Source organism: Cupressus sempervirens, chromosome 4 (genome assembly GCF_028749045.1).
Source record: "Cupressus sempervirens isolate cs-2001-9-10 chromosome 4, ASM2874904v1, whole genome shotgun sequence".
Taxonomy (NCBI): Eukaryota; Viridiplantae; Streptophyta; class Pinopsida; order Cupressales; family Cupressaceae; genus Cupressus; species Cupressus sempervirens.
The window spans coordinates 671,233,369-671,305,457 of NC_143121.1; the positions used below are offsets into that span (position 1 = coordinate 671,233,369).

The following is a 72,089-nucleotide window of genomic DNA, read 5'->3' on the forward strand; positions in this document are numbered from 1 at the left end:
GAATGTCAGAAATGAGAAATGTCTCAATGATTCTAGTTGCACTAGAAAACAAACAATGATGACATGGATGACCATGATGATGATGGGCACAAGCTTGATGACGGACATAGACATAGACTCAACATTGATGATGGACAAGATAGTGGTAGAAACCATAGTGATAGACATGATGATGACAAACACCAACTTGATAGACACCGACATGATAGACATGATGGTGATGGACATGATGGTGATAGACATGATGGTGACAAAAATGATAGTGATAGGCATGGACTCGATGTCAGTGACGGACACCAAATTGATGGACACGATGGTGACAGAGATGATGGTGACAAACATGGACTCAGCATTGGTGAAAGACACAATGGTGATGGACATGATGGTGACAAAAACCAACTTGACAGACACAATGGTGATGGACATGACAATGATGGACATACAACGTTGGCGACAGACATGATGATGGACCTAGCTTCGGTGGAAGACACACAGTTTTAGCAACAACCTTGGTGACCAACATAACTTGATCTATACATGTCTTCACAAGATCCATGCAAGCAACTTCTTCTATTTTTTGGTGTTCTCCCCAACTTATTCAACACTAAAGAAAGTATTTTTTGTCTAGATGACCATACAAAATGACTCAAAAATGTTGGGTTGAGATGAATGAAACCAAGAAGGCTCTGCTAGAACTAAAAATGAATGATTAATATTTTCTTAGAAATAGAATTGGAAATCACACATTGAAATCTATAAGGAAAAATGAACACTTAAAATAAGCAAGAATTTGCTAAAAAATTTAAAATGGGAATTTGGATTTCCTTGTCTCTTAACTCTACATTCATTTTATATGTATATATTTATCAAGAAAATTTGACTTCTCAATTCATCTTCTAAAGGAGGGATATTACTAGTAGATATTAGGATTAACCTCAAATAGAAATAATAGTTACATGCAAATATAACCAATATCAGAAAATAATATATCACACATAAGAGAACACAAGATACCAAGATTTAACATGGTTCACCCAATCCTTGGGCTATGTCCACCTACACCAAGTCCAATATTATTATTATCCAATGATTATAACCTGATTACAATCTGTAATCACTTACAACTCAATACCATCGCAAGAACCAATTTTTGCATCACACATTATGAAAATCCCTAACCCTAAGCCTTTTTATACAAGCTTTTTGTCACTTACAAAATTAGGGTTCAAATAATAGAAAAATATTAGCCAATGCCTTTTATAAAATAAGGTCATTTTTGGCTTTGGGGGTTTTACCTTTGAAAACCTCCATGAGGGCATTTCCCCTCAACCCCACCCTATACTGTGACAAGGAGTGCACCTGGGGCACTACCCCAGGACCCCACAGGGGTGTTTCTTCTTGACCTTATCATGGGGGTGCTACCCCAAAACTACACCAAATAAACCTCTGAGTCTAATTAGGCTCCACATCCCACAGATAAAAGAAAGGGCAAGATATATGAGTTGTTTATTGTAGATCTGAGGGTTTTAGATTTGTTGTTATGACCAGAAACCACCCTAGACTCTATAGTTTTTTAATTCTATTCAGTCAAGAAGATCAACTAAAGCTGATAAGGAATTCAGGTTCTCCCTTGTCACTATTATTGGCTTTTTATTTAACAGTTTTGAAAATAACCAAGAAACTAGACCAATACATCTAAGGTTAGAAAATTCCTATAATGGATGCACTTGAGTGCAGTCTTGGGCCAACTATAAGGATAATTCCTTCTTCTTATTTAGGCTCTATAAGACCTAGGTGGATGGACCTAAGATTCTTTATATGTTACCAGTGTGAAGACATGTAACTCAATCTCAATAACAGATAAAATCCCTTAATCTTCTATGTTTATGTTAGTATTCATGAGTGTGAAATAGCTAATAAGAAAGCTAAACCAAGTGAGGGAAACTCTTATAATTCTTTAAACATAAAGGGAAAGATGTTCAATTGAAGTTTTGATATCTCAGCATAACCTAGGTATGCAACAACAGAGGACATGCAATCTCCAAGTTGACTAGTCCCTTATTCATTGGGCACCAACTAAACCTTCACATAGAAATGGATACCTGAAGTATACTTGTATATACAGACATCTAATCTATATATTTGACTTGCAAACCAACATCAATCATCATAACAACTCTCATACTTATGATGAAATCCTTCTGGTGTAACCTGCAACCCTATCAGTATAAACAAGCATTTACTTGGCTTCTTTTTTCCAATGACATGTTTGTTTTGGCATAAAACCTTAAGAGATTGTAGTTGAGTTCAAGCTCTTAGTCTTAAACACAAAATATTGCAGATAACAGAAGAAGGAGATGAGAATCAGAATGAAACTAAAACAAATGAAACTCTTGCATTAATTTCCTTGAGACCAATACATCATCTGTATACCAAAATTCAAAAAAGAACACCAAGAAATGATTGTGTATCTAAAAATGCCTCAAAGAAATATAATGCTAATGTTCATAACAAAGGAATACTAAGGAAATGGTATCACAACTCTCAAGAAATTCTCTAACTCTAAAACCTATCTAGTCTCACAATCCTCAGAAAATCTTCAAAAAATTGGAACCCTTACAAAGAGAAAAGAAGGAAGATATATAGAAGAGAAGATATTTTTAGGCTTTGGAAGCTAAATTTGACACGTGTCCCACTGAAAATGTCTTCAATCTGAAGTTGCTAAAACTAAACTTCCTTCATCTACCTGCCATTAAAACCATAAATGATGCAGTAAAATATCTGATACATCCCCAATTTAAAATAATCAACAAAATATCTTATGGAGAAATATCAAGAATTCCTCATAAACTGTGTTGAAGCTTTAAAATCTGATGTTTGCATGTCACATCTTCTTTTGCCAGCAAAAACTTGATTGATTCCAACTGCATTTAAAACTATCAAATCTCCCTCAAAGTTGCTAATGGGATCAAAATTGATGAAAATTAGACTATATCTGATTGCAATTTCATCTACAACAATAAATCAACACTTTTCATTAAGAAGCCTCTAGAAACACAAATATGCTTGTAACTGCTCATGGTTAATACCTACACAAAATTTGATCCTAGAAATGAAAAGTCCATTCTTTGTTGATTCCAACAGTATGCTACACTACACATTTTGGATAAAATTCGTTCCTTGAGACCAATTTGAAATTTATAGCTCTCGGACCATGAACAACAATAAAATGAAAAATTTAAAATGTTTATATAGTATAAACTATACAAAAACATTTAAATCATTCAAATCTTTCCATTATTTGAACTTGTGCATTGATATGCATCTCTGTGATTTAATTTTAGTTTAAAATTCATTTCCATTTCCACCTGACATGTGTCCACCTTTGGTTCATCAATTATCTAGATGGGCCCCACATTTTAATCATTTGAAATAATTCAAATTTTACATCCTATAGCATCTCACCATTATTTGTCATCATTCCTGATCTTTCGATGGTCACAGCATTGTACATAAAAAAATTTCCTCCCATGACCTAATGAATTTTGTAAGATCGTGGGCCTCCAGATTTAGAGCCCCAACCTTACAAAATTCATAAGGTCATAAGCCCCTCTCTCCCCTCCTCCCAATCCTATGACTGATTGTAACATCGGCGTTCTCCAAATTAACCCCTCTAATATCCCAACTACCTCCTAGAGCTGCCATGTGTCACTCCAGGTGTTGGCATTCTATTTGATAAGAAATTGCTTTATCATTGCCAAGCTGGCTGCGAGCCCCTCCAAGCACCCAATGGCTTCCATATGCAATGTGTCTTTAAGACACTTAGCCCTCAAGTTGCCAAGTTAATAAAGACATAAAATTATCCCCACACTTCCAATCTGGGATAAAGGATCAAAAATTCTACAGACCTCCATTACTCTACCCTCTACCATGTCACGACTTTTGCTTGTCTTTGCCATGAGTGTGGCATCTTTGACCATGGTGGATGCTGCCCTTTGCAAATCTAAACTAGATGTGGATTACTTTCTTTCATATACGCTAAGTCTTCTTTGATCGCTTCTCTCTCTATGGCATCTTTTCCTCAGTTATGGTGGTTTCCTCTACATCTTCCACCCAATTTTCATGTGACAATGACATCTTTTTCTACGGTTCTATCTATTTCCTATCGTCCTTGCTATATTCTTTCATGTCCCTATCTTTGTGGGTGATTTTTCTCCTTCAACACACTTGAACTAATCTCCCCTATTTGTGTGGGATCTTCCCTATTCATGTAACAGTTGTATGATTGTCTCTTAGGCATGGAGATCTTTTTCTTTGGCTATGGGCTTTCCTTTTTAGAAGAATGCTAGGCATCCCAAGCATCCACTACCAATGGTTTGGGCAACACCATATGATTTGAATGTTATGAAAGACTGAAAATCAACTACAACAATCATCACAACCCGCACCCTATTGATTTATCATAAATTTCCTTGCCATTAATGTTGTGAGAAAACATCTCTTGTCATGGAGCTCATTTCTTTATTTCTATTGTGCCCTTCCCATTCATCATGCTTTGTTCATGCGTTCACATTTTGCAATAATAAAAGTCTTCCCAAGCACATCCATATACCTATTTTACTCTTTTTTTATAAACTTCATTCTTCTTGTCCTCAGTTCCCTATTTTAACATTGTCAAGACACCTTCAAGATTCTACAAAGCTCGGGCTCATCTGATGGAATCAGTCGAGCCCCAAAGTTGGTCCAGCTAAACAAATTTTCATTTTTGAACCACTGACATAACAAATTTATCCATTGATCATCTTGAACTATTTGAAATCAAAATGAAGCATTGAATCACCATTGAATACTTATTTTAAATCATTTATGCACCACTATGAACTCTATATCAAGAGGCATGTAGCCTGGCTTTAAAAACTTATTTAAACACCTAGTTAGGTTCTAAAACTCTAGACCTCTATTCTCTCTAACACATTCAATAGGCTTGCCAAATCTTGTCACATGACAACATCAGGGTCAAAAGATATCAACCTCCAGAGTTGCCTACTTAAAATCACCTACAAATAAACATGTCAAGAAAACTGGAAAATGCATTTGGTTTTGGCCTTAAAAATTGGGCAAACAAGCACTTGAGGTTCTAATAATTCATTTTCATGAGGAGAATGTAATCCTATGATTTGGACTCATGAAAAATCATTGGATGCATTTGGCGAGGGCACAAAGTGGTCTACTTGGATTTGTAGGACTAGAAATATCAGTAGAAAAGTACTTTTTCCAAATGGAATGACCATAGGAAACTGTGCGGACAAATTTGTCAAAGTTTACAAAATACCATACTTGTAGTATTTTTTAGTGTAGAATGTAGGGGAAAAACCATTTGATCCAAGAAATCATAGATTCAAAGTTATAACATCTCAAACAAGGGCATGGATCAATCTACATTTCTTATTACCAGTGAAACTCTATAAATTACAAATAGAATCAGGTTTGAAAACTGATCAAACAGATTTGTCATAAGCTCAAATTAGGAAAGTACCTAGTCTTTGACCATTAAAATATGATGCAAAAGGAATTTTATTATTTTTGTCAACTGATTAGAAGTTATAGCTTCTCAAACAAGGTACCTAGAATTATGAACAATTTGCAGATTTACAACAGAGGCAACTAACCAACTTTGAGACATTCAAAACCTAGTCAAAATATGTCAAAACAACTTGAGACTTGGAACATAGATTCTTTGATAGGAATATTAAATATCCTCAAAGATGTGAGTCATGAATCTTAACCAGGTAAAAGATATTCAAAATCAAATTGGGCTACTGAACATTATTTGACACTCTAGCAGAATTGTAAAATATGACACTAGCTCAAAATAGGACTTCGGAGAATATTTCAGAATGTTAGTTTATCAATACAAAACACATACACATGCTGAATGAAGGGCTTTAGAAACATAAAACACCACTTAATCATAAATACAAAAATTGGGTACTCAACCAAGAAAAGGCATTTATAGGGCTCAAAGTGACTCAAAATTTAGAATGGACACTCAAAATAGGAATACAATCTTGAGGACCAACAACTACCTTTGTAAACATATCTATTATATTGTCATCTTTATGAATCTTGTCCAGCTTTAACTGTCCATCATCCAAAATTGACCAAATGAAATGGTACTGCAATTGAATATGTTTGTATCTAAATGCAAAATTGAATTCTTTGTAAGATGAATGGCACTCTAACTATCTATAATAATAAAAATTTATCCTTCTGAGGGTCTCCCAATTATTTTGAGAATTGAAGCCATATCATCTCCTTGGATTCCTTTGTAGTAGTGACATACTTTTCCTCTATAGTGGTTAAAGCATTAACCTTCTGTAACCTAGAAACACAACTCATTGGTGCCCCACTAATAGTAAATACATAACCAATAGTAATCCACCAAGTATCAATATCCCCTACCAAATTTGACTCAAAATAGCCCTATAAATTATTAGTAGAGCCCCAAAAGTGTAAACACTTTCTAGATGTTTCTCTCAAATATCTAAGAATCCATTTAACTACATTCCAATGTTCAATTCCTGGATGACTCATATACCTACTAACAACTCCCTCTGGATGTGCAACATCTAGTCTTGCATGTACCATAGCATACATCAAGATTCCTTTAGTTGAAGCATAAGGTACCTTAGACATCTTATCCTCCTCCTCTTGTGTCTTGGGACACATCTCCTTAATCAACTTCAAATGACCAGGTAAAGGTGTGCTGACAGCTTTAGCATTCTCCATAGAGAAATGTTGCAACATCTTCGCAATATAATTAGCCTAAGATAATTTCAATTTCCTATTCTTCCTATCCCTAAAAATCTTCATACCAAGGATTTTTTTTGTTGTCCCTAGATCCTTTATAGAAAATGCATGCACTAATTGGAATTTTAGCCTCTTAATGTGATCCATGTTAGACCCGGCTACAAGCATATCATCAACATATAAACATAAAATAATGTAGTTTTCATTATCCAACCTCTTAAAATAAACACAATAATCTGAATGACACTTTCTATATCCGTGCTCATGCATAACCCTATCAAATTTCATATAAAATTACCAATGTGCTTATTTCAAGCAATATAAACTTTTCTTCAATCTGCACACTAAGTTCTCCTTACCTTTGACCTCGAATCCATGTGGTTGAGCCATATATATCTCTTCATCCAAATCACCATGAAAGAAGGTTGTTTTAACATCAAGCTACTCCAAATGCAAATCTTTAATAGCCACAATACTTAAAATAGTGCAAATAGAAGTCACTTTAACAATAGGAGAGAATATCTCATCAAAATTAATGTCTTTTTCTATAAAAATCCTTTTACAACTGACCTAGCTTTAAATATTTTCTTACCTCCATCCTCTTCTTTTAACCTATAAACCCATTTATTCTGTAAATCTTTTTTCCCTATAGGCAACTTGCATAAATCCCATGCCTTATTTTTTAGCAAAGAATCCATTTCTTCTTTCATTGTAGACTCCCACTGAATATTTGTATCCACATGCACAACTTCATCATAACATTCAAGTTCGCCAACATCAATAAGTAAAATAGAATACAAGGAAGGAGAAAATCTTTTTAGAGGTCTACTTATCCTTGTTGATCATCTAACATTCACTAGGGTGTGTGGTATTTTTTGTTGTGGTTGTTGTAGATCATGAGCAATTGTTGGAACACCAATTTTTGGAGTATCATCCAGCACTACATAATCATCTTTTTTCTTCTCATGTTGTTGCAAACTTACAATAGAGTTTTGTACAACACTTTCTTATTGAATATGACATCCTTATTTGTTACAATTTTAGGATTTTCAAAATCATAAAGCCTATAACCAAATTCATTGGTGCCATATCCAAAAAATACACATTTCTTTGACTTAGCTTCTAGCTTGGATCGATTTTCTAAATCTATATGAGCAAATGCTTCACAACTGAAGGTCTTGAGAAAAGAATAATTCACCTTCTTATTGGTCCATGCTTCCTCTAAAATACTAGAATCTAAAGGAGTAGAGGGACCTCTATTAATCAAATATATAATAGTATTAATAGCCTCTATCCACATATTTAAGGGAAACCCTACATGCAACCTCATACTTCTTGCACACTCCATTATTGTCCTATTTATGCATTTAGCCACTTAATTTTCCTGGGGAGTCCTTGGAATAGTTTTCTAGTATACGAATACCATTATTGGAGCAATAATCTTTAAATTCATAATTGCAATACTCGCCACTATTTTCAAATCTAAGACATTTTAATTTCTTACCCTTCTCATTTTCAACCAAGCATTTCCATTTCTTAAAAGTTTGAAATACATCAATTTTTTGTCTAAGAAAATAAGCCTATACTTTTCTAGTTGCATCATCAATAAATATAACATAATAATGAGAGCCACCAAGGGAAGATACCTAAGCTAGTCCCCATACATCTATATGCACAAGCTCTAATTTATCACTTTTATTTTCCTTCCTTGATCTAAATCATTTTAGCAATTCAGAGGATAATACTAGAAGAAAGAAATAGTGGTATTGTAAACACATAGTAAACAATATCAAGAGTTCAATTTCTTCATAATATTAAATAAAATTTCATACAATTGTGTAAAATCTCATAAGTGAGATGTATGCCTAAAAATCAATCAAATTTAGACAAACCCACTGAGGAGTTGTATGTTCAAGCTCATAAAAGTTGGACTATCCTATGAATGAGATGTATGACCATGAACTCTATTGGAGTTGGGAAATCTCATGGTTGAGATGTCTACCCATGAACTCTATATACAAGATTTGATACAAATTGGCAATCTCAACAAATGAGATGTATGTCCATATCCTTCTACCTTTAATTCGACATGAGACTCTTTATAGATCTTCATGGAAGTTGAAAAGTCACTCCATCTACATTCTTATTATAATTTAAATGGAAAAATCCAAATTGAAAAGTCATTAGCAATAATATAATATGATTTAATATAATATGCATGTTCAACTTTGATCATTCCTTCCCTCTTACGAGGCAATGGGCCCCATTATCTTTTCACCTTCTATAGGATATATATACTAAATAATGATTCTATGATGTAGCTTGAAAGTGAGTGTTATGCAGAATATTAATTCTTCCATCATCTCCCTTGTCTCCACCAGAATGTCGTTGCATGCATAACTCCCACAAGAAATAGATTGGACAAGGACACAAGTCCCAAAATGTGATGTGAATTATGACTAGCTCTTCCTCTCCAAACATATCCTTGGCCATAGTAGTTGGTTGTAGAATTGACACCATTTTTGAAGACACGGAGAATAGAGTTTTCAATTCTAGAATACTCATAAACATTGGTGCTCCGCTCACAGTTAGTGTAGGTGGTGGAGAAGTAAGTATCAATGTTATAAGAGTAACATAGAGAAATACTTCCAAGTCTTTGGATTGGTAGGATCAGGCCCAAAATTGTAGATATTGGTATAAGAGGAGCACTGTAACTTGGCAGATTGAGCTCATCAGCAAGGCCAAGATTGATGGGAGAGTAGACATAGTAGCTAGAAATTAGGGAATTGGGAATGAGGCTGAGGCTAGAGACACCCGAGTAGATGGAGAAAACACTGCAGATGTGAGTACTGCTTGTGTTATAGAGGAAGAACAACCCAACAACATTCTTGATCAAGAATGGAGTTGATCTTAGTTACAAGTTGTGTTATAGTATTATTTGGCATAGGAAGACAACAAGAGAAGTTGCAAAATCCTTGATTCCAAGGGCCACCAAGAACCGAGAAGTTTCATCTCAATCATGCAAAATAAAGAAATCCTATAATGAAGCTACAACTCTTTTCTTTTTGTCTATTAGTATTCTTTTCCATCATGGAATGTTGGAGTTTCTTGGAAGACATGAAGATTCAAAGATCCTTGGGAAAAAAATGCAGTTGTTCTCACACCACAGTAGGAAGCTTGCGAAAACCTAAAATACATCTAGAAAATTCATCATTTACATCGATCTTCTATATATTTTTTTTCCATGGTGCTCATTTGAAACATTAGTAGGATGCTCATCAAAATAATATCACAATGAAGCTGCTCTCTTGAGATGAAGCCTCAAACATTTTGGCCTCCAGTTCAATCATGTCCATTAAGGACTCGAACTTGGCTCTGACACCACTAATCTGAATCATTTTAGCAATTCAATGGACAATATTGAAAGAAAGAAATAGTGGTGCTATTGTAAACACATAGTAAACAATATCAAGAGTTCAATTTCTTCATAATATTAAATAAAATTTCATACAATTGTGGACAATCTCATAAGTGAGATGTATGCTTGCAAATCAATCAAATCTAGACAAACCCTTGGAGGAGTTATGTGTTCGAGCTCATAAAAATTGGACTATCCTATGACTAAGATGTATGCCTATGAACTCTATTGGATTTGGGAAATCCCATGGTTGAGATGTATGCCCATGAACTCCGTATACAAGATCTGATACAAATTGGCAATCTCAGCAAACAAGATGTATGTCCATATCCTTCTGCCTTCAATTCGACATGAGACTCTTTATAGATCTTCATGGAAGTTGAAAAGTCACTCCATCTACATTCTTATTAGAATTCAAATGGAAAAATCCAAATTGAAAATTCATTAGTAATAATATAATATAATTTAATATAATATGCATGTTCAACTCTGATCATTCCTAGTCTTCACAAAACTCACTCTCTTTTGTTTTTCATACTCACAACTTTCACAAAAATCCATATTGACACATTTTAGACCTTGTAAAACTTTCTTTGAATGAAGTAATTTCATAGCTTTCTCACTCATGTGCACAAGTCTATTGTGCCATAGCGTTGTATTAGAATCTATAGCAAGTATTCTTTCTCCCTTCTCAACTATAGCAATTGTTCCTGAACATTCATTTTTTTCTAAAACAGTCAAAATAGAAGGAACAATATGACCTATACAAAGATATAAGGTGCCTAATTTCACACCTTTTTCTACTACAAAGGAACCTTTTGAAACCTTCAAATTTTTATCATTAAAAGTAACTACACAACTCTCATCATTGAGTTACCCTTCTGAAATTAAATTCCTACTAAGCCTTAGAACATGTCTTACCTAATGTAGTAGCTAATGATTATCATTCTACAACTTAATCTTAACTTTTCCCTTTCCAAAATTTTGACAAGGTTCATTATCCCCCAAATAAACAAGCCCAAAATCCCATTGCACATAATCTATAAAATAACCTATATGAGGTGTAGCATGAAATGAAGCACCAGAATCTAAAACTCATGAATCATCAACACTTTATAAAGAAAGAAGCAAAGCATCCTCTTTGGATTTTTTACTTAACACATTTGTCTCCTTGTTCCCTTTTGGTTTATCTCTATTATTCTTTTGAGTCCAACATTTTTTCTTCTTATGCCCTATTTTACCATAGTACCAACAATCTCTTGGTCATTTGGATTGAGACCTCTTCCCCTTTGACTATCCTCTTGATTTCCCATTATTTTTGAAATTATTTCCTCTCTCAATCATTCTGCCTTTTCTTTGTGTGTTCAAAGCACTTCTTGATGTAGATCCACCTAAGGTTTTCATATGATTTTTCTCACTCAAAATAACACCGATCACGTCATCATATTTTAGAGTATTAGATTCAGTAATGGAATTACTTATAGTGATTACCAAGTCATGAGAAATACCTTGTTTGAAGTGGAGGACTTTTCATATAGTTTCACTAGGGTTTGCATCAACTCTTCTATCATCTTCACCTTTGTAATATTAAATTCCACCGATGGTGCCAGGCATAATAGAATGCTTCAAAGTGCCTTTCTATCTAAAATATCCCACTCATCATTTTCCATAGATCCCTAATTCTTGTTTTTTTCCTTCCAACAACTTTTATAGATCCTTCTATTAAAAATAGTCCTCCATTTTTCATTTTCCATAATTGGAAGTTCTTCCCATTAAACTTGTCAACCCTAGGCTTACCCTTGTCTATCATCACTCGCACTCAATCATAAGATCTTCTTGCAAAGGATCACTAAAAAAAACAATGAGAATCTAGCTCTGATACCACTTGTTAGGATTAACCTCAGATAGAAATAACAATTACATGCAAGTATAACTAATATCAAAAATAGATAAATCACACATAAGAGAACACAAGATACCAAGATTTAACACGGTTCACCCAATCCCTAGGCTATGTCCACCAACAATATTATTATTATCTAGGGATTACAACCTGACTACAATATGTAATCCCTTATAGCTCAATACTATTGGAAAACCAATTTTTGCATCACACATTATGAAAATCCCTAACCCTGAGCCTTCTTATATACAAGCTTTTTGTCACTTACAAAATTAGGGTTAGAATAATAGAAAAATAGTAGTTGATACCTATTACAATATAAGGTCATTTTTGGTTTCAGGATGCTACCCCTAAAAACCCCTGCAGGGGCATTGCCCCTCAATCCCACCCTATATTGGAATAGGGAGCACACCTCGAGCACTACCCCTAGACCCCATCTTGAGGGAACTACCTCCAAAGACCCATAGAAATAACCTAGAGGGAAACCACACTGAATAAACCTCTGAGTCTAATTAGGCTTCACATCACAACAATCTCCCACTTAGAGATTGTTCAGACTCTACAGTAATAATGGTAGACCCTTAATTAAATGCTATTGAGTATATTTTTAGTTTCCCTTTTATTTAAATATTTTTATTTCAAGTGGCTCTTCTTATTTGCTAGAAAGTATTTTCTAGGAGAGAAAAGAAGTGTAAATTTTTGAAATGCTTAGAAAGGACTAAACTAATTATTTGACTACCAGTAAAGCATCCTTTCTTTATACATTATTTTAGATCCTCTAGTTACAAGAAAATTAGTACCCCTATTGCCTATCCTGTACATTTTTTTTACAAATAAGACAGGTTGGGAAAGATCCCTCTTTTTCTCCATTAGGACGGTCCAATTAGGAAGATAGTTGAATGGAAGAGAAGCTTTTCTGAAAACATGAGGGAACCCAATCATTCATTAAGGTTCATTTTCTTAATTTATACAAGTGAAAAAAAATCTTCATAAAGAATATAGATATTTATTTCAACTAGCGACATTCCAACCCATGGAGAGTGGTCAAAGATTTTAGCTCATTTTTAGTAAGAAATATGGACCAATACTTACAATTATTATTATGTGCAAACAGAGAAAGAATATGAAGTCCATTTTGTAAACATCTTCTCTTTCAATCACTCATGACCTTCAACCTCTTCATACCTCCTTTTTCCAAAAGATGGGCTTTTTTCTTCTACAACTCTTGCATTCTTCTTTGAAGATTCTTTAATATATCTTCCTATTTCTTTTTTTATGTACTGCCTTATTTCCTAAAAAGTGATAGCATTAAACACTAATATAATAAAAAATCAAGACATTATCTCCCTATAAAATTGTCATTAAATTACCTTTTGAGATGTCAAAAGAGGCAATAGAGATTGTGAGAGATAAATGACCACAATATCAATCTTGGGGCTCTAGACTTCCCATGTTTATCTACTTCTTAAAAGGAAATTTAAAATAAAAATCTATCTAGGTCATATTTTTTAAAGTTAGAGTGCTAATTTCAAATTTATATTCATGTCACTACATTTTTTTAGGACATCCTTCCCATAGCTAGAATAAAAAATTTATTTAACTATTTGGATGCCTATAGTAACTTAAAAGATACACTCTACTAGTTTTGAATAAATTTTATGAGGGAGAATATATAAAATCAATTTTGATTATAGGTTGAATGAAAAAATAAAATATATCTTGGCCCTACAACTTTGATTTGGGCAATAATGAAAAAGATTCAAATACAAAAGCAATAAACTTCCTCTAATAAACTAGTAGATGAAAAAATCAAGTTATAAATTTTATAATTGCTGAATGTAGGGATATTTGAGAACTTTATTCTCCCCTAATCAAATCAAATCCTTCATTGAACTCTTGTTTTTGTTAAAGTTGTTTCTCCCATAGATGTTGAATGTACACCCTTAGAAGATGACATAAGCTTGATGTGGAAAAGATTGAAACAATTGGCTAAAAGGATTATGATCAAAACTTCTAGTTTGTTTTCATATATCTTTATTTTATTTTATTTAAATTTAAATATTATGAGCTATATCATGAACATATAAGTCATGTCCAAGCTATATGGACCTAGATTTAATTTGAAGATGTGTTGTATGGCATAGGATTTCATTGGGGGTGGAATTCAAAATGAATACTTGTTGTAGGACATTAGCATTCAACTAATATTTTTTTACTTATTCTAGGTATATTTTATTTCAATCAAGTTCATTATAAGAAACTAATCAAAAGAGGGCATTCTTTGTGTTGAAAAGGCCAAGAATAATTTCAACAACAAATAAAACTTAATTTTCTTCTTTCCCATTTAGCACTTGATTTTATTCTTTTAGGCTTTATTGTTAAAAAAGCTTATGTTGGCATGTCATATTAAAATGATATATAAAAAATTAAAATTTGGGCTTTAGAGGCATCGCCAATAAGTAGAAGGTTATTAGTTTTAGAGCAATCTCAAGACATAAATCAAAATTTCAAGGTGTATTCATTGTCTGATCATTTGTTAACTAAAATAAAAACCTCTAATTCCTATAATTTTAATATTTCATTGGTCCTATTTCTCATATTTTTTATATTTTATATAATAGATAAATATTTTTGAACAAGATTTAAGCATTAAATAATTTTTGAATTTAAATTTCAAAAGGACAAATCCTAGAGGCACTAGCTATACAAAATGAAATCTAAATATGTAAAGAGATGCACAAGAGTTGTGGTGCTCCATAGAGAAGAATAAAATATTCTATAATTTATTTAAAGACTACAAAATAAAATTAGCTAAAATTCCATTGAATAGACCTAAGAACCATTCATAAATATGATGGTGAACAGTCATGTGGATTTGATATAAAAATATTTATTTCAATTTGCACTCAAACATAGAACCAAAATTAAATAGTTGTACGAGTGTCAAACGTCATAATATACTTAAACATAGAACAAATAGATATCTTTAGTTGTAGCAGCAAGACTCTTTTATTTCAAGTAAATGGTGGGACTCATGTTGCATGCAGGTCTTGTTCTTATCGATACCCACAAGGGTTTTGAACCTAGACTTTAAATCTAAAATGGTCTCCTTTGTGAAAGATCTAGATATTTTTGGTGGCCTCTTCATGAGGTTTTTTCTATCAAAACATTAGATTATTTTTTATTTAGTAACCATGGCCAAATGAGGCTTTGTTAATATTTCTATGTAATTTTCCATTCTCCCGTTAAGTTTCTTTCCTTGTATTTTATATGTGTTTTATGTAATTAAATATATTAATCCCCTTTTTATATTGTAATGAAACTAAATGGGACTATGAGCCTCTTTTACATACTCGCTGATGAAGATTTGTTATTGACCTTTACTATTCTTTTTTGAGACTTATTCTGAAAGAGACGATGGTTTTTATTGACACCATATGGCTTTCACTATAGATCTATTGAACTTAGCATAAAATTTAATGGGAAATTACATCTTTTATTTTCGTCTATATTGTGTGAGTGTTTTTTAAGGGTTTCAAAATATTTTTTTGTTTTTAATTTCCCTATTGTAGTGAAGACTGGAAATGCCATGGACATGAAGATTTTTCCTCTGAATAACTTATAACAAAGATATATCTATTCATTTCTTTTCATCTATTTTGTCTACTATGGGTTCCATCCTTGATGAGGTTTTATGTATATTGTGATGCCCTTTTAAATAGAAATGTGGTCTTTCCTCTTTACACAACTTGGGTCTTCAAGAAACTAATTTGTGTTTTTCTTTTTCAATTTCAAAAAAAAATCCTCATCCACTAAAAAAAAATTTGTAACTTATGCTATATTGCCTCACAATCTATGGGTTTTCCATTTGTGAGTTGGTCATATATGAATGACATGAATCCAATTAAAACTTCCCCTATTCTAGCCACATGCCCATGATTGGAATTTTTATAATCCATGAGGTTTTATTGAGATCTCCTTTGTGGTAAAAAGATTTGTAAAGTAGGCTTTTATACTAGTCACTACCTATCAAAAATGGGCTTTGATAACTTGTTGTGTCTTTATATATTTGGAAATGGAGATATGTTTATATTTTTCTTGGATAATCATATTGAGGGATTTGTTATGATATTGGTGGGCTTTTACATACCTTTGTGTCATATCTTTTTTCTATAGTTGCTTCTTTAAAGTCTTTCTCTACTATTGTGTGACGAGTTCTGTTTCAAGTTTTCCAATAGTTTTTTTCTCATTTTTTTCATTATAATAGACTCACACAATACTCAATTGATTGTCATCATATTGGAATCATCGACATTAAATATCACATTTGATTAGATTTTAGAAACCTCCATGATGTTCTATTTTATTTGCAACTTTTTTAAACCATATGTTATGAATATTTTATTGATTGAGAAGTCATTCAAAACCTAATCAAAATTTAGCTTATATGATATTATCATTTCTTGTATGAAATTTGGTGCATCCCTCTCTGTAGCTACTTAAACTCTCATTGAGTTGAAATTTTATTTGTAATACTATTGATCATGCATATTTAGTAAAAAGCATAATATTGCTCTATTGTGAACAACCTCTTCATGTTGATGCTTCCTACTATCTACAAATACTTGAATGCAAGTTGATTAGCATTTTTGTGCACAAATATTGAGGTTCTATTATTTTTAATGTTGAACTTATGTTTAGATTTGGTATACAATTGTATTTTCATTGGTAAATTCTACATGTCAATTGCTTTGTTCAAAACTGATTATTGATTTGTATAACTATTGATTTGTAGATATTAAAAATTTCCATTCTTTCTTTCAAATTTGTATTAGATCATAACCTATATATAGTGGTGCATTTGAAACATGAAAAATCATACTAAAATGGTCATTTAATGCTAAAAATTTGTCTTTTATGATATTAGAATAAAAATATAATTGTTTATCATTAAAAAAATTCTATATAAACCATCAATTATGTGGATTTTATGTCAATAATCATGATAGCAGTGCATTAACTCATAGCAATTATTCAGATATTTGCAATTATCCTTATAAATATATAGTTCACTTACATCAATGCATAATAAATTGATACCCATTGCCCAATCACTTCTTAATTTTATTTGATATGATAACATTTTTTCATTAATAATTTATTACTTCCACTTATACTTGTGTAGTGACCAACCTTAGTTTTCTTTTAGATTATATTATTGAACTCCTTCAGGCTAGTTTTTCATGCATATGTTATTTTATCCAGTGATACATGGTTTCTTAGTTGGTTTGAACCACTTAATATTAGATTCATACATATCATGAGCTATTTTTAGTTGAGACATTGTATGTTTATACTATTGATCATGATTATGAACTTTGATGATGATGCTTTACATTCTTTAAGTGAATACAATTTTTTTTTCATGATGATGGTTGTATGGAAGATGTATATAAATTTCTAGTTACTTACCCTGTACTTGTATGAATATGGTAGTACTTTGCCTTTTTCAACATATTTTTCATGTTTGAGGGAGAGACTCATAGTCACATGTGAGTTAGGATCTACATGTACACTAAGAAAGTGAAATCCTCTAAACCATTCTATCCAAGATATCCCATGAATTGGAATAGTAAAATTTCAGCTTAGAGCTCCCTATCCATGGAGTGCAAAGGTGCAAAAAATAAGTATAAAATGAGCTCTCAAATAAGCCTTAGAGATGTAGCACTTTCTAGTAATGGGAGATTTCTTAGACAAGAGCAAGAATGAAAATGTCCAAAAAGAGTTCTCAAGCATGCAATGCAAGAAATAATCTAAGCTAGGATTAAATGCACAATGCAACTAGATTAAGCGAGATAAGTGTATTAAAACCATGGCTAATTAGGATAGGTGACCTATGTTGGAACAAATAAATTAGGCTATTCTAAATTAATCTATTGCTAAGATGAAGGATGCAAGAATGAGACAAGAAGAAAGAAGTTCTCCACAAGTGCTCTCATGAAAACCTGTCAAGAAACCTCGAGCATAACAATACTAAAATATAGGATCCTTGGAGAGGGAGATCTCTCTCTCTCTTTTAAAGGTGTACAGATGGATGAGATCAAGATTAAGGAATGGAAGATCAAGGGTGGGGGTTGACTTTTTGGCATGATCTATGTGCAAGAGCAAGTCAACTAATGAAAAGGAGTTGACTTTTCATGTAAGACAAAACCCTTTTCTTTAAATTTGAAAATGGGAAAAGGACTTTATGTGTATACATTGAGTGGGTTAGGAGAATGGGTTCTTTTATTTAATTAAAATGGGACATGTTCTTTTAATCAAATGTGGACTTAGGATATTATAGTCAAACTATAGATTATAATCAAATAAATTGATTTTTAGCAATTTTTCCTAGGGAAATGATTAATTAATTTAGCCTAAGTGCTGAGATGGGGGCTAATAGTCTAGATGACCACTTTTTTAGGTGATTACTTTTGCCCCTCTTTGACTAATGTGTGATTGATGTGGGAACACATTGAATAGGAAGAAAATAGGACCTATCCTCAACCTAAATTCCCAAAAGGAATTATCCAAATTGATTAAGTACAAGAAAGTGATCAATGCACAAATGGATCAAGCAATTGAGAATATGAAGAAAAGAATAGATTCTATGGTCTTTCTATTTGACAAGTATGTGCTCAAATCTTGAAATAGATCAAAGATCAATACTAACCTTGAAGTAGGATAAATTTAGAAAATGTTGAATTCTGATATCTGTGTATAGTTTTAGGGATCTCTACAACCTGTTCTAGACTAGAAATGTTGAGATAGAGAAAACCCAAAAAACTTTTGTCCTTTTCAAGGGAGGTTGACCTTGACTCAAATAAAGGGGCACAATCTTACCCTAGAGCACAATTGTACTTTGAAAAGTTGACCTTGACCTGCACTACTCCAAAGAAATTTATATTCATGAATCCCACAAGTTCAACAAAAAGGGTATCGAAATATGCTCTTTAATTCCTTATTCCACACCTGTATCTGCAAGAAAAATGGTTTTGTTGTTTAGATGATGGGTTTACCTTAGTCAAACCTCAGTTTGGAATCAACCTTAATAATGGAATTGAAATAAGGAATGTTAGCAAATAGTAGAAATAAATCTAACAATGAAGCTATGATATTCAATAGATATGAAATTGTATTTGAAATGTAAACAACTATATATTGATATGAAAGCTTGAACATAATATTAATAAATGTAAATCAAAATGTCCATGATATTATGCTTAGAATCCACCTTGATAGAAGAATCAATAAATCTAGAAGATGAACAAAGGATCTTGAATGAAGATCACACCATAATGATGGTTAGATCTAGGGTTTGAATGATGAATCTTGATGCTTGAGCCAAATCCATTCAAAGGCTTGAGAGCTTCAATCCTTGATATTCAATGGAAAACTTGAATCATTGAATGATAGAATGCTTGATAAAATCTCCTTATGAAAAGTAGGTAATTACTCATAGTTAGTAGATAGTCATTCCTATGTGATAGATCCTAGATGTCAAAAAGAGGGAAGAAGGCTTCCTTATATAGGGATATAGGGCACAAACTTCTAGAGAAGGCCAACATGGGATTATTAAATCTGAATTAACCTTAACCCCTAGAAATGAACCTAGATTAAATGCAATTTAAGAGTCTACCATTCTGAAACCCAAAATTGTCAACCTAGAAGTGTGAAAAAGAAACTTTCCAAAGTTGTATATCTCAAAAGTCCTAGAAATTGAAAAATAAACTTGGGGTCAAGGACAAGCTTGACTCTACCCTAGCTCAAGGTCAAGGTCATCATTTACCTAGGTCAAGGTCAACATTGACCTTGACCCTTTAGTCATCCTTCACCCAAAAAGTTGAAGTCCTCAAATTCACAAAGAAAGTTGTCAAAAATAGGTTGGAAATAAAGAGAGAGAAGTAGAACAAGGGGGAAATAGCTAGATCCATGCAAAAACATATTCAAGGCGCTTGACATGACCCTAAACCAATTACTTAGAGGGCTAAACACTCTTACCATGGAATCTCTTCCATTTTAAGATGATACACACATTATGTTAAAGAATGAAGAAGCTAAGTACGTAGCCATAGATAGAGACATCTAATTCTAAAGAATAAAAATGCATAATGAGATAGCAAGTCCTAAATGCAGAGCTTGATAGTGATAATACTGAACACTAGGAGAGAGAGATGATATTAGAACTCAAGAAGATTAATAACATCAACCAAATAAGATAGATCAAGACAAAATGAAAGAATCAAGCATATGCTCCTAAGAAGCAGATAGTTGTAGAAAGCAAGCAATGATAGAGTATTTATGCCCCCTTGGGATTGAAATTGAAATGAGGTAAAGGGAATAAAAATGAGCTAGATATAAACAAATCAAGATATAGAAAAATCTGTGATGATAGATAAGTGATCAGAACCAAAGAGTGACCATAAAGAAGTGATAGAATACCCCAACTTGACTAGAGTTGACCAAGAGGGATAAAGTATGTAAATTAGGTCAATTCAAGTACAAAGATGATTTAGGAGTGAAAATATGAATTGAGGTTCGTACAAAATGTATAGATTATGAAGACATCAAGAAATGAAGATTCCCCACTAAAGATTTGAAGGTTAGACCTCAAAAGGTCAACTAACTACATAGAAGAGGTATACATTTTAAAAATTGATTTTGACTAGCAAGATGAACTTAGATTTTGATTTTGATCTTGAAAATGGATCCAAGATGTCAAAATTAGTCAAGGGTAAAAAGGCTATATAGATGTGATGACAGGTATAGAAGAAGAAAAGGAGTCGATGTGAACAAAAAGAAATAAAAGATATGATTGAGAGAAAGAGTGAGAAGAGATAAACATAGTTAGCTAACATGTTCATTAAAGACTAAGCTAGAATGATACTATAATGCAAACTAGTATGAAAAATGGTTTAGTTGCAATGGACACAAAAGATTTAGACTTTAATTTCATCATTGAGCATTATTAGGGACATCGAAAGATCCTATAATCATCACCAGTATAACTATGAGGATATGAATATGATCTATGTTCAATAGAAATATGGGAATCTATCCTAAGAATCAAAGATATGTAAGTCAAGATGACTAATGTAGATAGATTTTCTAAGTTTAGTATAGCAAGATTACACCTATATCAAGGCATAAGTGCCAAGATAATCCATGAGTGCAATCTTGCAAAAGTAGACAAGGATGATAAATTGTAGGACAAGCATGAACCCTCTAAAAAACATTAAACTAACAAAGTATACCCACAAGAAGAAAGCAAGTAAAACCATGCCCCATGCCCCCGGTCTTCTAGTCTATGACATCCTTGATAAAATATTAGGAAGGGAACACTTAGTAAAGAAATTTTCATAGATAGCACACAACAAAGACTAAAAAAGAATGTGCTCACATAGTCTCATTGGAAAAAATGATCTCATAGTCTGAAAATAGCACATTCTTTTCCAATCTCAAGATGTGTATCTCATTTGTTAGATTTGGCCAATCTATCATCAACATAGTCTTCCATTTTTTTTGCATCATATCATGGAAGATGGTGGTCATGGCTCATTGATAGGTAGCTCCTACATTCTTTAATCCAAAGGGCATGACATTCCAACAAAAGGTACCCCATGCACATGTAAAGGCTATTTTTTTAGATTTGTAGGAGAAATTTTGATTCGATTATAGCTGGAGAAGTTTTTCGTTAAAGAGTATATTTTATAACCTACAATCATGTCCACTATCATGTCTATGTTAGGCAGTGTAAATCATCCTTAGGACATGCTTTGTTTAAGTCTCTAAAATTGGTGCACACTCAAATGGACTTATTGTGTTTGGACACAGGTAAAATGTTGGAGATCCACTCTACATAATCAATAGCTCTAATGAAGTCTGCACTTAAGAGATTTTCTGGTTCTACCTTAACCAGGAGAGCCACATATGGATGCATTTTTCTCAACTTCTTCCCAATCAGTTTGACAATAGGAGAGATAGACAAATGATGCATGGTTAAATCTTTGTTAAGGCTAGGCATATGTAAATAGGTCAAAGGAAATTTGATTTTATTCTCTTGAAAGAATTTAGTGAAAATCTCCTTTTCTTTAGCCGATAGAGATTGAGACAAATGAATGATTTTGGGGGACTCTTTTGTACCCAGATTAATAGGCTACATGGGTTCAGTAAAATCTGAAGATCTTTCCTAAAAATAGCTTGGAAAACTACAAAGTATCTCATCCTCAAGTGACTAAAAGAGTTTTTTACCCTTAGATATGTCTCTATTTTTACTTTTTTGGGGTGTAGATACCACCACAAAGTGGTGTTTTCCATCTAGCCACTTATTTTTTGTTTTTATTTTGATTTTATGACTAAGATACTTGATATCTAATTTCTTCATGTTAGCCATAGGTTCACTAGTGGAAGATATCACAGGTTTAATAGCATTGAGGTAGCAAGTGATCCCATAGTCATTATGAAAAGATGGCAAGCCTTGTTCTTGGTATTGAGTAGATCAGTCTATGAGATTAGGGTGGATTAATGAGAGAGACATAGAGGCTTCAAGATTAATGATATGAAAAGAGTCATCTCTCATGACATGAGAGGTTGATTCTATAGAAATATTTTAAGAGGAATCCAAATTAGGAATAGACCTAGAGGGATCAACATGATCCACTAAAGCAATTTGCAAATGAAACTCGTCAAACTCTAGACTAGACTTGTCAACTAAATTTGGTTGGGTAGCATAGGTATGGATGACATCCACTCCTAATTTATAAGATGCGTCTAAGAGGCTTTCCAATCTTTACTCACCAAATTATGTCATTAGTACATCAAGCCTTCATTTTTTACTAAATTTTTTAATGATGGCCAATTTGGCTTGTCAAATTCATTTTTTTTAAAATATGATCTTGATAAGGTCAAAATTTTGAGAAAACGTAATTTTTTTCATCAAACTTTTGATGATACTTAAGGTTCTTGTCAAAATTTTGACAAAACTTAAGGTTATTGTCAAATTTTGATGACAGTGAAGATATAAACAAAAAAAGAAAAGTAAACATTTCATTTTGTATCCCGCATATTGCAAGTGCACACATGGGAGGGTTTTTACATGTTTTCTTCATGCAAGGGAAAGCATAGTTAAGAGATTCAACCCATACCATTTTGTATAATGGAAGGGAGATTTTGATTGATTGTGTTAATAGCTTTTTAGGTGCCTGAGACTTCCCTATAGCTTTTACTTTTCATCGTCGTCTTTTCTCTTCACTATCATATTCATCTCCATTCTCCTTGTCTGCATTTCTGGCTTCAACTTCTAATTCATCCTATTTTTTACATTCATGGAGTTTAATTTTTCTTTGATGCCATAAATGAAAGATTTTGGAATGGCATCAATGTGGAATACATCCCTCTTGAACTATTTGAAAACAATCACCATATCAAATACCTTTTCCCCAAGTCCTACTCTCTCACGTTTAACAATATTAATCTCACTAATGGTTATTATTAAGAAAGGTAGTTCAACCAACCCTAACAAATAGCTTATACTAGGAACTATAAAAGAAGAGGATTTGAAAGGAACTCCATGAAAGCCTAACTCTCTAAATACTATATCAAACTCTAGTTCAAAATCTTTTAGATTAGCTTTCTCCCATAGTTTTGTTACTCACTTAACAAACCTTTGAAACTCTACATTTATTTTATTTTTCATGTCCCTCTCTTGCTTCTCTTATGAATTTCATCGGGATCATATATTGACCATCTTGCCCCTGCTAAATTTTTGACCACATGGACCATTACCTCCACATAAAATTGGATGTCTTTGGTCTTCTTAGTTCCCACCATAATATGGTTATGCAAATGAAAATGAAGAAATGTAATCATCTCCTTCTTTGCTGCTTTAAAAAAATGCATTTTTAATATTTTGATACAAAGATATCATTTTTCTCTATGGATAATGTGTGAGCTCTCATCTAGCAATAGTAGCTACAAAGATAGTAGTCATGAATTTTCACTACAATGTCTCATATCACCATATCAAGATTTGTGATTAGAGATATCAAGTATCTACCTCATTATACCTTAATCCAATCTTGTATTATGTAACTCTCTAAGATGTGGATCAAACAAACTCTTCATAATTTATCCACCTTGGGAAATTGTTTGAAAGTGGAAACAACAAAATATAATGCATAAGGTTGGTTTCTTTGAATTTTTTTCTCCATTTTTTGGTTTATTCTTAGAAAATGAATGGCCTTGAGGGTAGTTTTTTATATTTTGATTTCTTCATTCTTTGAATTCATTTATAACTCCATTTTATTTGTTTTAGTTAGAAAATAGGCACTATGATTATATGCATTTGATTCTTTATGCATTTACTTTTAATTTAAATCTCTATTTAATTTTCTTTTTTGCTGCAAAATTGGTGGGCTGATTGCATTTGGATTCCATGTTGAATTCTTGAATCATTTGATGTATTGTTGCACCACAATTTACTGTCTAGTTGATTTTTAGCTCCTTTTACAAGCTTCCAACCTTTGATGCATTTGGGGCTTTGATAGGTTGAATGGTTGTAGTATGGACACCATGTTGTGATCAAACTTTGAATGTACACCATAATTTCATTTTGATTTTGTTGGAAATGATGGAGCTTCACTTTTGAGTCTATGATTTCATGCACACATGCTTGATGTATCCTCTGAACTATGTATTCATGTTTGCATCATGGATGTATGTGCTCCATCATGTATCATTTATTTGTATCATTATCTTATTTGATGATCCATAAATACTTATAGTTGTAACATACTCTATTAATGCTTTCTTTCTTTATTCAAATGATGAATATGACATTTAAACCATGCATGACAAAATGTATTGATATTTCTGATTTGTTTGCTGCTCGTGTAGCTTATGCTGATTTATGTAACTTGCTTCTAGAAATATGTTGCAACCTATGTTTGTCATTATTTTGCTACTTCCTGTACCTTATGTTTCTCATGTACCATACTTTAGTAGGGGGCTGAATGTGCCTTATTGGCTGAGTTTCTATTCATAGTTGCAACCACTTAAATGGTGAGTACATGTGTTTTATGATTGTGAGTCATTGTTGCATTTTGTATACATTTCCTTTCAATCCTTATGTGATCTTTGAATGCATGGCATTTTAATGTGTATTCAAAATTTGAAAAGGATGATTGCATCTTTATGTGATTGAATGCTTTTGATTATACATGGTGAATGGTCATACCTCCTTCCTAATGTATTCTTTCAATGCCAAATCTGCACTTGCACTTTTATTGCCATATTTCAAATTATATATTCATCTCATGTGTAGGCTTCTAATTTTTTCCTTTAGCATTTATCTCATGATGTTTCCAGCTTATGATGCAGTTCATGTCACCAAGAATTCTTTGCATGTTTGCATATACACATGGATCAAACAAGTTAGATAAAACATGGGTTTCTCTCTATTGCATCATCTTTTAGCATCTTGTGCATATCTTGGGCATAGCCATCTAAGTATTTATTGATTCTCTATTTGATGAGTATATGTATGCATGATATTTATATTATTTACAAGATATCAAGAATTACTTTAATCTTTATGGTTCTAACCCCCTTCTTCTCTTCTAGTAACCCTTGTAGGTTCTGAGGCAAATGAGGTGCTAGAAGGAAACTAGAGCTAGTCTCTAGAGCTAGTGATCAATCTCTACATACCCAATTTAGAAAATGTCTGATAACTTATATTTTTTCTTTCATTTTTTATGTATACATACATTTATCTTTCATCATGCTCTATATGTTGGTTCTGTTCATAGCCTATGTGAGCCTATGTGTTCCATTGATGAGCATCACATACACTTTTTCTTAAATATATACTCGATATCTCGTTGAATGATTTTTAAAGCTACACATATGATGTTGTACTTTACTTTTCAACTTATACTTTCATTTGAGCTCCTTTATACATATAGATGTACTTTGGTTTCTCTTTCAATGTGTATCCATGCATTTTTGCCTTGATTTTTGTTTATTGTAAAAATGAATTCAAACTTAAATCAAGATCACATAATAATGACAAACAAGGTTATGTAGAGGTAAATTCACCTAGTAATTAGGCTATTAAATGTCACCAATTTGAATGAACATGAAAATATATAATAATTATATCTTTAATATCAATATCTAAATCTAAGTCCCCTTTCCAAAGCTAAGTTTGCTTGGCATGTATTGCCATGTTGGTAATCCAAATATTGGCTGCCCTATTAACTTCCTAGTAGGTATGGGTAATGATGATAGCTTGAAAGAATTAATGATGAATTTGAATTCTTTATAACATTTTTCATAGTCAACATATGTGGGGACTTTCCTAATAGGTACCTAATGATATTATTTGTATCCCCTCTATCCAAAGTTTCTTACACTATATAAATTTAGCCAACTTAAGAACTTGAAGATCCCTAGTTTCTTCCACCACACATGATTTGATTAGATACCAATGGGAATAGCCAAAACACTAATACAAAATCCAATTTTATCTTTGATAACCACTCCATAATAAGCTTGTCTAGGGTTGACTTTGGCAGCACCATCAAAGGTGGCATTCAATCACCCCTTTGGAGGTGACAACAAAAGTACTACCTCTCTAATTCATTCCCTACTACTTCTAATGTTTTGGTCACAAAGAAGGGTAGCATTGATGTCAACACCTTCATAATTCATACTATTTTCTATCTTAATGGACATATATTTTTCTTTTATAGCTTTGAAGGTCTCTTTCCCAACCAACCAAAATGGTACTTCCTTATCTTTACATACCCTCTAGTTGCACCTCTTCCATATATTCTAGTTAAGATGTAGGACAATGAGTTTCTAGAAATTTTAGCACTGTCATTCAAAATCAGGCACTTCCACTAAACAATGAAGTCTTTTATGTTACTCGAGAACTCTCAATTTAGATTTTACTCAGCCAAGATGACATCCCAAATTTCCTGAGCAAGGGAACAAATAAATAATATATGGTGAGATTTATTCTCATCACACTGACAAGCAAAACATCTCTTAATGGGATCAAAACCATGTTTGCATAAATCATCAATTTTAAGAATTTTGTTTTCAATCATTATCCAATAAAATCTAGAAATTTTGGGGGCTAAACTATTATAATAGCTTCAAGCCCAAATTAAGGGGTCTTAATTGGTAGTAAGATGCAGAAGACTAGATGCAACAAAGTAGAAACCATGCAGATCAGAATCCCAAACTAGGCACTTTGGATTCTCCAAATTGATCATGCAAGAATTATGGATCATTTGGATTTCTAGAAAATTATAATTGATGAGTGTAAAGTCCACCCACTTGTCATTGATGGAATAGTCAAATGCCATGGAACCAAAATCATTCTTGTGTGATTCAATCACATTCCAATCTTCTATATTTTTCATCAAAGGTTTTTCATTAATCTAAGCATCCTCTGAAGATCTAACCCTTTCTCCATTGTCCACTCTCCATCTAGCTCTAACAAGACCTATCCACTAAATCTAGATATAAAAGGAAAGAATGAAGAGTAGGAGTGTTAAAGAGGTATTTCCTTTTCCATGTCAGTTTTTATTCCTGGTCTTCCCCATACATCCTCCATATTTGTTTGGCCAATAGATCCTTGTTAAGGAACTTTATTGGTCTAACACCAATAACCCCCTTGGCTCTTTTTTCTGCAAATCTTATCCCAAGATATAAGAGGAAGTATATTTCTATCTTTATTGACTTAGCATCAATATTACTCTTAATAGACCCACCATTTTTAAATTAAAAAATGAAGGAAATTATACCACTATCGTTGTAGAGGCCTTACATGGTTCATGGGTGAATGCAATAGTAGTATAACTAAAATACATGATTCTTAATTTTTTCTTATAATAAATAATGTGAATTAAGATCAGGACCTAATAGTGAAACATAATTGCTTAATGGTTAATTTGGCCCATTCTATTATATAATAGTTAAGAAATAACAAATCTATGTGAGATGGGCTCAACTAGATATGATAATTCCTAAGTGTTCTATTCATTCTTATTAGAGATGAGTTCTTCTGAGACACTACTCATAAAATTAGGTGAATGATTTTGACTAAAAATATAATTGAGTGTTGATAGCAATATCAAAATTTGACTTTTGTGAAAAATATCTTCTACTTACCAATTAGTAAGCTTAAGGAGGTTTCTAATGAATGGTTTATAGTATCAAAAAATTCTAAAGAAATTTCAAATGAGATTACAAACAAAGTGACTTAAGCTTGGAAGAAATATTTTGATTGTGTACTTGAGCTAGATTAGTACTAAGATGGATTACCTTCTATAAAACCACTATTTTTTACCTCTATGGACATCACCTAGATGCAATGATTGCTATGTGTTCCATTCATTCTCATGAGAGATCAGTTATTGTGAACCCAATACTGATGAAAATGGGTCAGTGATTTTGACTCAAAAGATACATATTTGAATGATAATAATAATATCATAATTTGACTTGTTATAAAAATTATCTCTTACTTGTCAACTGTATAATATGTTTATGTATATGTATATGTATCTGTATATGTATATGTATTTATGTATGTATATGCACACACACACACACACACACACACACACACACACACACACACACACACATATACATACATATATATACATACATTTACATCGACACACACACACACACACACACACACACACACACACACACACATATCTTAATGTTGATATTTTCACAAAGTGAACATTTTATTTAGGGTAATATCTTAAATTTCCATAATTTGAATTTTTAAGTTTAATGACAATATTTCTAAATTTAGACTCATATTATATTCATCTAATAATTTTTTGATAAAAATTTGAAACTAATAAACAAACACTATCTACACAAATAACTTCACATTTTAAAATAATATAATACCCTTTTAGTATTATTTTATCAATAAATAACTTTATATTTTGAAATAATATAATACTCTTTTAATATTATTTTATCATAATTCATCTATTGATTATTTCATAAATCTTTTATTTACATCTACAGACTCAATGTTTGAAAATGGCAATTTATGTTTAACAACACTACAATATAGTTTGGAAAACATTAACATGAGTTTTTCTTGGGTACAAACGAAGTACCATAATTTCCATTTAGAATACATCAAAGAGAACCACTCACCCATACAATTGTTTCCATAGCAACTCCTATATAACTATCTTGCTTGTGGATTTAGGAAAACTAATGGATGTAGTCTTCACATAGCTTACTTATCTGGGAGAGGGGAGGGAGTTTCCATTGGTTGTCGATGAGAACTGTAGAGCTAAGGAGTCGTCCTTCACCAATCCACAACCTGAACTATCTGTTGTATGAAGTAGTCTAATAGCTTCTTTCAGATCGATCACAACCTCGCTCATGGTCGGCCTTTTATTCAGCTTGCTCTCTGTACACAACAATGCCAACTCTGCAATCTTCCACATTACACTCAACTCAATATGTTGCCCTCCCTTTGAATCTATCAAGCTCTCAATACAGCCTTGAGATATCAGCGACTTTGCCTAACAGCGATAGATAAATGATATCACTGTATCTTAGTTACTCTTAATAATTAAGAGCTATATTATACATTAAGGAGAAAATTAAGTTTAAAAAAGTAAGTCTAATATTCAATATTTAAGCCATTTTAAGCCATTCCTTAAATAATAATAAATTTTTGCCTGTACTTACCCATGATACAATGTGGCTATGTTCCTCTGAAATATCTGTATCAATAGGCTTTCTTCCTGATATGATTTCTAAAATGACGACGCCAAAGCTATAAACATCACTTTTTACTGTTAAATTGTTCATTATGGTATACCTATGCAAGAAAGGAAAAATAAGTAATTTTTTTCCCAAATATATCGATGTTAATATGAATGAATCTACAAGATAGTATAGAAATAATTTACTCAGGATCAAGGTAGCCAAATGTGCCCTTCACATTTGTTGAAACATGGGTTGCTTCACTCGCTGGCCCTTCTCTTGACAGCCCAAAATCTGCTACTTTCGCTTCCATTTTTTCACTTAGTAAAATGTTGGCTGATTTGATGTCTCTATGAATTATTTGAGGTTTGCAACCAGCATGCAAGTACTCCAATCCTGATTATTATACCATCAATTATATTTAAGAATGTAAAATAGTAATTACTTTCTTATGTGGGAGGAGATTTACCTTGAGCTGCATTTAAGGCGATATCAAGCCTAGTATCCCAGTCGAGGCAATTTTTTGATGCAGATGATCCTTCAATCACATAACTATAAATATTTATTCTTACACTTGGAATACTGAAAAATTGGAGATCAACTGTTAACCTATGAAATTCCGCATTATGAAGTTGATTCAAACCATAAATGTATAACATAAACAAAATGGAATAAAAGGTTACCATGTAGTAGTTGATTTAAGTTTCCCTTCGACATAAACTCATAAATTAATATTCGGTGTTCATCTTCACAGCAACAGCCCAATAAATTTACTAGATTTTTATGATGGACTCTAGAAAGCAAGGTAACCTACAAATTACATAAAGAAAATTGTTAAACCAGGAGAGATTAGTAAACAAATATTGAACTTCCTATGCCATGTAAAATATGAAAGCCCAGCTTAAAAATAACCTAGACAAACCTCTGTTGTGAATCCCCGTGATCCTTGTTTGGATGTTCTCTAACTTGCCGTAGAAAACAGGTCCATATCCTCCTCGCCCAATCTGCCTAGAAAACTCACTAGTCATTTCGTTGACTTCTTTGTAGCTGTATACTCTCGAACTTGGTGCGCTACTAGATCATTTGGCACTACAGAAATAAGGGTCGCCGTCACATGAACATACTTTCATTATTAATGATGCTTATATTTCTTGAATTGTTCTAGTATCAAAATAAGAGAAATACATAAGGTTCAAAACTAACTTTCTGCTTCACTGCTTTTGCATTTTTTCCAAATAATTAGTGTTGCAGCGCATGAGAGGATGGCCAAAACTATGCCACCACTGGTTGCCAAGCCGATAGTCAAACCTTTCTTCTTAGATGAGCTCTTACAATTATTATCACTCCTTTCACAAAGATGCACGTTTCCGGAAAAACTACCAAAATATATAAATCAGAATTCTATTGGATTTCAAACGAAGATAGGTACAGATAAAAATGACCCACAATACTTAAATTGTAATGGTTTGTGACAGTTACCTGAGATTTAGGTTCTCGTTGTTTAACAAAGTCGCTGGTACTATTCCCATAAGATTGTTGTTCTCTAAATTACTAAAAAGAAAGTTCCATTGAAGAAGCATTATAGTCTCCATAAATTCATTCACGTCTTCATCAATTCCACAACAACTCAAAGAAAATATTTGCAATTAACAGTTGGAAAATAAGAGCTCAAATAATCAATGAAAATATACTCACAGTTCTTTTAAATTCTTCAAACTAGCCAGTGATTCAGGCATGCTTCCACTTAAATTATTGTCAGATAGATCCCTGCAAAAATATACAGATTGTGAATGACTTTTCTGTGGGTATGGTAAGCAGACGCAGAAATAATGAAAGAATATTAGATGATTAATGTTAGTTTATTTGATTTTTATTTTATTTTAATTTAAATTAACATTCATGACATACTATAAAAACTTATACATTATTTATTTATTATATATATTAGAACAAAACTTGCATAATTTCAAGAGCAGTCAGGCTGCTAATATTTGCCGGAATACTTCCACTTAACCTCTTATTTGATAAATTTCTGCCCAACAAGAAAATTTGTCAGCATTTTCTATTAATGCGATATTAAGACAACAGTAAATAAGTGTTTAAGTTCTCACTTACAGACTTATGATCCTTGGCCAAGTATCATCATTACAAATTAGCTAATCCCAGGAATAAGATGAGGGCAAGCACGGATCGCCAACATAAGCATAATTTAATTGTTGCAGGATAATAGTTAATGCTTCCACTACAGTTTTAAAAATGAAATTAAACCTTCCCTTCTAATTAATTAATAAAATATCATAAAACCAAATCTAAAACAATATATAGAATAATTCATATATCTAAGAAATTCAAATCTAAACAAAAGAAAATAATTTAATGGCTATTAGAGCTGAGTTACATACAATCTGGAACAAAAGTTCCTTGTTGACGCTGAGCGCTTTGACGACACCATTCAAGAACATTTGCTATTGGAGGCAACGTAGAACGACTTGTTGCAAGCAAGCGAAATTGCATAGTAGTTGTAAATAAGGGAGTAAGGGTGGATATATTTGATGACTGCAAATACTTGGTTGTAAGGAAACATTGTTCAGCTTGTTATCATTAAGAGTCAAGTCAAATTCCCTAATGGCGGATGCATTCAAATTAGGCTCTAATTCTGCAAAATACATAGCAATGTAAAGATACCCAATTTGTCTGTTTACCATCAGAGGAAAATCTATCCTTGAAGAAGAGTTTAGGTTGCTTCTTTGACCTGTTTGCATTACAAGAGAGGGGGGTTGGTCATAAGCTGTTCCTATTGATACATCATTTTCAGTTTTATTATATGGAAATTCTTCTACACTAGTAGACCAGAGTCTGTCGAATAAATCACTTGGATATCTGTTTATACAAATGTTAAACAAAATATGTTAATGATTCATTTGAATATAATGCAATATGATCATTCTTAAATATCACATTTTAAAGAAAGATTTAAGAAAATAAGTCAATTTTGACTATTAAGTACTTTTGACCTAAGAATCATGCCTTACTGTGTGCTATTTAAGCAGTCTGATACAGTACTTGTCAAAAGTATGGCATGTACTTACCTTATGATACTATTAGCTGGTTTAGCTCCAAAATTGGTCCTCTCCAAGGCCAGCAGTGAATGATCTTGGGAAACAGGCCAATACATGCTTTGATTGAGAGACCGCAGTTCTAAAGAAGAAATGATGGGCATTCCGCTGATGTCATTCATTCGAGCAAGGCAAACATTAGTGGGGTCAAACTTTGCCATGAAAATGATTTCCTTCTGAACAACAAATGTGGTTGGGGCAATGGCTAACTAGGCAGGAGGATCGCCCTGCCTGGATGCCCAGCCCCATGGGCAACGGCTAACCAGGCAGGAGGATCGCCCTGCCTGAATGCCCATCCCCATGCATCTGACATCTGTCCTGCTGATCAGTACTCTGACAGGTCCCACACACCATGCGAATTGGTCCCAGCGGTCTGTCCAACGAAGAGGTCCCATCGATGACGTGCCCCACCTCCATTCGACACTTCTTCTTTTCTGACAATCTCGGTATCCTAGCGAGTTCACTCTACAGGATTGTTCACTCTACGGGATTGTTTTTTAAACGAAAACCTAGAAATATTTTTTGTTTTATGATGAAAAGTGTTAATTTAGTGAAGGTTTTTTATATTTGTATGTGATTAATTATCATTGTTAATTCAATTTTTCATTTGTTGTTTTTTTATAAAATAATTAATGTATCCATATGTTAATTTGAATATAAATATTGTCAATTTGATTTTTGAATTTTTTATTGTGTTGAAATATAAAATTTATTCATTTAAGTATTTGTTCAAATATGTGATTAATTATAAAGGTTAAACCTTTATTGTTAATTCTATTTTTAATGTTTTAATATTTATATTTTGTTAAATTAACTTTAATATAATAATTAATATGTAAAGTAACATTTAAAAGTAAATAGTATTTAATGTATCAAAGTTTAATTTGAACATAATTTTTTTCAATTGAATTTTTTAATTTTTTAAATATTTTTTTTTAGAATTTAAGATTTTATTCATTTGAATATTATTTTAAAAAAAATATTTGTTTACTATTCTTTATCTCATAATATTAATAAATATATAAGTCTTACATTTTAAAATCTATATAATTTAACATTTAGTATGAACATAAATTTTTAAATACAATCAATTTATTTGTATATTTAATAACAATGTAATGTATAGTCTTGTAAATGTGAATAAAAATTTAAAAAATTATATTTTTCATTTTCTTACATTTTAAATTCTATATAATTTAATTAATAAAAACTAAAACAAATTTAAAGATAGTAGTTTGATTTTCCATGATATATAGTACATATTCATATTAATTTTAATTTGATATAATAAATGTCAAAATATTAAAAATATTTTATATTATTAATTTTTACTCAGCATCATTACTATTGTGATATAAATATCAGGATTTAACTATGTGATTTTGAGTCAACCTCGATGACCCAAAATCACACAATTAAATTCTGATATTCATATCACAATTTGACTTGCTGTGGAAATTATCTCCTACTTATCATTATTATTACATGAATACATATTAATAAAAATACGTTCAAGATTTAAAATTGAAATAACATTTAGATATAAAAATTTAAATTATATATGCATAAATAGAGAATTTATTAAAGTCATGTATTCATATATAACATAAAATTAATATAAAAAATACAATATTGAGAATTAATATGTATATTAAAAAATTAAATTGTTTTAAGCTGAAAATTTGAGGATACTTTTAGTAATTTTATTTCATGTCCTTTTTTGAACTTTTTTTATTGGATAAAACTCTGTATTACTTTAAAAAATTCTATTAATTAATATTAATTTCTAAAAATGTTGTTCCTAATAGAAATTATACAATTTATTTCTATATTTTATATTATCATTTTTAAGTTGACTTTTATATTTAGAAATATTATCTTTTATAAATTAATATTAGTAAACCAACATAAAAAAATAATAATACTTAAATGAATAAATCTTATATTTGAACACAATAAAAAATTTAAAAATCAAATTGACAATATTTATGTTCAAATTAACATATCAATACATTAATTATTTTATAAAATAACAAATAACTTTTTTTATATAACTTATAATTCATGAAAAATAAATATAAAGTATTTATTGTTAAATTTTTTTTATTTTTTATAATTTTCAAAAAAACCTACATTTGTACCCATCTATTTAATTTAAAAAATAAACAATAAGGAGACTAATACAAATGAAAAATAGAATCCTTCACTAAATTAAAAACCTTCACTAAATTAACACTTTTCATCATAAAACAAAAAATATTTCTAAGTTTTCGTTTTAAAAAAAATTCGGTAGAGTGAACTCGCAGGATGCCGAGATTGTCAGAAAAGAAGTGTCGAATGGGAGGTGGGGCATGTCATCGATGGGACCTCTTCCTTGGACAGAGCACTGGGACCAATTCGCATGGACTATGGGATCCGTCAGAGTACGGATCAACAGGACAGACGTCAGATGCATGGGGCTGGCAATGGCTAACTAAGCAGGAGGATCGCCCTGCCTGGATGCCCAACCCCATGCATCTGACGTCTGTCCTGTTGATCCGTACTCTGACGGATCCCACAGTCCATGCGAATTGGTCCCAGTGCTCTGTCCAAGGAAGAGGTCCCATCGATGACATGCCCCACCTCCCATTCGACACTTCTTTTCTGACAATCTCGGCATCCTGCGAGTTCACTCTACCGAATTTTTTTTAAAATGAAAACTTAGAAATATTTTTTGTTTTATGATGAAAAGTGTTAATTTAGTGAAGGTTTTTAATTTAGTGAAGGATTCTATTTTTCATTTGTATTAGTCTCCTTATTGTTTATTTTTTAAATTAAATAGATGGGTACAAATGTAGGTTTTTTTGAAAATTATAAAAAATAAAAAAAATTTAACAATAAATACTTTATATTTATTTTTCATGAATTATAAGTTATATAAAAAAAGTTATTTGTTATTTTATAAAATAATTAATGTATTGATATGTTAATTTGAACATAAATATTGTCAATTTGATTTTTAAATTTTTTATTGTGTTCAAATATAAGATTTATTCATTTAAGTATTATTATTTTTTTATGTTGGTTTACTAATATTAATTTATAAAAGATAATATTTCTAAATATAAAAGTCAACTTAAAAATGATAATATAAAATATAGAAATAAATTGTATAATTTCTATTAGGAACAACATTTTTAGAAATTAATATTAATTAATAGAATTTTTTAAAGTAATACAGAGTTTTATCCAATAAAAAAAGTTCAAAAAAGGACATGAAATAAAATTACTAAAAGTATCCTCAAATTTTCAGCTTAAAACAATTTAATTTTTTAATATACATATTAATTCTCAATATTGTATTTTTTATATTAATTTTATGTTATATATGAATACATGACTTTAATAAATTCTCTATTTATGCATATATAATTTAAATTTTTATATCTAAATGTTATTTCAATTTTAAATCTTGAACGTATTTTTATTAATATGTATTCATGTAATAATAATGATAAGTAGGAGATAATTTCCACAGCAAGTCAAATTGTGATATGAATATCAGAATTTAATTGTGTGATTTTGGGTCATCGAGGTTGACTCAAAATCACATAGTTAAATCCTGATATTTATATCACAATAGTAATGATGCTGAGTAAAAATTAATAATATAAAATATTTTTAATATTTTGACATTTATTATATCAAATTAAAATTAAAATGAATATGTACTATATATCATGGAAAATCAAACTACTATCTTTAAATTTGTTTTATTTTTTATTAATTAAATTATATAGAATTTAAAATGTAAGAAGTGAAGAACTATCTAAATAATTGTTTTAATTTTTACTTGACATTTATAAGACTATGTAAAAGATAGATTAAGTTATATTGTTTAATTAAATATACAAAATATATAAATAATAAAGTGATTGTATTTAAAAAGTTATGTTGATACTAAATGTTCAATTATATAGAATTTAAAATGTAAGAAAATGAAAAATATAATTTTTTAAATTTTTATTCACATTTACAAGACTATACATTACATTGTTATTAAATATACAAATAAATTGATTGTATTTAAAAATTTATGTTCATACTAAATGTTAAATTATATAGATTTTAAAATGTAAGACTTATATATTTATTAATATTATGAGATAAACAATAGTAAACAAATATTTTTTTTAAAATAATATTCAAATGAATAAAATCTTAAATTCTAAAAAAAAATATTTAAAAAATTAAAAAATTCAATTGAAAAAAATTATGTTCAAATTAAACTTTGATACATTAAATACTATTTACTTTTAAATGTTACTTTACATATTAATTATTATATTAAAGTTAATTTAACAAAATATAAATATTAAAACATTAAAAATAGAATTAACAATAAAGGTTTAACCTTTATAATTAATCACATATTTGAACAAATACTTAAATGAATAAATTTTATATTTCAACACAATAAAAAATTCAAAAATCAAATTGACAATATTTATATTCAAATTAACATATCGATACATTAATTATTTTATAAAAAAACAACAAATGAAAAATTGAATTAACAATGATAATTAATCACATACAAATATAAAAAACCTTCACTAAATTAACACTTTTCATCATAAAACAAAAAATATTTTTAGGTTTTCGTTTAAAAAACAATCCCGTAGAGTGAACAATCCTGTAGAGTGAACTCGCTAGGATACCGAGATTGTCAGAAAAGAAGAAGTGTCGAATGGATATTGTGATGATGATATTGTGAATTGCAGATACTGTGAAGGACACATGGATGAGAGAGTCAAGAAAGAATAGAAAATTTATAAAATAATAAAACATAACTGTGAGAGCTATTGCAATCCGCAGCAATAGGCGAGTAGTTTCCTGATAATTTAACGATTCCTGTGTGCATACTTATGTTGGTTGCGTATGGTTCAAGTATAAGACTTTGAAATTGTGAGTCTTTACTGATTATTAAAATGATAATGCTTATAATTATTGCACTTGAAGATATCATAAAATATATGAGAGGAACCGAATAGTACAGTTGGAATCAACTCTCTCTGTTGTTTTATATTTGTTCCTTTATATTTGTTTACTAGTGTCTTTTTTATATTTGTTCCTTTATATTTGTTTCCTAGTGTGGAGCTAAATTCTTAGGCTAAAAGTGTTAAATAGCAAATTGGTTCTATAAAGACCCCTACAACTCAGTGTTTCCCTTACATCATTTGATTATTTTAATATTTTACTCTACCTTTTTTGCCCTTTTTCACTCTTTTTAAAAAAAAAATTATTGATCTTTATTTATGACAAGTAAAATCTATTTAGAATTTATTGTAACAATTTTTCACAATAATAAATTACAAATAATTTTTTACTGCATAGTTATGATATTATTTTGTCTTATAATATAGATTTTTTTTTAAAGAGTTCTCTTTACATGTGTTCTTCTATCTATTTTTCTTTTAATCTTCTTCTTTCATATTCCCGTAGTGTCAATTTACATGTCATTGTGTTATTGAAATTTTATTACAACTAAAAAATTACAATAACCTTCCTCTAGAGGTTGGTGGATTACAAATTCATAACTCATATATTAACTAGACAATAAATATGATTCTTACAATGTCATAAAGGCAAGTTGTCACCATTATGTAGAACATTCAAATGTTTAAACATTAAAAAAAATCTTAATAAAAAACTTTCAACTAATCAGTTATGGAAGAATTCTTACCAACCAATCATATTCTAATCTATATTTAACACTTATTTTCTCTTAGGAACAAACTCAACTTTAACAATAACAATCATAGTTGTGAGTAGTATGAAACACTCTTAACTAGCAATTGCATGCTTTTGTACATGTAATGATGAGCTAGATAAGAGGTTTAAAGAGTGTCTCTAATTATAATAGAAAAAAATTACTTCCTAGAACTTTGAGCCTAGTAAAAGTAAAGGAAGATGGAGTTTTAAGATAATTTATAGTTTAGGACTTCCAAGAACTTTGAGCCATGTAAATAGAACTTTGAGCATTTCCAATAAATTTTTAAAAAACATTATTATGTTATATATGTTTTTAATGTAAGAGATTACTACCAATTTTGATATATCAAGGAATGTCAACATTTACCTCTTCTAGTGCAAGAAGCCAATGAATATCTTAAGCATCAAAGATTGACTATGAAAGGTTTCAATAAGTAGTAATACTCTAATTTATTTAATCCACAAAAAAAACTTTAATTATTGTAAAAAATGGAACAAAAACTAAAATTCTTTTCTTTGAAAGAGAGGTTGTAGTTTGCCATATGAAATGTAGGCATTTATTATAGAGTTATCAAAAAATTGATAAAAGATTAAGGAATCATAAGGATGCAAATGTGATTTTAAATTTTGTGATTGGGATCTTCAAGAAACCATGAAAATTTGTCATATGTTGTACTTTTAAGTGTTTCAAATTGTCATAACCAGAGATTAGCTACAAAAATATGAACCCAATAATGGAATTGGTTTTGTTTGATCTTCAAAAGAGCATTATAATCATATTAAATATGTGAAACTTTTAAACATCAACAATAAAAGATTAACATATGGAAGGTACCTTTTTTTGTTATTTGAATTTTTAACTAATAACATTAAGATGAATGGCATTCTAATTATACTTTGTATTTATACTAGTTTTAATTCTCTTCAACAACTAAAACTACAAGTTTAGTTATGACATTAAGCCTAGGCACATCTAACTAATTGTACAAGATTCTTTGACTAGTAAAAATTAATAAACTGAGATTCTAAATTAGTTTACTCCTTTGACTAAAATGCAACATGTTATAAATGTTATATAGTGTTTTAACATGCCAAAATCCTCTGCACAATATTAAATTTGCTAACTAATAGTAGACCAATACGAAGAGAATTTGATTTATAATTGTGAATATTGAAATGAGATTAATTGGAAGTGACCTTTAAGAATTATCTAAAATATAGAAAAATAGAGTCATTTCATGATAAGAATTTTTTCCTAACAAAAGAAAACTTATATCTTATGAACCAAAAAAAAAAACTAATCTTAGTATGTTTGATGTGAAGGATAATTAAGAGGTATAGAATCCTAAAAAAAAATCTAACTAAAGAAACCTACAATTAGGCCTTGACCCTCTATCTAGAAATAAAACCCTCAGAATAGATGTCATTTAATGCACAGTGTACCATATGATCTACACGCTATTTTTGGATATATGACCTAATAGATCCTTTGATGAATAGTAAATATAACATCCTAATCACTAATCAAGTACCAAATTCATTATTCACTTTGGTGATTTGAATCTATAGACTCCATTAAAATGGAAAAGAAAAAAAAATTTATATCCCAAGCACTATCTCTTTTTGCAAATGATCCACCTAGACATTCTAATTGAAAATGTTAAGCCTAGGATTCGAAAATAGCAAAAGGTTGAAGTTGTTCATCCTATATGGATGGTGCATAAAAAATGGAAACCTTAATCAAGAGGAAAAGTGGACCCATTTGTCACAATCAATGACTAAGCCTAGATTCATTATACAAATCCTTGAACATAAATACATTAACAATTCCCTTAAGAAAAAGTCTAGTATAGAATTTCAACAATATTGAGTAGTACTAAAAATCATTGCTTACCTCTATTGGATTTTTTAGTGATGTAGATTGACCTCCAAGAATTCTAATTTCACCTCATTTCATCTCAAATGCATTCCTTCCAATACCTCTCCTATACACAATGTTTGGATGAAAGTTTAGAAAAATAGTCAAGACATCCAAGAAAATTAGAGGGTATTCAATACAATAAATGATTATTCGATATCTATCTTCCTTTTTTTTTTTTTTTTTAAATGTTTCTATATAGAAACCATACATCTTTCTCTCATAGCTTAAATGAAATAATTTATTTTAATAAAGGGAACCTAGATAAAAGTCATAAAATTCAAAGGTAAAAATAGAGATAACATTAAATATTAGAAATACATAGATAGCTATAAAAATTAGAAATTGGGCCACGAAAAATATTTACAAAAATGGGGAAGTTCCTAACAAATAGTATTTCATTGGAAAAATAAAAATAAAATAGGAGAAGAGATTACATCTCGACGAATAAATGTAATTTCTTTGAGCAAAGCTCCCACACAAATTCTTTCGCTTAAAAAATAATATAAACCCCAACAACTTATATTCATTGAATAAATAAAATTGATACAGTCGACTTGTAAGACTATGTTTATCTAAAATTAATAATTCATTTACACCTAAATGTAGTTGTCATAACATAAATCTACAACTAATAAATAATTAGTGTTATTATTATTCTACTACAAAGGAAACTACTCGCCACTTGGTGCATTTATTTCTTATCGTCTATTATTTTGATATAGCATGTTTTCCTATTTAGATTTAATACTTATAATTCTACCATAATTAGTTAAATTTTAATGATTTTTTTCACTAACAATTTATATTAATGGCATAAATGATTCATATAAGATTTCTATTTATAGGTATCTAATTTTTTAAAACAAAAGTGGGCTATATATATATATATATATATATATATATATATATATATATATATATATATATATATATATATATATATATATATATATATATATATATATATTAAAAACCTAATTCAATGACTTAATCGTGATATCATTGTCGTTACATATATAGAGAGTTAGAGGAAATCCTCCTATTACAATTTTGGTTGATAGCACAACAACATGAGCATCTAAAAATAAATAAACTGCCACTCAAAACTATGTTCTTAGACCTATACCATATAGAACACCAATGTGCCTTTGAATAATTGAACAAAAACCCTAGAGAAATCCAAAAATAGAGGGCAACAACTATGAATCATTCCTCCATATCCACTTGTTTAGAGTGTCATTTGCCAATATGACCATGAGGGAAAAACCACGCATCTTCCCATCCTTTAAGAGGGGAAGTCGCAATATGGGTAACCAAGCCATCATAGTCAACATACTAGTAAATAGGAGAAAGACAATGTGATACCATTGTCAACTCAACAATGCAATTCAAAGAATTACCCACCGATGAGGGAAGATTAATATTTGGAATAGAAGACATGTAAAGTGGTTTATTTGGACAAACTGTAGGAACTAGTAGTAGCAAAGGGAGACGCTGAGGAACGGAGTGCCTAACAAGTGAAACATGGCATTAAATGTCCTTTTGATTGACGACTCAAGCTCCTTGCCAAGAGCTTTAGCCACAACTTGCGGGGTGGTTCTAAAAATCATATAATTATGTCGCTCGAGTGCCCTCTTGATACAATCATCAATCATCATGAGTTCATGTTTCTTAAGAAGAAGATAATGAAGAAACAAGCCCCCCAAAAATGCATCACCCCACCACAAATCATACTTATGAATGACTAATATTAGCTTGCAATCCTCAATAAACTGTGGATGAATCACCTTAATAGCAATTAAGAAAAGTAATTCCACAGACTTCAGCCAATCTAGAGTATTGAATAGAAAAATGGAAACCATTTTCAAGGGAAAGAGAATTTGTTTGAATCTTGGAGACAGAACATGCTCACCAATTAATCTCCTTATATCCCTATGAATCACCAGAGAATGGCAAATGAAGGCAGCATCTATAAAAGCATCATCCACATCAGCACGTAATGGGAGCTCTGACTCCCTTGGAAAGAGGAAGACTCTAAATTTCATGGAAGAAAATATTCATGGAGTGAGTCACAAGAATCACATCATTGGTAGAAGGTATGCAGGGAATCCTCTTTGTAATTGAAACATACACCAGCAAATTCGAAGGAGCTTAAATTCTCATAAAAAACAACATTTCCAGACAACACAAAAAACCAATAATCCAAACAAAATACTCACATCATATCACGACAACAACCCACATATAATAAATTACACCCAAGACATTGTATATGTTGCACTCTATGAATCACATGGATGTCTGTACTTTGCGAAGAAAATTACAAATGAACAAAAGTGTTAACACGTGAGAGAGGAAGAATTAGTCATCAAATGAGAGAATATGTAATTATATTTACATCAAATATTACATGGTATAATGTAAGCTTATGTCACATAAATACTACAGCCAACAACAACCCTATGACATAAATATAACTTGTACCTTAGAAATCAGTCCTCTCACTTGCAAGATTTTTTCTCTATTTCAATCAAATTTTGCAGTTCCACATCAATATTAATGATGTTAGTTGAACGGTTCACTTTTTGGTGAAAGCCATCACAGCCGTGAATAGCTAATTAATCAACTCAACTATTTCCTTCTCAAAGGGTATGTGAGATAGGGACCTCATAAAAAGAGTCTAAGAGGTGCCAAATTTGTTGTAAAATGTAGGCCAATTTCCAATTATGAAAATCTCTTTTAATACAAGCATTATTATAACCATATAGTCCCCTTAGACCTGGATGTTGTAGAAATCACCTTACTTTTCCAAGACTATCCTAGAAAAAAGAGCTTGTGTTTCTGCCATATTATTTGAACCCAAAGGTAAGGGAGTAGATTTGAGAGCAAGCACTTCACCTTGGTCATCTCGAATACATACTCCAGCTTCTGATTTGCTTGGATTTCCCTGAGATGAACCATTAAAATTCAATTTAACATGCCTAGAGTTAGGGGGGACCCAAAGGACTTCATCTTTGTCTTGATAAGGGGCTACTCTTGTTTGTTCACACCAACCAATAGGCACATGAATGCCTTTCCACTCACGAATATTAGCACTATCCTAGGAAGACAAGACTAGGTTGCATTTGAGTTTTGAGTGATTAGCATTAACCACTTCTAAGATGGTTTTTTCAATGGTACTAAGTAAGAACATTTTCAATTGAAGAGGGATTTTGATGAAAGATTCTCTTGCTTTATTCCCACCATAAGGCCCAAACCACTAAAGCTAAGATGCATGTCTGCAAGCTAGAGAAGAGTGAATTAAAGTAAAGCTCAAGCCAAGACTGAAAGAGCTCCTATAATTTATTTGGGAGGGGGGTGAGGTAATGTAATTTTCTAAGAACAAAAAGCCAGCATTTTTGGGCAAAAGGACAGTTGAGGAAAAGGTGATCACCATTTTCAATCTCTTGGTTACATAGAAGGAAATTGAAAGGCTAAGAGATGTTGGATATAGAAAGCTTGTCACTAGTTAGGGCCCTCTTTCTCAAGGCTATCCAAGAAAAACACCTAGCTTTAGGGAGGGTAACATGATTCCATCAGAATGAGAAGGCACAACAAGGAGCATTACTTGATACTTGTTGCTAAATAACTATGTATCCTTCTTCCATAGTATATGTGCCATCTTTTCCAGGGGCCCATAATAATTGATCTTCCTTACCTGAAAAATGAACTACCTTAGTTGCTAGCAGTTTGGATAGTCTTTCTTGATCATTTTTTAGAGTTTTTTTTGTATTGAATCTAGGGGTCACCATTTTTCAATGCACTTTGAGCTCAAATAGACCTCACCATTGATCTTAGAGCACCCAAAAACCCCTATTTTTAGATAAATAGAACAAGGGAATGCCTAGAGCTATAATACCATGTTGAAGTTGACAAAAAATTAACCCCAAAGCTCCTAAGAATCACCTGGATGCAAACACTTTTTACAAAATGAGAGAAGAAAAATCTATGGAGGCTGCAAGTCATAGATCCATAGATAAGACTTTCTTGATGAGCAAAAAGATAAACTATTATTATCAAAAGTGAATAAACAAAATTACAAAGAGATTAATCCCTATAAAATGATATCAAAACCCTAATAGGTAAAACCTAGGTTGCATGACAATAATTAATAAAATAATTAATTATTAGATGCCTAAAGTTTAGCTTAAGTATACTAGAGATAATAAGTGACTTCATAATTAAATCAAAAAAATTTAACTAATAAGGCAATATCTTATTACTCTAAAATGTCCCACATCTTCTTTACAGAGTTGCACTCCTTTATATCATCAAACTTTGAGTAGCTTAGGGTAGATGCAATCCCAAATATTGCATTATTTTTTTCTTCTTTCTCCTTTATCTATTGGACAGTCATAGGTGCAAGTGTGATGACATACTCATTCTCCAAGTAGAATATTGTTGAATCTCCAATACTAGCAGTGTGTAGCTTCATCTGACTTTTCCATGCAAGAAATTTCTCCTTTTTTCAACTTGGGTATCTCCTTTCTATACATGTTGGTCTTTGGCTTTAATTCCCTTCAAACCTTTCCTTTTACAAGCACCAAAACTCTGATACCAAATGTTAGAATGATTTAGAATAACTGAGAAGTAGGTTTCAATTAGTTATCCTCAAGTCCCAATATACTAATTAAACTTTTAGACACCTTAACCAAATTAGATCTAAACATTAAGTAGCTTGGTCTCTATAGAAACATGTCAATAACGTAAAAATTGGCATCCAATGTCCTAATAATAACAAACTTGTAGAATGTAAAACATTAACTATGAAACATCTCAAATAAAATCCACACAAGTATGACACTAAGATTTAATGTGGAAACCCAATTTAGGAAAAAATCACCAGCAACATGTCAACAATATTTTCATGAGCTCTATTAGGAGCCAACCCTATTAAAGGTGACAATGCACATTGTTAGGTGTGACCCTGTTAAATGATTTAATCACCCTGTTAGGAGTGGCCTTGTTAGAGGACTTAAGAAAATTTCATTTGAATGTCACCTTTATTAAAGGATTTCTAAAGGACTATTAGTTCAACCTTTATTAAAGGATTTCAAAATAATACAATGGTTACAAAGTAACATTGGGTTGATCTAATTAAATGCAACTCACTTTGAAAATAGAGATCACAAACTTGGTTCAATAGCTAACTCAATGAATGGCTTTCATTAACATTTACATCTTTGATTCTCTTGGAAACCCTTCAAGTGATCACTCTTCACCTCAACTCTTCATTTTTTAGCCTCCTCAAATTTTCCAATTAATAGAATCAACAACTGCTCCAACCTTGTTAAGGTCTTCTTGATCTCTATCAACCCTTTTTTAAAGATTATCCATTATGCCTCATTAAATAGGTAGCTTGATATTTTTTTGCTTAAACACTACCTTTAATCTTCGGGTTAGGCCAGATTCATCAAATCCTTCCATTTTTCATTTCCTCCTTCGTCTTCTAGAAACTTCTCCAAACTTCTTATTGAATCCATGCATAGAAGTGCTCAAACACCAATTTCCCTTGGATTAAATGTTCGAACCCATCAATCCTTATCTTCAACATGCTTTGCATATTCCAAGAATTCAACTGTGTCAAGCAGAAATTGATATTCCTTCACAAACTATAAAATTTTCTTACTCAACCAACACTGTGTTCCTCGGCCTTAGCCATCACTATGTTGACTTACTTGGCTTACACTTTCTTTTCTCAGTTCATTTATTGGTGCTCAATCCAAGTTCTCGGTTACTCTATCTTTTACTGGTGCTCGGTCAATACTTCATTTACTCATCTTTTACTATTTACTTGGTCCACACTAACATATTTTGGCTTCAACTATAAGTTCCTTAATCTTCTTTTATGAAGCTTGATGAAGTGTAAGTATTTTTTCTTCATTGATCATGTCTTATAGGCTTTAAATCAACTATATTTTCTACTTATTGTTCTAATTAAACAACACATTATCTTACCAAAGTCTAACTGATCAAATGCCCATTTTAATTCCACATAACTCAACCTTTTCACTAGGCCCTCTTCTTATCTCTTCTTCTCAAATTCTCTTCATCAATCATCTTGATATGGCATTCTACTCAGGTAGCAACTATTTCACCAATAATATTTGAGATCAATGACAATATAATAGTTTCTTCAATTTAAATTCCAACACTTTAATGCTAATGATTGATCTTTTTTGATATTAGAACAAAAATGTAATTTTTTTAATCATTGAAACTATGTTACATACATTTGACAATTTAAATTCAATAAGTCTACCAAATAGACTATCCAAGGTCAAACCATTACCAATTGTGCATCGTACACCTTGAATCATAGATCCTCTAATTACGTTTATACAAAGTAAATTCCTCATTATCTCTCTTATCATTGTCTCATTAGATATGTCTTCTCCAGCTTCTCTAATAGAATTCACAACTTCTTTGATTCAGCCACAATACTATGCAATAGTTTCTCCTTCCTTTTCTCTCATGTTGTCAAACTTGCTTCTCAAACTTTTTCTTTAGCCCTTAACACATTTTTGTCTTCTCCATAGATTTGAGTCAACTTGTCCCACATTTTCTTTCCATTAGTGCACTCCTTCACATCATCAAATTCAAGATAACTTAGGAAAGATACCAAATCTATAATCATTTGATAGTGGTCCCAATTCTCCTTTATTATCTCCATTGACATGGGTCTAGGAACTTCAATGTAATCATATTTTAGGTACTCTAGATAGATGTGATTTCATCAGTCAATTCCATGCCAGGAATTTATCTTTATTTATCTTAGGTACCTCTCTCTTGTACATCTTGATCTTTAACTTAAGTCCCTTCAAACTTTCCTTACATGCACCAAATAACTAATACCAATTGTTAGAGTGATTAGAATAACTGAGAGGGGGGGAAATTAGTTATCTTTAGGTCTAGATGTACCAATTCAAATCTTGATAAATTCAAACAACTTATTCAAACTAATAAAGTCACTCAGCCAATACAAAAACTCATCAGCAACTCTGAAAGAAAGAAAGTCTGAAGTGTGATCAAGTTAACTATGACTATTGGAAGGAGAAAATTAAGACACTTTTTTTATGTGCATGGATCTAGGATATTGGTTGATCACTAAGAAAAAGAAGCATTTGGTTGATGAAGATAAGCTTGAGACTTGTATTGAATCTTAAAGAGATAAGTTTATGTACAATATGTTGGCCAAAGAAGCATTCTTAACAACTCTTTCTAAAAATAGTATAGTTAGGTAAAATCTTTAAATCTAGCTTATACAATTTTGAAATCATTAGAATCTATATTTGAAGGTGATAAGCATGTTAGATAGATTAGACTAAAGAAATGGATATGTTTATTTTAAGATGCTAAGATGATGGAAGATGAATCTAGAAGAAGGTACTTTGAAATAATATTAGAGATTGTTGTAGGAATTAAGACTTGTGAGGGAAAAAAGGATGAAGATGAAGTTATATGGAAAATATTATAAACTTTGACAGATGCATACAAATAGACATCACAAACAATTGAACATATTATTCCCTACACACCTAATTTTACAAGAGAGACTCTTCTTGGGAGATTGGAATCAATTGAGTAATGCATGAGAAAAGGTGGAGAATTGCCTAGTATTGAGATTGCTTTCAGTGCATTAAGTGTTTGACCTACATAGACATGAAATTAAAGTACAAGTGGAGATTATGCTAGTAGTAGCTGAGCAAAAATAGAAGAATATAAGAAGATGAAGGAAGGAATTGAGGTGCCTATCAAGAGAGAACCTAAAGATATGAAACTCCTTAAATGTTGAACATGTGGTGAATATGGTCATTATTCTTCTAAGTGACCTAAAAGAGTAAGAAAGTTTATGAAGAAGCCTTATAAGCCAAGGATTTTTCTATTTTCTAATAATGAGGAATTAGATGCTAGTGTGGAAATATTCTTGAGTGAAAGTGATGAAATAGGATTTTTTCTATTAAGGAATAAAGTCTTGAAAGAGAAGTTAGAGAAGAAAGATCTTTATTATCAAAAGTTGAAAAGAAGAAATTTGATTCAATTATAGATGGTGGTTGTTCTCATCATATGACTAGAGACATGAATATAGCTATGATGGTGGAATTTTTAGAGTTGAAAATAATGAAGCTTGTCACATTAAGGGAAAGAGATCTATTACACTTGATGGAAACACTAACACTAATGATTTTTACTTTGTTGATAGTTTAAAACATAATTTTTTGAGTGTTGGACAACTAGTTTACAATGGATATCACTTGAAATTCACTAAAAATACATGCATTATCAAGGATAAAGATGGTAAGTTGATTGGTAATGGTACAAGGACTAAAGGTAATGTTATTCAGTTGAATCCTACTGAGATGACATGCTTAATGGCTAAGATGGATGATAGATGGTTATTCCATAAGAGGTTTTGTAATATAAACTTTGATAACATTGTGAAGATTAGTACTACATTTGTTGTTGGAGATTTTCCTAAGTTTGTAAAGCCTACTAACAAGGTATGCAAGGAATGTGTTAAAGAAAATTAGAAAAAAAATTTCTTTTCTAAGAAAGAAATTTACTACATTTGTGAAGTTGGAGATTGTACACATAGATTTGAGTAGTAACTAGTTCTTAACAGTGTATTTGGACACCTAAGTATATTGAATATATTATGTCATAGATTGGCATAATGAAACCTTTGTCATTGGTGTCAATAGGTGAGAATAGAACTTGAAAAACATCATTTATTATCAATGTTTGTAGATATCTTATGAGGAAAGTGATACATAAAATATATTTGTATATTTATTTCAATAGGGGAAGAATATCCTTTAGGGAAGAATTCTTTCTAAAATAGAGGTGTCATTAACCAAGAGGATTTGAAAAGATGATGATGTGTCAAGGGAAAATTAACACCTTCTTTGTGCATGATAATTACAGCATATATGAAATTCATGGACAACATGCATAGAGGAGTAATTGCAACAGAGACATTTGGTACCAATGGAACTTAGATGTTTTTCATCAATGCCAAAGGGGGAGATTGTTGGAATGAATGCTGATGGTATTCCTATGGGGGAGTATCCAATAATTCCTGGTGACATGATTTAGAGGTTTTGTGTTGCATTCATGACCATTTTTATTATTAATGTCAACATAATGGTTATTATGTGAAGACTAGCAGAGTAGTAGACACAGTTTGGTTTCATGAGGATCAAGAAATGAAGATAATATTATGCACAATTGAGGACATGTTTTACAAAGTGTCCTAATTCTATGGTTTAGTTTATATGCATAACTTTGAAGATAGTGCATAGTTATTCAAGGTTTATTGAAGATGTAATTTAGATAGGTGCACTAGTTAAGTAGTTAGTGGTGTTTTGATTATATCTACTAACATAGATATAATATTGTTAAACATAAATGTATGAGTTAGAAGACATGATAAAGATGGTTTAGTTATGAGCAAAGTCAGATGTTACACATGTAGATAGTTATGAAGACTAAGAGCTAATAGTTTGATTGTAATTGTCAAAATATGCAATATTGTAATGTAACATTTAATTGTAATATCTTAAGATGGTCCTATATTGTTATTGCAAATTGAGAAAGCCCTAAGGCTGACTCAATAACTTATTTTAGGACCTAGTATAAGAAATATTATTTCCTTGTGGTAAAGTGTGGCATTTTGTGGTTTTTATGTGTAATGTGGGTATGAAAACTTTTATGTGAGATCCAATGAACTTGATATTGATTATCCTTATATCAGAGATGTATTTAGTGCAATTGAGACACATAGAGTGGAAATGGTATTGAATCTAGAAAAGAATTTATTGTTGGACACTATCAAAGTAAATCTCTATTATTCAGTGAGGATAGTACAAATATTATTTGGACAGTAGGTCCTTTTGTCTTCCCATCAAATTCTAATAGGGTTGGCACAACTCCTAACAGGGTTGGAATCTCCTAACAAAGAGTGCTATGTACTAGATATATCACATTGACTACTAACTCGATCCATCCTCTTAAAGGAAATTATAAATTATGACATCATTTTATGGGTACTGTCCCCACTCAGGTTTTCCTCTATTCAAGGGTTTTCCTAGTTAACAAATATGGTGTTATATGGTTGTTGCATCTAGTGTTTGCATATTTTTGAATTAATAAGGATATTGAGAGTTGTTTCAATTACAAAACTGATTCATCCCCCTCTCATTTATCTTGGTGGACTTTACTTTCTAATACACACATAGAGATATATCTATACACACATGCGCGCACATGCTAATATACATCTATACATCTCTCTATATATAAATAGATAATAACACATATACACACATGCATATACATATGTATATATATATAGTACATATATGTATGTATTTATATATAAATACACACACACACACACACACATGGAGTACATATATGTATGTATTTATATATAAATACATATTTACATACATACATACGTATATACATATATACATACATATTAAATTGTCTTAATTCCTTGTTTGTGTGTCTAGATTACATATTATTATCTTATTTTTTATTTTTCTTAGTTTAGATCATGTCAAGTAATTTCTATTGGAAACTAAGATGGAAACTTTCTAACAAATAATTAAAAAATGACTAATTTGTACTACTTGAAAAAATAAGATAAATGAATAATCTGAAGAAAATATTTTACTATATGTTCTAAATATTAATTTATTTATTTTTATTTATTTTTTAGGTATTATAATTAATGACTTGATATCTTCATCTGTCATAAAATAATATATAATGAGTAAATATTGTTTGAAATATTCTTGATTATGTCAATAAGTTTTATAAAATGTTAGACCTTAAAAATTGACAAAATAATATAAAAGCTTAGTTTCTTAATCTAATTATTATTATTATTATTTATTTATTTTCTAACCTTTCACAATCCTATAATGAGACTCTAGTCATCCTACCTTAAATTAGTATAATTTAAAAATGAATGTTTGCTTGCTCATTAAAAAAAAGTCTAAGTCTAGTTTATTCTTACTAATTTATAGTATCATGATTACAAGACATACATGTAGTTATTTTATAGTACATATAATATCTAATATAGAGATGGCTATATAGTTCAATAAATGTATCTAATGTACATTCATATCTTATATTTATTAATTAATTTAAAAGTCACTATTATCTCATTTTTAAATTAATTAATAAAAGGAATTTGGTGGATCTTTAATATATATGTTTTTTTTAAATGAATCGTTGTTAAACTGACCTTTTTACCATATGTATCTTTAAATTACAATTAATGAAAAATATCTATTCATCAAAAAAATTAAAATTAAAAATGGTCAAATGCATTTTTAGTCTGTATAGCATAGGGTGAGAAAGATCATCAAATCGAATAGGGATGAAAAAAAAGGATGAGCCTCCAGCCAAATGCCAGTGTGAAGTGCACATTCAAACAAATGCTGACAACCCTAGGATTAAGTTATTTTTTGTGGCATCTTCCACTCATTCATTTTATTGTCCTTTGCACAATCGTTATGAAGAATTTGTCGTCGCAATCATTTTCACAACTAAAACTGCTACTGGGAGATGAGGGTTCAAAGTTTTAAAGTGAAAAAAAAAATGCAACTTGAAATATTATTGAACTATAGAAACAAGAGTTGATTTATTTAATGGCATCTACAAGTGTAGTTATTCTAAAAGTCAAAGTCAAGTACTTGAACTATGCTACAATGTATTCAATTTTTAAAATTAATGTAAGACCGTCCAAATTGTTAGTTTCTGGAAGGAACTGTGACAAATAATTATAACTAAAATAAATGATTTTCTAAAGTTGAAAAATTAGTTTTTTTAAAATCAATTTTGATTCAATAATTTCTATTTTCTGATTGGTAGGTTATATTTTTTGTGGGCATAAAATTAATTTGTGCACTCAAAAAATTAAAAAAATAGAACTCTTGAATGTTCCTAAAGTTTAACTAAAAAAGCACAGAAGCTCTAGAATCTTCTCAAAGCTAAGATTATCTACTTTAGCCACTTTGAAATCAGCCATGGCAGCTCTGCCAGTGCCAAATGCCAGTGGGACTTTCAAAAATAGGAAAAGCTTGAGGCAAATGATTTCGTTGGGGTTGTTTTTTCGAGGAAATTATATGCTTCTGAGAAATTTAAAGCACTAGAGACCACACCCAATGAGGGCCTAAGCTCCTGTGAGGGCTCCTAAGGAATTTAAAGCACTAGAGACCACACCCAACAAGGACCCAAGGTCCTATGAGGTACATAGTGCTTACACTGGAAGCTTATGTGCCAAATATATTTAGTGTTCTTGACCATTTTTCTTCCAGCTGATATATCTACATTGTAAGTAGGATCATCTGCCTCCAAATTCAAATTGCTCAGAAAAATGCACTTCTCCATAATCAACAATCCCTAAGAAGTTGAATGGCACTACCAATCATGCCTTTCTTATGCTTCTCCGATAAAATGAAGAGTATACCTTGAGCATATTACCGTGCAAAATCAGAATGGTGAGACAAAATTTTGGTGCTGAATTCATGGAAATGCCTCTTAAAAGTTAATATCCTCAAATTCATTCAGTCTGTAAACCCATAAAAATTTATCTAGTCATAGAAAGGATTATTCTATAAGCTTCTCATTGATAAGATAATACTAGCATCATGCCACTTAGAAATGAAAATGTTTCAATATAAGCTTCTCAAATCTCTCATTTATAAGCCCAACAATCTTTCATTTATTATTGTTTCCCTTCAATTGTTTGTCTCTTCATTTCTCTTGACATTCTATATATATGTATTGGAGGTTCATTATTTCATATTCTATTCAAAGAACTAAAGCTACAACTATGATGTAAAGTTTAGTGTTTAACATTAATAAGAGATCTTCCCTATAGTGTGGACGTAGCCACAATTTGTAGTGAACCATGATAAAATGGTGTGCTTGTGTTATTCCTCTTTCTTGTTGTTCTATTCTTTCTCAGTTTTCTTTTTGCAAACTTTACAATTGGTATTAGAGCTTGGCGTAGTCGCTGGAATCAATTTTGGTGTTTGAAAATCCTGAGTTATAGAAGATTTGCAAGTGTAGAAATTCTCAAGATAGAATTTCATTTGTGGAAAGTTTAGATGCATTTGTTGCTATTCAAGCAAGACTTGGTGGAAGCAATTAATGGAAAAGTAAAGAAAATGACTACAATGAAGGATGAAGACTAGGATAAAACTGATGAGAAGGAAAAGGAAAAAATCTTTCTTTCTTTATCACAGAATGTTTTATTCAATATGCACAATAGATCTACGACCAAGGAAGTTTGGGATAAACTTCAAAGTATGTATAAAATAGCCTTAGTTGCAAACAAAATATTCATTATGAAGAAGCTCTACAAGCTGAAAATGAAGGATCAGACTATGATGTCAAATCACATAAATGATTTGAACACTTTATTATGTCAAGAAACCTCAATTGGCATGACACAAAATGATGAATCTAAAGCTATTATCTTGTTTTGTTTATTAATTGATAGCTGGAATCCTATTATTATAGCGATTAGTACTTCTAACTCCTCAAAGAGAAAGATGGTCTATGATGAAGTAATGACAACTCTACTTAGTGAGGATATGTAGAGAAGCAACAAGGAATCCTCACTCAGTGAAGCCTTGATGGTGGTCAGCATCAAAAATAGGGGAAGAAGCCAACATAGAGGTAGAAACAATCATCATAGAAGATCAAAATCAACTATCAAGGGAAAGGAAAGGAGGAGACTACTGATTTTGTGGAAAAAGTGGTCACATGAAAAAAGTTTGTAGAGGTTATAAAAGAGCACAAGAACGAGTGCAGGAAATTCAAGCCAACGCCACCTATGACAAAGATGATAATGTGCTAATTTTACCTACAACTGAGACTACTTTGGTCTCATGGGTTTTGGATTCTAGCACATCATTTCATGCCTCTTTGTATACAAAATACTTTTCAAATTATAAAGGTGGTAAGTTTGGTGAAGTATGCTTGGCTGATAATAAAGCATGTGAAATAGTAGGCAAAGGAGATATTTTATTATCTTTGAAAGGAGGTGTTTATTGATTTTTAAAAGATGTGCGTCATGTTCCAATACTAAAGAGAATTTTGATTTCTCTAAGTCAGCTATATGCACAAGGTTTTGTCACTTCTCTAATTGATTCATGGAAAGTTACAAAAGGATCCATGTTAGTTGCAAAGGGAGACAAGATTGGGAGTTTATATATTTTATAAAATATTGGTAAAGTAGGGGTTGTCATGATAGTTAAAGATATCAATTTAGAATCATGGCATCAAAGGATCAGTTACATGAGTAAAAAGGGCCTTGTTGCTATGCATAAAAGGGAGCAATTACCAGGGCTAAAATCACTTGACTTACAATTTTTTGAACATTGTCTCTATGGAAAATATAATTGGGTCAGCTTCTGAAGGACTAAACACAAAAAGAAAGGCACTCCTTTAGCACTTGTCTATTTTCGTGTGTTTGGACCCACCGAGGAAGGCTCTATTAGAGGAGAAAGCTTCTTCCTCACTTTCCTTGATGATTGTACAAGAAAGGTATGGATTTATATATTGCATAAGAAATCTAATATTTTCAGCAAGTTAAAAATTTTTAAGGATTTATTTGAGAATCAGATTGGTCACAAAATAAAGTGCTTCCAGATGGACAATGGTGGAGAATTTTGTTCATTGGAATTTGATTCATTTTGTGTGGATAATGGCATCCATAGAATTAATATTGCTCCCTTCACCTTGCAAGAAAATGGAGAAACACAAAGGATGAATAGAGCAATCCTTGAGAAAGCTCATTGTATGCTTTCTAATGCTGGTTTAGGCAAGGATTTTTGGGTAAGGCATGTAATACAGTAGTATACTTAATCAACCAAAGTCCCTCTTCTCAGTTGGACTTTGGCATACTAGAGGAAGAGTGACCGGGAAATAAAATCTCATATTCTCACATCCACATGCTTGGATGCAAAGAGTATGTACATGTTTTGAAGGAAGCTTGATCAAAAATCACAAAGAGGCATATTTTTGGGCTATGGTGAAGACTAGTTCGATTTTAGAATTTGGGATCCAATTGGAAAGAAAATGATCAGAAGTAGAGATGTTGTCTTCAATGAGAAGGCATTTTCAGCATTACACAAGGAAGAAAAAATGGTATGTGAATATGTCCCTGCTCTTCCATCATCTTCTTAGCCCCTACCCCTTTCCTTGCCTCTACCACTCTATCCTCAGTCTTAGCCCCTACCCCTCCATCCTCTTCTTCTACTAGCGTGTGGAGTCAATCTAGCACAAATGATGATCAAAGATTTGATGAAAATAGTCACCAAAAAATCCCTCTACCTCACAGAAATAAGAAAAAGTACTCCAACTAGCTACAAAGAAGATAACTCTCTGTTTGAGTATAGAGATAAAGAGTTAGTCAATCACATCATGTTGATGATGATCAAGTCACTATTGATGCATTTGGTCACTAGCATTTTAATGTTGAGAACAAGTCACTCATAGGTGAGGTGGACTCCATACAGGAGCCTCACTCATGGTTTTCTCTACACCACACCAAACCTAATTCTAGAGTCAATTTTGGTGAAAGACTCCCTCACAGTGGACCATCCACCTCTTCCATAGCTCATGTTGGAGATGTATAAATTGGTGTCAAATAGCAATTGAATATGCCAATGCTTGCATCCACATGACATACTCTAAACCCCAATTTATGCATCCTAAACTTAGGCTAGTAGCATGCGACAATAGCTAAAACATGTCTCCAATCTAAAATATGGGCTCCCACCTCTTGTGGTATGTATTATGTCTTTCATCCATGAGAATCTTCACCTTGTCACCCACCAGGTTTTCTCTCCCCACAAGCACACTCTTATGCAAACTCTAAAGATAGTCCCTCCTATAACAAGACTACCTCATTTGACCAGTATAACAATAGTAATACTAAAGGTAACATCTTTTCTCAGGATCACAATAGAAGCCAAGTTCAAAGTAGATACAATTAGGACTATGTCCCTACACCTATTGGCTTAACTCATAGTAAAAATATTAGTAGAAGAATTCCTCAAGAAGAGAAGTCACTTCAATGCAAAATATGGATATCAATGATGATAATGAATTTGTTGGTTTGGAGACCCAAAATCAGCACATTTGTTGCAACAAGAGGCTATAAAAACATAAAATTTTCATCTGATTATAGAAAATATACTTTGGCACTCCATTAAAATGGATCCTAAATAAATAATTCTAAAATTTTTCATAAGTTGTCTGCAAAATGAGAATTGCTCCTCCAATTATAGATGATGAGAACCTCCAAATAAATAAATAAGGTTGTTAAACTCAAATATGATTTGGCAACCCATAAGAAGTGTAAGAATTTGCCTAAGGGAAAAATTCACCTAGGAAGTAAGAACTCAAACACAAGCACACAGTAGACCAAAGAGAGAGAGAGTATGATCAGAATAACAATGTATTCAATAACTTGTTCCACTAAGAGTACACTAGGAGTGCCTGAATATAAATTCCTTAGGAGAGCTTCTAGAATGCATAGAAGTTAGCATCATGATGTTTCATACAACCAAGCACATGTCCACCAGATATGGGTTATCCTCCATTAAGCACAGAAGTATGTGCGATGATGAGAGGATAAGCCTAGAAGGGTGTGACATGCAAACAGTGTTGTAGACACCATGTGCTAAAATAGAGTTGCATACTCCTATGTTGTCTACATGACAACTCAAAAGGTGTGCAAACTCCCAAGTGTCTCACAAATTAAAATAATTAAATAATGCAAAATAATTAAATAATGCATTAACCTAAGTAAACTTAAGTAAGTGTAATAAGTAAATACTTATTTACACTAACACCCCCCTTAAGTGCAACTTAGGGAAATGCTCTTAAGCTTATGAAACTAGGATGAAGATGCATAATGGGTCCCGACTAGTAGGCCATGTTAGGTACCCATGTACATAATGATAATGCAAATCTCCCATAAAGCGAGGAAAGAGGGAAAACCTCATGGGAAAAACCTTCCCCCAAAAAGAGAGATAAGTAAGGATGCATTGATGGATGGAGTAATCAAGACCCCCCCATTACGACATGCATCCAGTATATACATAAGAGAATAAGAGAAGGAAGAGAGATAGAATAGAATCCCCCCCCAAAAGAAGAATGCCAACAAGTGAAAGCCACTCTAATGAAGAAGGTGGTCCAAGAATGCAGAAATGTGTTCCTCCCCTTAGGAAGAAACAATAGCAAAGGTACAGTCCTGAAGATATATGGTGGCCCTAAAACCTGCTCAAGTATCCTTGTGTTGATGTTGAAGTTCACCCCTTCCAACTGTGCTGAAAATAAATGATGCAGATCTGGCAAGGATGTCTGTTGAACCTATTCCACTGAACCATCTGTCTCCTCTACTAACAAAGAGAGCTCCACTAATTGCTGTTCATAAGGATCCATAATCATGCCAACTTGTGTAGATTGATCATGTAGAGTATGGACATGATGGTTAGAGTGAGCCCTCGCAAAAACTGTAGAAGAATCATCATCAATGAGAATATGTAAGTCCTCAATTCTGTCTCCCAAGTCAAGTGAAGCTAGAACTGGAAGATGAGATGTACCATGTTGTGTTGGACCTTTCACTGTGGCAATGTAAGCATGTGGACTTGACTGATGTGACCTCTCACTACAAATGTTGATAGAACCCCATGTGTTTGAACCTATTGAAGCACTATCACTAGTGTCACTATTAGTTTCCACTGTGTATGATGTGTGGAGAGGAGTAGAGGATAAGCTTGGAGCACTTTCCTCAAAGTGAACATCCTTCTCCACAAAAATCTCCTAAGTCTCTAGATCCATTAGTCTATAAGCCTTCACATTGTCTTCATAACCAATGAAGGTACAAGGCCTAGGTGTCAATGCCTTGCAACTCCTAGAAGAAAGGTTTGCCCATGCTGGACAACAGCAGACTCTAAGGTGACTCACAACTGGTTTTCTACTGCACCATGCTTCAAAAGGAGTCTTTCCATCTTAGGTTGGATGAGGAGACCTGTTAAGTATGTGAGTAGCACTGCTAATGGCTTCAACTTCAAGTGTAGGATTGAGAGACTTGGCCTTAATCATGCAACTTGCCATAGTCTTGAGAGTCCTAATCCTCATAGCTGCAACATCTGTCTTGTGTGGACTGAATGCTGGTGAGTTTTGAAGATCAATCCCCTCAATTCTGCAAAAAGTTCTTAAGTCTTCTGTCAACATATCTATTCTCATTATCCACTCTTAATACTTTGATGGCTTTCCTTGACTTGTGTTCAACATGAGCCTTGAAGTCTTGAAGCTTATGAACCACTTCATTCTTATGATGAAGGAAGAAGACTGAAGTGAATCTTGAAAAGTCATCAACAAATGTGAGTATGTAACGACCTTGGCTGACTGAAGTCACTGCAATGGGTCCTACTAATACCATGTGAACCAGTTGAAGAACAACTGGAGCTTGAGAAGACTTCCCTTTATTATACTTCTCCTTGAGATTCATATCCACTGAACAAGATGAACACTCTCCTTTAGAAAAGGTGATATTGGGTAGACCTTTGACCATGTGTTTTGAGCAAAGTTGCTGAAGAGAACGGAAGTCAAGGTGACCAAACTGCTCATGCCATAAGTTGATTTGTGAAATAGAGTGAGTTAACAAGGCTTGGGAAGGACTCTTAGGCACAAAGTGGGAGAAGGAATATAACCTCTTTTCATGATTGACTTTCCCAACTGCTACCAATGAATCATCTCTAAGACTTCGCACTGTCACTGAAATGGGAAGGAACTCAACCTTATGACCATCTCCAAGGTGAGTGATTTGGTAAACTGATAGGAGATTGGAACTTAGATTTGGAACATAGAGAACATCTTTGAATTCCCCGTCTTCCATTTCCACATGTCCTTTCCCTTCAACTTCCATCTTAGTATCATCTCCCACGAAGATGTGTGGTACCTTTGACTGCTTCAATGAAGAAAAGTCTTCCCTTGAAGAACCCATGTGGTAAGAGGCACCTGAGTCAAGTATCCATTCTGAAGAAGAATTTGAGTTTTCCATAAGTGCTTGAACTTTACCCTTTGAAGAGGTTGGAGTAGAATCCTTGGAAGTACCTGGCACTTGAATCTTGTTCTTCTTGAGTAGATTTTCTAATTCATCGATTATTTTTCTCTTGCAATGATGCTCGTCATGATTTGGCTTTTTGCAATATGCACAAAAGAGTTTGTCCATCTTTTCATTACTTATTACACTTACTTAATTAAATACTTATTTACACCAACAAGAAGAATATGTTGGGTTTACATGTGAAGCACAATAGTGTTTCATTTATTTTTGTTTTCCTCCTATTGTTTGTCTCTTCATTTCTCTTAAGACTCTATATATATGTATTGGAGGTTCATTATTTCATATTATATTCAAAGAGCTAAAGCTATATTTGTGATGTAAAGTTTAGTCTTTAACATTAATAAGGGATCTTCCCTACAGTGTGGACGTAGCCATAATTTATGGTGAACCATGAAAAAATCATGTGTTTGTGTTTTTCCTCTTCCTTGTTGTTCTGTTCTTTCTTAGTTTGTACTTTCATAAAACTTCACAAAATCTTCGTGAGAGAAAACATTTGTACATTGTACATGAAACTTTTGCACAAAACCCCATGGCAACTTCTCTTCTAATCTAGATTGTTCTAGTTAAATACCTAATTTTGATAATGATAGAAAAAGGACAATCGCAAATGATTTTATTTAATTATTAACTTTAGTTGTATAAGAACTCAACTTCAAGTAGGTTTCCAAGAGTTTATTGAAATTAAGTGTGATAGTTGGTGATTAAATAGTATTAATCGTTGTATGTTTCATAAAAACTATTGCAAAGCTATCTATAATTTATTTTAGTGTTCATTTCTAAATTTTATCAATTTTAATTCATTTATTATTTTATGTAATTAATTAATATAATTATTTTTTTATTAGTGCAAATTCTTGTAAGATTAGTATGAGATTAATTTAGTTAAAACAATCACACTTAAAATCATCTATACACTTAAAATCAATTGCCATATTATCAAAATCATTCTCCAAAATCTATCCTTGAGTTATAATATTGGTTCTTTACCATCGATTATATCTTGGTACTGAATAATATTAATATGAATGCAAAAAGCCAAAGATTTCATATATCATAACTTGATGCATTCAAGTAGAAGTTATAATTTTTTAAGTTCTATATTCTAATTTTCAATCTAATTGTATAAAAAAATCAAAAAAATTAAATTGCTCCTACTTCCAACTTACATAGAGTAGTGTTAAAATGTTGTTACACAATAAAGTCCATGAGCACAACATACTTTGAAATGGAAATATGTTTGGAAAACATTAAACTTAGTATATTAATCATAATATTATTATAAAATTGTTGAGAATTATGCCTCGCCCTTGCAAGAGGAAGAAGATTGGGTACATTGTATCGGCTTGATGCATGCACGGTTGAGTGCTATAGTGCTTCTAATAAGATTGTAAAGAGGACTACTTTGTTGGAGAACGAAATGGTTTTTCTTTCAATAGATGGTAGTGGTTTTTGGGTACCCTAGGGTGCTTCATCTACTGAATCAAAGTTGCCTGCAAAGAAGACTATGTTATGGAACTAGAGACTTGGCCACATAGCTGAAAAGGGTCTATGAACCTTCAAAATAAAAACCTTGTTGATGGGTTGAATGACTGAAAACTTGAGTTTGATTTTTGTGAGCATTGTATCTATAGTAAACAAAATTGTATATAGTTTTACTCATGTTCTCATAAGTCCTCATGTATTTTGAATCTAATCCATTTGGATGTATTTGGCCCAATTGATATTCCTTATATTGGTAGATTATTTTATTGTGTTTTCTTCATTGATGATATCCCTAGAAGCACATGGGTTTATTTCCTTAGGAGTAAAGCTGAATTTTTTAGTCATTTCAAAGAATTTAAAGCAATGGTTGAGTTGTAGACTAGTAAGAAGATAAAGTGTTTGAGAGCTAATAATGGTAGTGAATTTTTCTCTAATGATTTCAACATATTTTTTAAATATTGTGGTATTAAAAGACAGAAGAAAACTTTGTATTCTCCACAGCAAAATAGAGTTGTAGAAAGAATGAACAGAACCTTGATGGAGAAGGCTAGGAGTATGTTGAGTGGATCTGGACTGGAACAAAAGTTATGGGCTAAAGCTATAACCACTACCTACTACCTAATAAATAGATCTCCTACATTAGCTCTTGTTGATAAGACACCAAAGGAAGCATGGTCGAGCCACAAGCCTTCACCGAGACATCTGAGAGTTTTTGGTTATGAGGCATATCTTCATGTGTTAAAGGAGAAATGAACAAAGTTGGACAACAAGGCTGCCATGTGTATCTTCATTGGATATGATTATGGTGTGAAAGGATACAAGCTTTGGGATCCTATTGTACAAAAGGTATTTTATTCCAGAAGTGTTATTTTTAGAGAAACTAAGACTTCTTTAGTTATAGTATAGCTAGAATAGAAGGAAGAAAAGAAAGATTTGATTCAACTTCCTACTACACCAGAGAAAGTTTAATCAAGGACCTTAGAAAGATGAGATGCTAAAGAGAGCTCTATGAGTTTTGAATCATCAGAGGAAGAGGGAGAACCTAATCATGAACCTAAACATGAACCTAAACTAGATCTTGTTTGAAGGTCTAGTAGATAGAGGAAAGCACTAGAAAGGTATGGATATTCTCCTAATGATTGGAGGTATATAATTGCTTTGAATTCTAATATTGATGAACTAAAATCTGTAGAAGAGGCTCTTGGTATGAATGGTTAAGAGTCTTGTAAAATAGCCATGGAAGAAGAGATGACATCTCTTAAGAGGAATGACACATAGGACTTTATACCATTGCTTGAAAGACGGAAGCCTATTGGTTGTAAATGGGTGTTCAAAAAGAAGGTGGATTCAAATGGAATCATTGATAAGTATAAAGCATAATTGGTTGCAAAAGGTTACTCCTAAGTTGCAGGAATTGATTATGGTGAAATTTTTTCTCCTATATCAAAAATGACATCCATTTGATTTTTAATTTCTATTGCAGTAGCTTATGATCTAGAAGTTGAGTAGATGGATGTGAAGATAGATTTCCTTCATTGAAATTTGAAGGAAGAAGTTTATATGACACAACCAAAGCACTTTGTGGTGAAAGGTAAAAGTCATTTAGCCTATAAATTGAAGAAATCCTTGTATGGTTTAAAAGAAATTTAAAGATGTAGTACTAGAAGTTTGATACATATGTATTGAGTTTTGGATTTGTGTGATCCAAATTTGATCACTATATATTACAAGCCTGATGGTGAGTATTTCTTGGTTATTGGCTTATATGTTGATGAAATGTTTTTAATTGGCAAAGATAAAGGTTTGATTACAAAATTAAAATCTTAGCTCTCATCAAAGTTTGAAATAAAAGATCTTGGTGCAACAAGACACATTCTGGTAATGGAGATTATAAGAGATAAATAAATAAAAAAGCTTTGGCTAGGCTAGATTAAATATGTTGGTAATATTTTGAAAAAATTCAATATGTAGGATTCCAAACCATTGAGTGTTCCTATTACTATGGGAACAAAGATTTCTAACTCACAATGTCCTTCATCCCCATTGGAGATGGAAGAGGTGTGTCGAGTACTATATCAAAGTGTTGTTGGAAGTTTGAGTGCATATGTATTTACATTATTCGGTGGTGCAATTAGTTGGATGAGCATGTGAAAAGCTATGGTTACTTTTTCCACTATAGAGGTGGAGTATATGGCAGCTACTCATGCCTACAAGGAAGATATTTGGCTAAAGATATTGTGTTCATAAATAGAGTTCAAATAGGGTGCAGTGAAAATTTATAGTGATAGTCAAAGTGCAATTTACCTAGCAAAGAACCTGACATTTCATGCCAGGACCAAGCACTTTGATGTACAATATCATTTTATGATAGATATGGTCGAGGATGACAAGGTGAAGCTAGAGAAGGTGGTGACTTTGGTGAATGTTGTTGATGCATTAACTAAGCTCGTGAGCATAGAGAAGTTCAAATGCTGTTCAAAGTCTATGGGTATCTCAGCCCCTAGCAATTAATTCCATGACACTTTAGATCCCTTGACTCTTGCAAGGTGTTTGACAAGTGGGAGAATGTTGAGAATTGTCTCTCAACCTTGCAAGCTTTTTCTAGAAAATTATAGAAAACTCTAGAATTTTTTTGTGGTAGTTTTCAACATGTTTATGAGTTGAAAAATGGTGTATGAGTTGTTAAAAAAAGTGTCTTGTCCCTAGTACAATATAGGAGGGTAAAAGAACAAACCTATGTCACCCTTTTGTAAAGGAAAAGGCTAAAAAAAGTATAATTGTTCACCTTCAATGACATAGAACTGGTATTATTACTTAGAATTTTAAAATGAAGTAAGGTAGTGAAATGTGTAGAAACATATGAATTTTAGGATTATAATTTTAATTTATTACTTGGAATAAGAATTGATACATTTTCATAATTTTTATATATAATTTTTCAATTGCTAAAAATTAGGGCTTTAGTTCCCACCACAAAATAATATGAAAATAAACTCATTTACATTTGAACTCATAATGTTTTATAGATAAATTATATAGCTAGAAGAATCAAAAATAAAAATAACTTTTGAATTATTTTTTTTTTGTATAATTATTCAAATTTAAACACACCTAAAATCAATAGTTTTCATCTCTCACCACATTTTTCAAAACAAATCTATTCTAACTAGAATTAAAATTATACATTCTTGAAGAGTAATCTCTCCTCTAGAATGTCATATAATTTTTAATCTTTTTATATAATTTAATATTTATTTTCTTTCTCAAAATCAACATCTTTTTTAGTGTTAAAATATGTGCTTGTAGAATTTTTCAATTATAATATACTATATCTATTTAGAACACTATCAACTCTATATGAGAATATTCTTGAAATTGAACTCTATAAAATGGTGTTTATATGTTACTAAAAAAATATAAAATAAAATAGGAAGAGTTATTGAAATGTAAATTTTCTAAAATAATTTTATTTCTTTAGTAGTTGGATGCAAACTAGTATAAAACATGTATTTAATAGACATTTCTAACTAGAAAAGTGTGAGGCCATGTATAACTTAGCTAGAATGAATTTATCTAAGTCATATGTATGAATAAAAATGATTTTTGGATAGAAATACTCAAATTCAACCATTTTGATAAGTCAACCTAAAAGGTGACATATATTTTTACTTTTACCCAAGAGGGCTATTTTTGGAGGATAAAGAACTCGTTATATGACTTTTATGGGGGTCTAAACTAGAGGACAAAATTATGGTCGAAAATGTTATTCTTGGAATTACAAATGACAAGTGGGCAACATGTGTCGTGGTTATTTTGCCCATGGTTTTGTAAGACCACAAATGGTTTCCAAGTTGTCAATCACTATAAAAAGGAAGGTTTGGGGAGGTGTTTGAATCATCAAGTTCTATTTGCAAGATTGGGTGCTAGAAGGAGTCTCTCTAAGTTTGAGTCTAAGTTCAAGTTGTGGTGATGTGCTCCTATAAGAACTTGGATTGCAAGTGTATTGTAGTCTTCTTGATTTGAAAATACATTGTGCAAGTTTTGGAGGGTGGGGTTTTTCTCCTAGAAGGGTTTCTCCATAGTAATCATTGTGTTATGCATTCATTGTTATTTTAATTATATTATTATGCATTTCTTGAGATCTCTACAAAAGTTAGTCATGTTTCCATAATTGTCCTCTGAAAATTAGTGTAGGAGGTGATTCTACACACCTTTTAATTATTAAAATTAATTTTTATATTCAATTATTATATTTTTATTTTCCAATTACTAGTCACAATATGAAAACTCATATTTTAAATTTATTTAAATTAAATCAATATCTACCATAAATTTTTTAATAGACACAATTGAGACATCTATTTACTTTGATTGATAATGAAATGATTGTTATACATATAGATTTTCTCAATTCATAAAAATATAATTTTAACTATTCAAAATCATATTCTAAGATTATTTTTATTTTTTCAATTAGTTTTTAAGTTTTACAATGAGCAACTAAATAACCTTTTACTGATATGTGAATATGTTCTCACCCTATAGTTTCTCAAACAAACATATGACCTTCAAACAAATATATAACACATTGTAATACACATCACCTAAGTGCATTTTTTTAACACTATAGGCAGGGTCTCTAGCTCTACCAAGAGATGAATAGAATGATATTAGCCTAGCTGAGTATGTCATGTTGGAAAAAGAAAGGCTTTTATTTAGTTAACAGTTCTTTGTAACAAAGGGATAATCTGTGATCTTGGTTATAAGGATTTTATTTAGTTTTGCACCTCTTTATGTAGCCACTGAAAGCTTAAACATCACACACTAAGCTTCATTCCCAAATAAAAGTAAGGCTTTTATTTAATTTTGCACCTCTTTATATAGCCACTAAAAGCTTAAACATCACACACTAAGCTTCATTCCTAAATAAAAGTACTAAACAATCAAATTTGACTTTTTTTTAAGCTTAATTTTTTCTTTAGTATGTGATGTTTAAGGATGGCTATGTTTTCATGTCCCCTTTTCAAATAATTAAAAATAATAATCCTTTCTAAGGCAGGCAGGCCCAAAAAGTGAAGTTTTAGAAAAAGGGGATAATCTTTGGAAGCTAATGGACTAATAAATAAAAAAATTTATTAAAATATGTTTTATTAACCCCTTTTGGATGTGAGCTAGGGTTATGCCCTCTTTTAAGGGGTTTGGAGGCATTTTGGGCTGATTCTAGAACTTTATTTTTGCTCATTTCTTTGTTGTTCTTCAGAGGCTGCCAAACTTGTGGAGAAGGAGACCCAAGAACGGGAGTTTGCAAGTTTCCAAGAAGGCTAAGGATGGGATTTTGAAGCCATTCCATGTGCATGCTCATACAGAGTTTTCCTTTGTGCTGAACAGTGCAGATTTGTGGGCTTTCGGGTGTGATTTTTTGTAAGAGTTTGGTGTTTTCGGTTGAGTATTTCATATCAGTTTGGATTGCTGCTGTATATCAGACATTTAGATGTTAAAATAGAGCTGAATATATGTATTTTTTCATGATTATACTTTTGTGATAGATTATTAGTGTTTTTGTGGTGTTTCTGGGCTATTCTATGTTGTTTTCGGGAGCCCGATGAGCATTGTTTTTATCCTCTGTTTGGGAGCTGTTGTGTAAATGTTATAAAGATCTGAAAATGTCATTTTGTAGGCTGTTATGCTGCTAAAATTTCTATATAAAATGTCCACTTTTAGATTTATTAATAATATTTGAAGCTGTGAAGTGTTTGGCACTATCTCCAGCATACCTGATTTGGGGTTTATTGAGAAATTGGTGGATCTTTGAAATATTGGTTGTTTGATCTTAAAGATCTGATTAGTGGATTGAAATATCATATAAAATCAGAAAAAGGACATTTCATATGTAGCCAAGTCATAGAGGACCAAAATTTAGTGATAATCTTATCAGATTAGCTCATTGTTTTTCATTATGAACAAAGTGTGGAACTTGTTCATAATTTTTGAAATATTAAATGCAGATAGATGTTTTCCCCTAAAGCCAAACACCCACCTACCACTTGATAGCCTGAAAAATAGTTAGAAATAATGAATGTGGGTAGGTGAGTTTTCAAACTTGGAAAAGAGGGGGAAAACATTTTGACAAGAGACAAAAAAGGAATGTATTAGATTCATTCATTAGATTAGAGGAAAGAGATCAGAGCAGAAGAGTTGCAAAGTAGAGAAGGAAAAGAAGGAAATCGATTAGCAAATCAAGTTAGTGTTCATAACATAGAAGAGTTTCAATTTCATGTTGCACGTGTTGGATATTCTATCATTCTGTAAGTTATTATTATTTCAACCTATGAAGCAGTGATTGCTCCAGGCATTAGTATGTGTAGCCATTAGATCTATAAGTTTAAATTTTAAAGTTTGAAGTTTTTAGGATTTTTCTTGTTGAAGTTGAATGCTCCCATATTTTGTAATAGTTTTTTCATATTTGAATAGAAAGCAAGCAAGCAAGTAGGCATACTAAAATCTATTGTTCTTCTTCTATTTATTGCATTTGAGAAATTCATTACTGAAAGCTTCATCCTTTGGCTCTCTACATTTTAATAGCAGTTTGTTAAACTACTCACTCAGTCTAGTCTTGACCAAGCTCACTCTTTACCTTTGTTTTCGAGTTCACTCGGCATCCTCTATTATTGAGTTCCACCCTGTAGTGGTCACTCAGCTCACACGACACCAACACTACTAAGCTCACTTGGCATACACTTGTCAAGTTGCCCTTCTGTGCTGAGTTCACTTAGCTTCCTCTTGTGTCAAGTTCACTCGGCACCCACTGCTTGTCACTCGACATTCATTGGTGCCAAGAAAAACTAACATTCAACACCTTCATGTGCTAAGCAAATTTTTAGGGTTTTGATTTTTTTTACATGGTATCAAAGCTTTGAGGCCCCACATCTAGAGTGAGTTAGAGCATTTGTTTTTTTGGAATATTTGACATGGCAAGAGATACAGGAAAGATATGGTATCAGCCACCATCCTTTAATAAAGAAAATTATGATGCATAGGCAAAGAAGATGAAAACCATAATAGCTGCAAATGATTTGTGGGAGTTTGTGATTAGTGAATTTAGTGATGTGACAAACCCAACTCGGTATGCTTCCCTCACAAATCCACAAAAGACTTAATTGAAAGATTCAAGGAGAAAGGGTGCTAAGGCATTAAGTTTGATTAAGGTGCCAATGATGGAGATAGTTTTTCCCAAGATTGTAGTAGCATATTATGCAAAGGAAGCATGGGACATCTTTGAGATGAACTTCAAGGAGACTGATAAGGTTAGAGTAGTGAAGCTACAGATGATCGGAAGAGATTTTGAGAACCTTCAGATGAGGGACAATGAACCTATTGCAGAGTTTAGCTCACAAATCTCTACTTTGATAAACTAGCTCAAATCAAATTATAGAAGACTATGATGAGTAGAGGATTGTGGAGAAGATACTAATAAGTTTACCTCAAAAATATGACAATCTTGGCATGACCATAGAGGAAGAAAAAGACCTCACCACATTGATCATGGATGAGTTGATGGGAACCCTTCAAACCCATGAGTACTAGATAAATAGATCAGCAACAACTTCCCAAAAGCAATCTTTCAAGGCTTAAGAGAATTCAAGAGAAAGGGATCCAGTAGAGGCTCAAGAGGTAGAGGTCGTGAAAGGAATGGTCAAAGGAATGCTGGTGTAGAAAGCTTAAGACAAGCAAGCAACCAAGAGGGAGCAAGCACCTCTCAAAATAGCTCTAGAGGAGGTAAGAAGAATTAAAACTCTAATAAGAGCAATGTTGAATGCTACTACTATCATAAGTATGGGCATTATGCAAGTGAATGCTAGAAGAAACAGGGTGATTAGTCAAAGTAGAATGCTAATGTGGCTGATGTGAACATGCGAAATGCAAACAATCCTACAAACTTCATCAAGTGTAACATTGGTGAAGAAGGAAGCCCTAAGGTATGGTATCTAGATAGTAGTTGTAGCAACCACATGAGTGATAATGAAAGTTTATTCTCTTTCTTTGATAAGATTTTTAAGTCTAAGATTAAGATGGAAAATAATAGAACCATTCTCATAGTGGGTAAAGGATCTATCATGGTCCACACCAAGCAAGGTGAGAAGAAGAAAAAACAAAATGTGTATTTTGCCCCCAGTATGAAGCACAACTTGATAAATTTTGGACAACTCATTCAAAATGGATACAAGGTGCTGATGGAAAATGACAAGTGTGTCATTCATGAGAAGGATGGGAGTAATAGATTACTTATAGTAGTCCAAATGACAAAGAATCAAATGTTCTTATTGAGAATAGAGATATGTTTCTCTTCTCAAGTCAGTGTTGCACCTCCCAAGCATGTATTTATAGTAGCACACCAAAAATCAGCTCTTAAGTGTGATTAAAGACCCCTCCAAGCTTTGGCATCTTAGGTATGGACATCTTCGCTTTGTTGGTTTGTCCAAGAAAAAATGGTAGATGGTTTGTCAAGCATTTCAAATTTATATGACAAGTGTGAGGCTTCCATATTGGGTAAGAAACATAGGCTTCCCTTTAATTCTACAAATTCTAGAAGGGCTAAAGCACCATTAGAATTGGTGCATTCTAATTTGGTAGGCCCTGTGCAAACTACTTCTATTGGGGGGAGTACTTATTTTATGACATTTATAAATGATTTTAGTCGTAGGACATGCGTGTATTTTTTGAAGAATAAATCTGAAGCATTTGATAAGTTTGTTGAATTTTTAGCCTTGGCTGAAAGAGAATGTGGACACTATGTTAAGGTCCTCAGATCAAATAGAAGAGGGGATTAAACCTCCAATATGTTTGTAAATTTTTGTAGGCAGAATGGCATCAAGAAAGAGTTGATAGCCAACTATACTCCATAGCAAAATGGAGTGGATGAGAGAAAGAATAGGATCATTTTTGAAATGGAAAGAAGCATGATGAAAGTAAAAGGACTTCCAACTAAATATTGGGGAGAAGTTGTAGCAACAACAGTATATTTAATCAACAGGTGTCCTAAAAAGTCAGTTTATGATAAGATTCCTCTTGAGGCTTGGTCAAGGAATAGATGGACATTTGAACACTTGAGAGTGTTTGGATGTGTAGTATATGCACATGTGCCTAAAGAATAAAGGCAAAAGCTACATGACAAAGGTGTGAAGTGCATCTTCATAAGGTACAACTCATAATAAAAGGCTTATAGATTGTATGATCCAATTAACAAGAAGATCATCATTTCAAGAGATGTGGAGTTTTTTGAAAATCAGTCATGAGATGGCTCAATAGTTGAATCCTCAAGCACTTCAAGTAAAGTGTCTACAATTGAAGATGAAGAAGATGACATTAGTGATCAGCAAGAAGATGGAGTAGCAAACATAGATTTTAGACAAAGACAAAAAGGCAAGAAGCCCTTAACATGCCAAGTAACAACTCCAAGCACATGAAGATAGCCCCAAGCTAGTATGCAAAATAATAGCAGCAGCAATATTGAAAATTCAAATCCCACTCTCACCTCCCTATCACTAAGAAAAACTAAAAGTCTAAGGGAGATATAACAAGAAGAAAGGTATGATGAAGATTATGATGAGAGTGTAAATTTTACATTATTTTCTCATAGTGATTCAATTAATTTTGAGGATGATATGAATGAGGAGAAATGGTGTAATGCCATGGATGAGGAAATAGATGCTATTGAAAGGAATGAGACATTGGAGTTAACTACATTTCCTCCCAAGAAACAAGTATATGGAGTGAAATGGGTATACAAGATCAAGTGCAAGACTGAAGGAAAAATAGATATGCATAAGACACATTTAGTGGTCAAACGGTACAAGTAGCAGTATGGAAAAGATTATGATGAGACATATGCCCCAGTTGCAAGAATAGAAGTTGTGTACGTGCTATCATAACAATTGCAGCCCAAAACAAATGGAAGGTATATCAAATAGATGTGAAGTCCACCTTCTTGAATGGTGCATTAAAAGAAGTTTATGTGGAGCGGCCACCTGGTTATGAAGTTGCAGGTGAAGAACACAAGGTGTATAGATTGAAGAGAGCTCTTTATGGGCTCAAGCAAGCTCCAAGGGCATGGTACAGTAGGATTGACTCATATTTGATGAGGAATGGCTTTAGAAACAGTGATGATTAGCCCACACTTTACATCAAGGTGGAAAATGGTAATGTATTGATTGTTGTCTTGTATGGTGATGATTTAATCTTCACTGGAAATGATAATTTCCTAATTGGTGAGTTCAAAGAGGCCATGAAAATTTAATTTGAAATGATAGACCTAGGTCTCTTCAAGTAATTTCTAGGCATAGAAGTAAAACAAATGCATGATAGCATCTTCATCTCTCCAAAAAATATGCAAGGCAAATCTTAGAGAGATTCAAGATGCAGAACAGTACGGCAGCCCCAACACCAATAGTAGTAGGTTTGAAGTTGAGCAAGGAAGATTGCAGCAAAAGTGTAAATCAAACACTATACAAGATTATGGTTTAAAGGTTGATGTATTTGACTACAACTTGGCTAGACATGATGCATGTAGTAAGTTTGATTTTAAGATTTATGAAAACACCAAAGGATTCCCATTGACAAGCGAGAAAGAGGATCCTAAGGTATGTGAATGGTACCAAGGGATTTGTAATTTTGTA

At 31.9% G+C, this 72,089-nt stretch overlaps 1 protein-coding gene and 1 pseudogene across 1 annotated transcript; both read right to left on the reverse strand.

Moving 5' to 3' along the window:
* Window positions 1-23,469: 23,469 nt before the first annotated feature.
* On the reverse strand, window positions 23,470-24,096 carry LOC149563040 (FACT complex subunit SPT16-like; annotated as a pseudogene).
* Window positions 24,097-29,458: 5,362 nt separating this feature from the next.
* LOC149563041 (putative leucine-rich repeat receptor-like serine/threonine-protein kinase At2g19230) lies at window positions 29,459-33,210 on the reverse strand. Its single transcript, XM_089828058.1, has 12 exons — window positions 33,023-33,210; window positions 32,686-32,813; window positions 32,500-32,589; window positions 32,121-32,175; window positions 31,890-31,965; window positions 31,629-31,732; window positions 31,413-31,476; window positions 30,617-30,743; window positions 30,403-30,471; window positions 30,140-30,329; window positions 29,916-30,048; window positions 29,459-29,746 (listed from the first exon to the last, which is right to left on the reverse strand). The coding sequence occupies exons 1-12, from the start codon at window positions 33,208-33,210 to the stop codon at window positions 29,459-29,461; spliced, it is 1,512 nt and encodes a 503-aa protein (XP_089684184.1).
* Between the last annotated feature and the right edge of the window lie 38,879 nt (window positions 33,211-72,089).

Excerpts from the sequence above, each read along its gene's own strand:
- LOC149563041 (XM_089828058.1), bottom strand. The coding sequence starts at position 33,210 with ATGGCAAAGTTTGACCCCACTAATGTTTGCCTTGCTCGAATGAATGAC. Across the intron at positions 32,814-33,022 it reads CCAGCTAATAGTATCATAAG|ATATCCAAGTGATTTATTCG; the intron begins GTAAGTACATGC and ends TTGTATAAACAG. Across the intron at positions 32,590-32,685 it reads CTCTCTTGTAATGCAAACAG|AATTAGAGCCTAATTTGAAT; the intron begins GTCAAAGAAGCA and ends TGTATTTTGCAG.